The sequence below is a fragment of the Cydia pomonella genome, chromosome 1, assembly GCF_033807575.1.
Source record: "Cydia pomonella isolate Wapato2018A chromosome 1, ilCydPomo1, whole genome shotgun sequence".
Classification (NCBI taxonomy): Eukaryota; Metazoa; Arthropoda; class Insecta; order Lepidoptera; family Tortricidae; genus Cydia; species Cydia pomonella.
The window spans coordinates 46,863,155-46,924,102 of record NC_084703.1 but is presented as its reverse complement, the minus strand read 5'-3'; the positions used below and the strand labels follow the sequence as shown (position 1 = coordinate 46,924,102).

The 60,948-nt window shown below is 39.1% G+C and overlaps 3 protein-coding genes and 1 pseudogene across 3 annotated transcripts in view; 3 read left to right on the top strand and 1 right to left on the bottom strand.

Moving 5' to 3' along the window:
* Positions 1-299: 299 nt before the first annotated feature.
* LOC133525531 (cytochrome b5-like) lies at positions 300-32,217 on the bottom strand. Its single transcript, XM_061861813.1, has 4 exons — positions 31,905-32,217; positions 17,300-17,388; positions 16,591-16,701; positions 300-6,893 (listed from the first exon to the last, which is right to left on the bottom strand). The coding sequence occupies exons 1-4, from the start codon at positions 32,022-32,024 to the stop codon at positions 6,818-6,820; spliced, it is 396 nt and encodes a 131-aa protein (XP_061717797.1). The 5' UTR covers positions 32,025-32,217; the 3' UTR covers positions 300-6,817.
* A 1,541-nt stretch (positions 32,218-33,758) lies between these two features.
* Positions 33,759-34,984, top strand: LOC133525513 (uncharacterized; annotated as a pseudogene).
* Positions 34,985-40,623: 5,639 nt separating this feature from the next.
* On the top strand, positions 40,624-42,910 carry LOC133525504 (microtubule-associated protein RP/EB family member 3-like). Its single transcript, XM_061861770.1, has one exon. It carries the CDS (start codon positions 41,815-41,817, stop codon positions 42,568-42,570), a length of 756 nt encoding a protein of 251 aa, XP_061717754.1. The 5' UTR covers positions 40,624-41,814; the 3' UTR covers positions 42,571-42,910.
* Positions 42,911-46,610: 3,700 nt separating this feature from the next.
* The window catches only part of LOC133525536 (116 kDa U5 small nuclear ribonucleoprotein component-like), a 21,548-nt gene continuing 7,210 nt past the window's right edge, over positions 46,611-60,948 (top strand). The window contains exons 1-11 of the mRNA XM_061861827.1: positions 46,611-47,305; positions 51,634-51,863; positions 52,769-53,020; positions 53,656-53,913; positions 54,512-54,753; positions 55,271-55,404; positions 55,719-55,905; positions 57,999-58,139; positions 58,409-58,621; positions 59,217-59,352; positions 60,910-60,948. The exon at positions 60,910-60,948 is cut by the window's right edge and continues 160 nt beyond it. Coding sequence (XP_061717811.1) covers positions 47,121-47,305; positions 51,634-51,863; positions 52,769-53,020; positions 53,656-53,913; positions 54,512-54,753; positions 55,271-55,404; positions 55,719-55,905; positions 57,999-58,139; positions 58,409-58,621; positions 59,217-59,352; positions 60,910-60,948 — 2,017 coding nt within the window. The 5' untranslated portion in view covers positions 46,611-47,120. The remainder of the gene's footprint in view (positions 47,306-51,633; positions 51,864-52,768; positions 53,021-53,655; positions 53,914-54,511; positions 54,754-55,270; positions 55,405-55,718; positions 55,906-57,998; positions 58,140-58,408; positions 58,622-59,216; positions 59,353-60,909) is intronic.

Genomic DNA, 60,948 nt, shown 5'->3' with positions numbered 1-60,948 from the left:
GATGTCTTGTTCTCTTGCTCCACGCGAAATCACCCTGTATTTATTGGAGAAAGTGGGGTGTTTGGATATCTGTGGCTGAGATACGCCACGCACCTACCTGCATTCCCCATAGCATGAATGACAAAGTGTGGCGATGTCAAAATAAATGTCAAATTTCTATGAAAGTATTTATGTATATAATGATACCCCCTCACTTTGTTATAAATAGGTCGATGCAAAGTTAGCTGAGACGGGCTCTAGGAACATGATGACTGTATTTAATCTTTTGGTAGATTATAGATAGCAACAGAAACAACAAATGAAAATGAAAAATGATTTATTTACGTATCAAAATTGCAGCTTATTACAAATTCTTGTAACTTATTTATTGTTTACCTCTATATAAAATTTATAAGAAATTGACAAACAAGTGTTGACAACTGTCGAACATTTGCATAGATGGCGCCATCGTAGCTTGCCACTTTTTCTTTTTTTGTTCTATGATTTGGCTTAAAGAGCTGACCATATTGTTCCAAAAAAAACAAGATTTGACTATTCTAGAGATGTGTCAGGGCAAGGTATGCTGGCGCGATCTGTAAAATATTTGACAGGCCAACCCAAATCAATATACCAAACAGACAAATAAAATTAAAGTTAATGCGTGTGACGTTTAAATACATAACTTTCTATTATTACATTTTGTTTAATTTTTGGTACTTCCTTTTCTGATATGAATAATTCAAAATATCCAAACAAAAGTTATCACTCAGGTTGAAAAAGAGTTAACAGCTTGTGTACTATATGTATGATTTTATGAGCTTCGCCATGTTGCGGATTTTCAGTGGTACAGTCAGCGTCAAATACTTTGTAGTAACCAAAGTAGCCAAATAATTCGGTACACCATATATTTAGTATGGTGTACCGAACTATTTGGCCACTTTGACTGCTACGAAGTATTTGACGCTGACTATACTATAGTGTCTCATGGGAGCAAAATGACATATTTACGGCGTCCTATATCTATATAATCCTGAACGAAGCGAAGGACTCCAAAATTGAAGGAATTCTAAAATAGAATCCTGAGCGTAGTGACGTATTTAAGTGTTGATGCCTAAGGTGGAAATAATTTTGCTACCTTGCTTTTCACATCACTTATGAGGACATTATTGTTTCTGAATTGATGAAGCATATACAATAGGGTATATTACGCAAAATTCTGCGTAGAGGGCGCAACTATACTAGGGCCTAACACGAAAATCGAAATTTCGTTATTTGCCTCTATCCATCAATCTTGCATATCCGAGCGATAGAGAGGCGGAGTAAAATACTTACCGAAATTTGGTTTCTCGCGTTTCGCGGTAGACTTTCTAACCGTCTTGATGCACCAAGTCAATAGGGAAAACTGACTGGATGTCTGTCGATACCCCCCGTCAGGGGGGTATGAGGGGCCGCTACCGCCTTTCGGCTGCGGCGGCTGTCGCGGGTCGCTTCCCCACCGACCGGTGGGGTGGTCAAATGGCCGTCATTTGGGGGACAGTGTGTGTGGCTGGTGTGGGCCAGCTCTTCGCTACCGATCGTTATCCAACCCCACGACCCCTAACCTGGTGATACCGTTTGAGTGGGGCCAGGTTTCGGGGCCGCGGTGAAGGCGACCGGTAGCTTAGCTGGCGTGTGCGGCGTGCTGGTGAGGCTGTGTCCGAAGTGTGTAGTGTGCAGTGCTTGCTCTGCTACTGGTGTAGGAGGGCTCGGGACTTGCCCCGAGCCCTCCTACACCTCTCCGGAGGATATGGAAAACTTGTTAAAAAACCTGTTTAAGAAGGGTAGAGGAGGGTAAATTTTCAGATACTGTCAAATTACCGCATTACACGCACAGACACACTTCACGCACACTACCTCAATTTACTGGGACAGGTTAGTGACCTCTAATTATGGAAGGTAGAGGTAAGGAATACGATCTCACTAGGCGAGTCCACACAGAGCGAACATACGCGCGAGGCCGGTTTGTGCGTGAGGAAATTGCGTTGTTTGCCGCTCTGTGTGGACCCGCCTAATTGGCAGAACTGTTGCAAAAATGTCCAGCTGTCTGTCAGCTATAAATAATAGTTCCAAATCTCCCCAGAGTAGCTAAGAACGTAGGCGTTGAGAGTGACGTGTGATATTTCTATTCAAGTATTCTAGGTATTGTAGCGCCACCTATTTAAGGTTTTTTGGCGGACAATTTTTGGTAAATGGAGATTCTATTCTATTCCTTACCTCTACCTTCCATACCTCTAATGTTATATTAAGTCACATAATGTTATTTACTGCAACATGAAATGAATGGACATTTAAATTTCTTTCGTCATCACATCCCAATTGAAACTTTGTCAAATGTTATTATGCCCTTGGAAATATCTTCAGCCGGCTGTATCACGGTGGAAAGACCGTCAGCTGAAGACCGTAACGTAGAAGCCGATCTGGAGCATCTGTCACTTATTTAAATGCACCAGCAAACATTTTTTATATTCAAAATTTACGACCTACGGGCTCTAAGAATGGTGCTAGTGCAGTGGTGTCACTCACGAATTCGAGCCGATGCATTTATCGATGCGCTCATGAGTCAAGAAAAGAGAGATGTACTTAGTAATAAGTAAGTATTCATTTTAAGTAACTCATAGAATAACATGGAAATCTGAAATTCTCAATACCTATAGAATATTTATTGCAATTATATTCTGTTTTTTTATTCCGTAGACTAAAATGACTTTTCATGTGGTACTTAGAAATGCCATGTCTTACATAAGAAACGTCATTTTAGTCTACGGAATAAACTTTTTTTTTCATGGAGTCTCATAATAAAAGGAATACTGTTTAAGTACTTATAATACTTTTATTATGTTCAGTTATGTTATTGTATTGTAACGCCATTTGTTTTTACTGTTTCATTAAACAACAATACCAGTTATATATCTATACATACATTTTATCTTATAGTCACCAATAAACCAAAATATAAAACGATATAGATAAAGTATAAAAGTCACCAATAATTATCCCTTTCAATTGAATGTCTTTTATTAAACAATATAACATTATGCCTTACACGATATAATTATATTTAAATTATAAATTATGCAGCTTAAAATTAGCATAAGCTTTTTCATTCGTATAATCTGCCCTGTATAGCATTTTTTATTATAATTATTATATAGACCAAGCTAAGTCTGCATGACATTTTCAGTGACAAAGTGTGGTGGCGTCATAATTAACCCTTTGAACGCCAGACGGCGAAGGAATATGCCGTGCCCCGGACGCCAGGCGATCGCGATTATTTAAGCGAAATTGAACTTTACGTTGTCCCGCGTAAGTCTTTATTGCATTAGCGAAGCTGTCGGCTGTAGCCGGCGTTGGCGTCAGAGTAAAGTAGGTATACAAAGTGACCTTAGCCATTGGGCAAATCCTGAAATCCCACGTAGGGTTACTTCTCAGGAATGCTCTGGCGTTAATATTTTTTTAAATTAGAACAAAAGATAAAAATATATTTTTCGAACAAAAGTTATTTGCAATAATCGACAACAAAAAGAAACACACTGACAATTTGTTCGAAATATTTGATAATGATGACATTTTTCAAAAGTCCGAAGTTTATATTAGTGTCATAAATAAAAATAATAGGTAATCAAAAAGGTCGAAGAAGGTTCCAGAATATTCTTTTAGGATATTACCTTACGAGCTACTAACACATACAGACTGCTCCAAAGTAAAATATGGTAATTTGTTAATTTCTTCGAAACCGCTACACCGGTTGTTATGATACTTTGTACACTGGTTCTAAATACCCTAATGCATATGTACATTTCGGCTTTGTCCAATGGCTAGGGACACACTGTATAGGTAGTTGGCGGCCTTGGCAACACATTCCAATGACGGCCACAGCCGACTCTGGCGGTCAAAAGGTGTCAAATGTCTATGAAAATATGACGTTTATAATGACACACCTCACTTTGTTCAATCTCTCTCTGCAGTTAGCCTATTTCGTTAAAAAATAAGTTTATTCTATAAAAATATTAAAGGCATGATTCTCACAGATCCTGGCGTTTTTTGGTTCTTTCAACTCAGAATCACTAGCATATTCAATCTTGATGGAAAAAAAGACCCAAAAATTTTATTTATTTATTTAAACTTTATTGCACAAAAATAACCTTATAGTACAAAAGGAGGACTTAATGCAAAACGCATTATCTACCAGTCAACCTTAATAAAATTTGTATGGAAATTGTAGTTTCCACTGTCACGCAAATAAGTGATCTTTTCCACACTAAATGTTTAATGGTAGGTTCTGAGCAAGAAAGTCCAGATTTGCAATAGTCAGGTTTTCAATATTTATTTTAGAAAACGCCCAAATGCACTTAGCCGTGTGGATAAAAGACCGGAGTCGTTCATAATCCAATTCGAACACAAAAAAAACCGTTTAAGTGCGAGTCGGCCTCGCGCACGAAGGGTTCCGTACCGTTACGCGAATAACGGCAAAAAAAAACACGTTTGTTGTATGACTAGTATGGGACGAGCCCCAGTTAAATATTAATTATATTCTGTTTTTAGTATTTGTTGTTATAACGGCAACACAAATACATCATCTAACTGTCTAACTATCACGGTTCATGAGATACAATCTAGTGACAGATGGACAGACAGACGGACGGACCCTTTGGGTACGGAACCCTAAAAAGATACGAAACCCTTTGGACGCAGGACCTAAAGCAGAACGGGCAGGGTATCCTTTGACCGCCCTAGACGGCAGTGGATATCATCGGAGTACTCAATGCAATTAGAACATACACGGACTTAAAACAAAAATCGATAAAATAATTATTGGCCCATTTTTCTCGCTTCCAGATGTATTCTACTTTAATAACAAGATATGAATATCCTTTATTTAATCAAAATCAAGCATTAATAAAATAATGACAAATTCATATCCGCAACACAGGCTTCGCCAGGAGGGTACAACCAGAAATCGGCAACAGGCTTCGTCATTTTTTTATACACAGTAATTTCATTCAAATATGAATTAGATCTAGATACAATATGGATCTCATATGTTAGTGTCAAAAGTGACGTTTTTGGTTGAAGAAATGTCACTAATGGCACAGAAATCAGGGGACCGATTTTTGAATTTCGAGCGCTCGATTTCGTCACTCGAAAATCTGTCTTTTGAAATACGAGCGATAGAAATTGGGAATCGAGTGGTATTGACCACTCGTTTTCAATTCCAATAGGAGAATTTAAATGCCTAGTAGTGGAGATATTATTGAACAAAATACAGGAAATCGAGTGGTCGAAATTCAAAAATCGGCCCCCAGATCCATATCTAATATATACAGTTTCCTGTTATTAAAATTAGAATACGCCTGTGTCGTAAAGGCTCAACACGAGATAAGCTCGTAATTATACCTAGCAACGCCAAATGACTGAATATTGACCAACAATTATATAATTTATGGACGTATATATGCGTCCAAGATAGGACATGGAAAGCTCACATATCGACCACAACACATTCACTGCCCGAAGATTTACGGTACGAAAATTAATTTAATGAACGCACTTCTGCGTTCTCGGTTTTTATTACACTTCCACCGCAAAGCCATCGGCATTGCATTTAGTATTATAGTTTATTATGCTGTAAATAGTGTAAATAAATACGTTTTGTTTTATAATTAATGACAAAATTATCTGAGCTGATGTAACCGTGTCGTACATTGACGATTTACATGAAACATGGCAAACAAGGGCGTAGCTAGGGACAGAACTAGGGGGGGGGGCTACCGCAGAGGGGCATACATTGTATGTAAAGCTCCAGGGGGGAGACAGCTGCACCCCTCCCCCCTTGCCTGATCTTAGGTTTATCGCTTCAACTTCAGCCGTCGAACGCCTATAGACGTTTTCGGCGCCTGGCTTATGCGAACATAATAGAGGACGGCGTACGTTGTAATGTAACCAGTGGGCGTCACACTGGGCTAGTCAAGTGACTAACGGCCTGATTCAAACTTTAAGATAAGGTTGCCCAGGACAATTGCAATCATGGGGCCAATGCAACTATTTACTCTAAAAATACAAGAAGTAATGAGCTAGCCTCTTGTATTCATGACATACTTTCATCAGGTAATTATAACTCTGATTATTACTTACTTATTAAGAGTGCATTTGTCCCATAGTTGCAACTGTCCCATAGTTCCAATTACCCCATAGTTGCAATTGTCCCGGCTGACCTTACGTCAAAAATTAGGTCTAAATACGAAAAGGATCGGATATGTCAGTGTCAAAAGTGACGTAACTTCAAAAAAAAACAAATATCCGATCCGTATCGTATCTAGACCTAATATTTGACGTATCTTTAAATTCGAATTGGGCCGTATGGTTTATATAAAACGTCAATTGAAACTGATTTAAGAATATGCACCACTTTTATTGTGTTGATTTATTTTTTATTATATTTTAATCAAATTTGAAGTTTGAAGAGCTGAGGCTAAATAAATACGAAATCTCAATTCAGGACAAAAAAGAGTATGTGGTTTTTACTTTGAGTTACGAACATTCCACACGTTTTCGTAACTCAGTAGAAGATGTATTAGGACATACCATCGGTGATATTGCGCTGTGCGGAATAGAGAAGTCTAACTCCATTCACCAATTTCATCGCAATCTGACGAAAAAAAATAGACAAAAATCAAAAATCAGCCCCTATCTATCATCCCAACACATCATTTCATTACTTTTCGATTGTCAAATTCGCCATGGCCCAGCTCAGATAACTTTAGTCGTCGGACGCCTATGGGCGTTTTCGGCGGATGGAAGGCTACGCGAACAGGTAGCGGTAGAGGATGGTGGCCGCGACGCCGAGCAGAAGCGGCGCCAGCCATGAGGTCCACGCACTGAAAAAAAAAACAACGAAAAGAGTAGAGAAAACTTGTCGAAATAGATGTTAAAGATAAAGATAACTATATATCTTCGCAAGGAAACTAGCTTCGACTATAAAAACTGCATCGAAATCAGCCCATCCGTGCGTGACTTCAACTCTGCTGCCAACTTATGGCCTATTTATCCCGTATAAGTGTTATTTCTTAGTTGATTTCCGCTGCCGCTTGTTGTTTACCTCTAATTTCAGTATTGTTATCTTTTATTCAATATGTATTTTTGTGTTTTAAGTATGTTTATTCGTATAATTTTCCGCTATATTATATTAGCATGACTGTTTGTTTGCATGCGGGGGATGCCGCCGCCTACCACCGCGTGAACTCTGTCAAAAGGGATAACTGACGAGTGTGTACGAGTTCTCTCCCGTCATCCGCCGAGTTGAGCCAAGCCTTCCCGCCCTGCAGCCCACTACCCCGGCGCACTCGGGACCTCGGCGCATATCGGGAAATGCCATGGCATGCCGGCGCCGACCGCCGTCCTCTAAAGTGCTCCTCGATGCTGCGGACTAACAATCCTCCGTGATGCTCCGCGGTCGGTCACAGAGCATTCAAATTTATACCAATTGAAATAGGGAATAGTATACATTGATAAATTTATAGTCCGTGTCATCCACGATGATGCGCAGATTTGGCAAATCTAACCTTTAATAACAGGGCATTACGAGTCAAGGCACACTTGATCGTGAATGACACGCGATCTACAAAGTGATCTGCGCTGCGCTCCGTCGGTTTGCGCAGCCCTTAAATTCGCATCAACTTGTGGGCGTGACAACTTGACAAGATACATAATATCAAAACTATACATTGTATTTTTGACTTTGGTAACAAAATGTGTGTATGACCTATGGAATGTAAATCATACATAAAAATCAGCCATTTTTTTTAAATGTATGATTTACAAAAACAAACTTTAAACCCCTTTTTAACTCTTATAAGGGCTGAATTTTTAGAGACGGTGAAATGGTTTTAATTGTATTCTAAACGTCTTTAAACAAAGTTCCTCACTCAAGAAAAGTTCGACTCCGATACAAACCTTCAAACCCTTATTTAACCCCCTTAGGGGTCGACTTTTCAAAATCGCTTCTTATGTCTCGTATACATTCTAAACGTAACCTGAGGACCCTGAGGTACAAAATTCTAGCTTTTGTATAATCATGGTTGTACTCATACTCATAGCGAAACTTTATGTGGGTCTTGGCCCCTTCAATTGTTCTGGCTGCTTGCAAAATGTTTTATAATAGTTCCCTGAGTATCATATATAAAAATCAAGAGTGAGAATATAAGTAAAATTTTAACAGCTAAAATATATTTTTAAATAGAGAGTTATACTAACAAGAATGCGATATATTATACGTTTGATTGCAGGGGGAATTCCCTGTGCGTCAAGAACCGATTCTAACCGGAGGCGGGAAATCAAGCCTTCTTGAAGAAGGAACAGCGCGTGGTGGTTGATCCTAATAGGTGCTTTTACATTAATTTTACTAAACACGAGAACTAGACTCGGCCTCAAAAAAAATCTCGGTTGCTTCAATAAATATTTTATATATGCATCTACATAATTCTAATATGCATACCGAACAAGTCATAACAGCAGAATACTTTTTGACAGCTTTAAAGCGTCTGGTATAACTTACCGCCGGCGGAAATTGTCTGGCAATGTTAATTATCAATTTTAACAATATTTATCTAAAACATACATAAAAATTAGCCATGAGAATTTAAGGAAAATTAGTATTATTTTTACCTACTTTAAGCACCTTGTACCGGACAAATAGCCGTCGGGTAAATAGATATTAAAAGTACATACTAACACACTACTACATTATCCCATACATTGTATTCATGAGGAAATAAGTAAGGTCTGGCGGCTCTGGGATCTTGTACTATAATCAGAGGGGTTCGCCCTCTGTAATCCGGGCGCCCTCCCCCGCCCACTTTTTCACTCGCCGTCTCGCCAGACCGTCCTATTTCGGTTTAAGAGGAATTTCCTCCCGCGAACGCTTCGGCTGTGAAATGAGCTTCCTGCCGAGGTTTTCCCGAGGGGCTACAGTATGGGGTTCTTCAAAAAAGGAGTGTACAGGTTATTAATAGGTCGGCAACGCGCATGTAATACCTCTGGTGTTGCAGACTCCCATAGGCTACCAGACGGGCCGTATGCTTGATCGCCACCGTCCTGGTATAAAAAAAATATCCCTGACCAAGTGGACGTTCCCTTCCATACGACTGCAAAACAAAGCTTTTTATTTGACGTTAAATACCACCCTACAAACTATAATATTGGACTTTTAAAGAAAGTTTAATAAATATTACGTTTATAGATGAATATTTAAAATTTCACAATATAGTTTGATCTATGTCATAAAAAATACCCTATAAAATCTCTATACTATGATCTGAACAGGAGGTATATTTTCGGTTCGTATTAAAGACCTCCTTCTGTAAGTATACTGTATTGCCGCAGTTGGTCTGGCTTTTATTTCCTCTCGTTTGGCATCCAGCTCTAAGCGCCGTCGCCATTACGGGCCCTACGAATGGTGCTAATTCAGTGGTGTCACTCACGAATTCGAGCCAATCGTGCGCGTAATACTAACTCATCAACCAATCGCGTTGTGGAATTAGACTGCATGATTGGCTCGAATTCGTGTACACCGCTGTACTGCCCCATTCTTATTGCCCGTAAGGCCCGTCCTTAGACAATGGCCGTCGCGATGTAAATCCTGTTACCTTGGCATTTACAGCCCGCCATTCCGTACGTACTTCCACCGCCATTCTATACGACACTTTTTCATATGCCGCTTAACCCATTCAGATGTCGTCTTGCCTCTCATTTTCGGTACATACCGAGAAACCCATGTCATCGGCTACGACGTAGCGCTACGAACGTAGATTAGCGGTGCATGTGTTAAGCAGAGTGTATGCGCTGAAAACCACTCAGTCGGTGCCCTTTCTTATTGAGAACCTTACTTTATATCGTCCGGTGACAAGCAAAACCCACTAATTACCACCACAAGTTTATAGCCATAATGAACCATATTAATACTAATTTAAGGTTGATTTTTGTTTAATTCTTTTTTAGTAATTAGTGAGTTGTGATTGTCATCTAACGATATTCTATTAGTAAATTACTAAAAATGTAGCAAAACGTAAATAAAATTGCTAATTTCAAACATACAGCATAACTACAATACTTTAAAAAAATCAAGCCATTTAGAAAAAAATAAAATTAAGAAATCAATCTCGATCATCGACCAAAATTTTGACCAACTTTCTATGAAAAAGGTAAAGAAATATTACTGGCAAAAAAGATCAAAAACTGACGTATGATTGATATTAAAACAAGGAGGGGCTGTTTCTGCCAAAGCCTATTATTATTTAAAAAAAACAATGCAAATGTAAATTTTATATAAAAAAAGGTACCTAGCTTGGGTGCGGATTCAAACTCAGTGAATGATTACACAGTTTATTTTAACGTATACAATTTTTCTATTTTTTATATATTATATGTAAACAAAAAACTCTTTTTAAACTATAAGTAATTAAAAACAAAGCACCAAAATTTTACTCACTATGATTACATTTTGTGACATAGACATTATTATGACATTATTAAGTACATATATAGTTTACTGAAATATATTACTCTGGTTGTACTCTGAATAAAAAAAAAGCGGCCAAGTGCGAGTCGGACTCGCGCATGAAGGGTTCCGTACCATTTAAGACGTATTAAAAAAAAATCTACTTGCTAGATCTTGTTCAACATTTTACCACTTTGGACACACATTTTACCACTTTGGGACTGTCTCTCGCGCAAACTATTCAGTTTAGAAAAAAATGATGTTAGAAACCTAAATATCATTTTTGAAGACCTATCCATAGATACCCCACACGTATGGGTTTGATGAAAAATTTTTTTTTTTAATTTATTGACGTATTAAAAAAAAAACTATTCACTAGATCTCGTTCAAACCAATTTTCGGTGGAAGTTTGCATGGTAATGTATATCATATATTTTTTTTAGATTTTTCATTCTGTTACTTTAGAAGTTACAGGGGGGGGGGGACACACATTTTTTCACTTTGGAAGTGTCTCTCGCGCAAACTATTCAGTTTAGAAAAAAATGATATTAGAAACCTAAATATCATTTTTGAAGACCTATCCATAGATACCCCACACGTATGGGTTTGATGAAATTTTTTTTTTTTTTTAATTTTTATGACGTATTAAAAAAAAACTACTTACTAGATCTCGTTCGAACCAATTTTCGGTGGAAGTTTGCATAGCAATGTATATCATATATTTTTTTTAGATTTTTCATTCTGTTATTTTAGAAGTTACAGGGGGGGGGACACACATTTTTTCACTTTGGAAGTGTCTCTCGCGCAAACTATTCAGTTTAGAAAAAAATGATATTAGAAACCTAAATATCATTTTTGAAGACCTATCCATAGATACCCCACACGTATGGGTTTGATGAAAAAATTTTTTTTTTTAAATTTTTATGACGTATTAAAAAAAAACTACTTACTAGATCTCGTTCGAACCAATTTTCGGTGGAAGTTTGCATGGCAATGTATATCATATATTTTTTTTAGATTTTTCATTCTGTTATTTTAGAAGTTACGGGGGGGGGGGGACACACTTTTTACCACTTTGGAAGTGTCTCTCGCGCAAACTTTTCAGTTTAGAAAAAAATGATATTAGAAACCTCAATATCATTTTTAAAGACCTATCCATAGATACCCCACACGTATGAGTTTGATGAAAAAAGATTTTTTGAGTTTCAGTTCTAAGTATGGGGAACCCCCAAAATTTATTGTTTTTTTTCTATTTTTGTGTGAACATCATAATGCGGTTCATAGAATACATCTACTTACCAAGTTTGAACAGTATAGCTTTTATAGTTTCGGAAAAAAGTGGCTGTGACAGAATCGGACAGACAGACGGACATGACGAATCTATAAGGGTTCCGTTTTTTGCCATTTGGCTACGGAACCCTAAAAACGGTCATATTTGCCTACAACTGTCAAAACTGTATATTCAATATATGATATGACCACTTTACCACCAACTTGACAACTATTGTGTCTTCAAATTGAACGAATTGTTAATTTAACAACACATACTCATTATAATTTAAAATGATCAAATGTATGTATGTATTTACCCTTGTTTAAGCGGCCCACTAATTACTAGTTCGCCGGACGATATCGGCCTGTCAGTTATTCGCAGAAGCCGATAATCGCGAATAACTGACAGGCCGATATCGTCCGGCGAACTGGTAATCAGTGGGCCGCTTTATTCATATATGTGTATATATTTAGTGTACTCATAGTCATAAGGTATAATTAAAGACACTATAGTATTTATGTAGAAATTTTACTTCGCTCAAAAGTTACGGTTTTTTGTTTCTCACTGCACCAACTTTGACGCTTTTCTGTTTTGCCTTTTGGTTGACTGGTAGAGAATGCCTATAGTGGCATTAAGTCCGCCTGTTGTACTCGTTTTATGTGCAATAAAGTTTAAAATTAATTTTAAAGGCTAAACTTGTATATGTTAGCTTAGTAGGAAGAGTATCGAAGCTCAGTGTAAATGTTCTCATTTGACAATCATATCTTGTATAGTAGTAATAGTACTATTTCTAGTACTAGTCGTTTTTGAACGCCTTTGGTCCCAAGTCCCATATAGATAGAATACTTTTTATTGGCACTACATCTCGGAAAAAAACAGTTCAATTTAAACAATTGATTAAAAATAGAAGCAGACAACAGGCGGTCTTTCCGCGTCTTCCAGACGACTTTTAGTATAAAACTAATAGATTTAACATAACATTTTTATAAATTTAATATAAAACTGAAAACACTAACAAAATTTCCGTACAAACGGTCAAGTTGGTAAAATAAAGTTCTGAATACATGTGGTGGCGCGTGAATAGGTGATTATAACACTAAAAATGATGATTGTTGGCAGAATACATTAATAAGAGCACTCTAGTGACTGTAAAAGCGGACAAAATACATTATTTGTGCTAATGTTCTACAAAGACACACAATTTGACGCCCAATGGTGTCGAAAGCAGAAAAAACTTTCAACTTGTCATGGCCGCCATCTACTGTATCATATACCCCTAAATCTACTAAGCATCTATCACCAAATATATAACAGCTAGTAAATATATGGAAATATTTATTCGTACATTATAGAAAGCTGCGCAAAACAGATCTATATTGATCACAGTTTTTTGGAATAAGTACAGTAAAATGAGCAATCGTTTACTAAAAATAAGTATGCTTATTGCAGATTACTGTGTAAAGTGCATTAAGTATTGCAATTAAGCTAGAATGTGTATGTTTGAAACCAGCAGTGCAATACAACTATGAACACGCCAAAAGGCGTCAATACACGTCAAATTAATAATTCAAATCGTATAAGGATAATCGGGCCGATTCGAACTTTAAGTTATATATATATGTCGGTGTTAGAAGTGACGTCTCTTCAAACAAAAGCGTCACTTTTGGCACTCACATTTGTTTATTTGTTTATTTATTTAATCAGTTTACAATTGCACCTTTACCAAACCAAAAAATTACATATCCGATCCATATCGTATCTAGGCCTAATATTTGACGTACTTTAAAGTTCGAATCAGGCCGTATATCTACTTAGACAAAATATAGATTCTGTTTATGTTCCCAAATCTTTAACACCAGCGAATATATGTTTTAGTTTAATATTTCACCGTTGGAGCGCCAAGCGCCGAATGTCAGAAGTGTGATTCAAAAAACACTTTATATTTTAAGTTATTAAATACATAATTCAGTTTCAACTACAGAAACATACTTGCAAATTGATTTAAATTATCTGTCTACGTCCAGTAATTCTTTGGCGTCTATAGACGTCGTCGGCGTCTGGAGCGACACGTTTCCTCAGACGTGACAGGACGTCTTTGGCGGTCAAACGGTTAAACGCGTGATAAGAGCTACTAAAACTTAAAATCAAGCCTGTAAAAGTGTTGGAGAAAGTAAATAAAAGTACTTATGTATTGAATAAGTACTTACAACTATTAGTTTCTATGTTAACCGCGATGGCAGTGTGCAAATCGCCTCAAAACTGTATTACTAATAGTTAATTCGACCTAGAACAAATTCTAGCAAAAAAGAGCGATTGACAAAATTAAATATAGACATGACAAAACTACGTAGGTACCTCAACCTCTCTATCGAGATTAAGTAACCTTGTTTAACCTTTTGAACGCCAAGAACACCTAAAGACATCGCTACTAGTCGTGACCACAGCGCCAAGGACAACTATAGGTGTCATGGCGGACGCTGTCAAAGTAACCTTCACTTCGGGTAAGGTTTACATTAGCTCGCTTGCGCCCGGGAGCTTGGCGTTTGAGTGATGATTGTGGTTATGACATAAAGCATTAAAGTATTCTTATAATATTTACTTTTATATATTTATCTTTGGCTTGCTCTGTTTGTCAATAACAATTATGTCGATATTTCTTTTGCAATCTCTCGTTTTGCTAGAAAAAGTTCAATGTCTACTGTTAATATAAACAAAAAACCCACGAAAAACCAACTAGGCCTCTACTACCTGTATTCACTTATATGGATGGGTATTGGGGTTCGAAGGGGTTCAGTGACCTTAATCTAAATACAGGGAGGCGGTGACGCAACGCCCTATTTAGGGCGGTCGTCAGAAATCTGATAGCTTTTTTATCTATACCTATGTTTAGCGGTTTATAAAACATGATTGCATAATGTATTTTCATCACACTTGCTCGTATGTTTAGAATTGTTTAATACAATCAAATGTTAATATAATGAAAGTATATCATTTGTCGGTATAAAATTATAAATAAAAAAATGACACTATTTGAATAGTTCTTGAACGTGTATAGTGACAATTTGATTCTATTTTTTTTGTATGGTTAACTCGTTCACGTCTTTCCTGTAGACATCGCAAGGTAAAGAGAACAAAACCAAGATTTTTTTTATTTTTAAGCTCCACCTTGCGGGCGGGATACCAATTTTCAGTAGTTGAGATTCAAATAATGAAAACATGATAATTATATATGTACTCAAGTGGTTAACTTCTATTGTAAAGTCCACATTAGTGACCTTTTTCTGAAGTGTCTAACTCATGTGTTGGCACATCTTAAAAAAACTATAAATTGTATTATTCCCCGGCTTACAGAGAACAACAAAGTAATTCCCACGTATATTATAGTTCGTTTTTTTTTTACCATTAGAAAGAAGGTAAGCGATCTTGACGTACCTTTTTATTAAAAATCACTTTAGAAAAATAAGTCACAACAAATATGTAACAATTGTAAATCATATACGATCATTTACATTATTTTTCTTTCATAAGTAATATAAACTAATATTTTGATCGTTTTTTAATAATTATCAATATAACGCCACGTTAAGATTGTTTACATTTTTTCTAATTCTAACGAACTATAATCTTCATTCATAAATATGCATATAATTTCCATCACCCCAAGTCAATTGATTAAAGTTAGACATATGTATGCCCTAGTCCAGTACATAGTTTAATATTTGAATTAAATATAATTAATATGTGTTTATTATGCGTTAAAAATGTTTTCCCTTGCAAGTGTGATAAAAACAATGTGTTATGGAAGAGTGTTCCGTTATTGAATAACCTTTCGTCTGTGTTTTATTAGAATGATCTTATATTTAATTTTTTTTTTTTTTGCATTATCCCTTTGTACGCCACGCCTGTCGTGTGCAAGGCGCCATCATGAACCTCGCCCAAATGCACGGTTGATATTGGCCTGAATAGTAATCACCCCTATAGACATGGCGTCAATGAGACGTGACCACAAATCTTATAAAATATTTAACATTAGTTTTTAAACACTGGCAACATTTTACCATAAACAAGAGTCATAGAGTTGCTAAAGTTAGACGTTTCATTAATAACTGTCTGTTTTTAAAGAAATGATGCCAAACTGTCCATAACTGGAGAAAAAATATCTAGTTTTAATTTGTTAATTACGTTGACATCAAATGCAGTAAATATTAAAAATATTCCAAATTTTCTCTTAAGTGTCTTATTGTAAGTCCTGAGTGGACGCTCGAAGCGGAGCGTTCAGCGGGGCGTGCAGCGCGGCGGCGGGCTCACAAGCGACGCAAGCAGCGTGCAGTGCGGCCGCTCCTATACGTTTGCATTTGTTCAACATGCACGCCGCACGCCCCGCCGCGCTGCACGTCCAACTCGAGCGTCCACTGAGGCCTTACTCTAACCCTCATGATTGGTGCCGTTATCATAGCAGCGTGCGTCAGTTGAAGTTTTTGGCGTTGAAAGGGCGAGTCAGTTTTTTGAGCGCGTTTTATCTTTGTTTTTATTATATGACTTCATTTTTATATGGAGTAGCTGTTGCGTAAAACGTTCCTAGGCATTTTTTTGAAAGTTAAGCACGTTAATTTATTTAGAAACATAACATTTCAGTATAAAAATACGTCAAATACGTATCTCTTCAATTATTTTTTCAATTAAGCCCGACCGAAGAACGGTTAATAGGAATCAATATTCAACGTAAGTATATCCCTAACACACATGAAAGGTTAATACGGGAGGTACAGTGTTTGCATGATAGGGTACAAACTACGCGATGACGCACTTGCCCTGCTCCTGCGGTTGGTCGTTGCTCCACTGCGGCGCATACGCGCCCTTCGTCTGCGTGCGGTCCGCCTCAACCAGCTCGCCGATCTTGTATTTCTTCATTAGGGCTCTGGGGACAAAAAAGACAATCTTACACAACTTTGGGAACAAATTTTATTAAATATTTTGATTTTTCACATTATCCGATGCGATACCGAATATATCTACAAAAAATCAAAAAGTAAAAAAAGTGCATTTAAGTAGCCTAGGCAGTGTCAAACTGAGATATTCGCAGACGTCTGTGTCTCTAATTTGCGTGTACGAGCAAGATGCATAGAAAGTAAGTTACGCACACACTAGCGAATATGTCTGTGTCAAACTTGTGGTAGCAGTACTTATACGGAGTTTAACACAAATGAAGGAAAATCATACACTGAATTCGATGATTGATGAATCAGTCACTCATTCGACGCCTCATGTATGGCGGCGGTCACGTGGAGCGGGGCCAAATGGGAAAACATAAATAAATATCTGGGGATATTATGGGTACCAGGTGACGATATACATACGTATATAGATAAATACATACTTATATACATAGAAAACACCCATGACCCAGGAACAAATATATCTGTGTTCATCACACAAATAAATGCCCTTACTGGGATTCGAACCCAGGACCATCGGCTTCGTAGGCAGGATCACTGTCACTAACATAAATAGTTCACCTGGCATCCGAGCTGTGGCTGACATCCTCGAAGGGCTCCGTGGCGTCCTTGCCTGCCTGCTCCAGCAGCACCTCCTCTCCCCCCGGGTGCTGACAAAACAAAACATCATTTTAAACTACACTATTTTTCATCGGGTTCCTCGTGAAACACCAGGTATATACTGTTAAACTAAATTCACCAATCATCATCAAATAAAGGATTTAATACAATAAAAACACACATAACTTGAGAAACTCCTATGGAAGGTGGAGATAAGGAATGGAATCAAAAAGTGTCGTCAAAAAACCTTAAATAGGTGGCGCTACAATACTTGAAAAAAAAAAACTTAGAATACTTGAAAAAAAAATCAAATCATAGACAGCGCACTTCATTCCGTCAATAACGCCTAGGTTCGTAGCTACTCTAGCGCTACTCTGGATATATTTGGAACTATTATTTATAGCTGACAGCTGGACACTTTTGCAACAGTTCTACCATAAGAGATTTCACTGGTTTTAATTCCACACTCCATAGAAACTCCACTATGGCCGCCATTGCCGCGATGCTCATCCGTCAGTCCTCCCGCGCTATAGTAATGATGGTAAGGTGCACTCGAGAAAGTCTCATTAATCGGTTATCAATACAGTTTTAAAATGAGAGCGTAACTAAAGAGGCCCTGATTATCAGTTCGCCGGACGATATCGGCCTGACAGTTATCCGCAAAAGTTGATAATCACGAATAACGGCCAGGTCGATATCGTCCGACGAACTGGTGATCAGTGAGCCCCTTTAGATTGCATGGACGCGGTTTGGCGGTGGACTCGTTTGACTATAATTAATAGTAGTTTATGTGACTGCTACATAATAAAAAGGCATTAAAATACACGAGTGTGGGTTTAAGAAACGAACGAAGTGAGTTTCTTAAAAAGATCACACGAGTGTTTAATGCCTAATTATGTACAGTTACATACACTATTTTATCTACACACATATTATAAACTTTCTATGATATATTCACTAACCCAAATTACAGCCAACGTTGAGCATCTTTGCTCTCTTGGTGGAACTCGCGGATATGTGGTGGCGTCACCGAAACATTTTTATCGCTCATTTTACACGCACCTTTGGCAATAGTTACTTTAAAAACAACAAAACATATTCATTTTATACTTAAACGAATTAAAAGATAACTGTAAGTCAAAAGAAAACTTTTTTCACGCATGTCACGTATTCGTAGTTTTTTTTTTAATTCACAGACAAACTAGAGTCGGGGGCCTATTTCCGTATCATTCGATACAAACTTACATGCGAGATATGTTAAAATTGTAGCAATTGACATTTCATTTCGAACAAAAAGGCATCTCGATTGATATTAGAATAGAGGTCAAATCGAATTGCTTTTTTTTCCGGGATGTTCCAAATTTGAATGTATAACCACATCGATTTTGAGCAATTACAACATCATCATAGATAAGAAATTTGTTGTAACAAAACATTTTACAGTAATGTTGGCCATTATTTACGGTTTTTGGAGGCATCATAGAGGGGTTATAATATGTGTGTAGATAAATGATATTTAGTTACATAGTATCATTACTACGTGAATAAAGCTAAGATTGCACGGGTGAATGACCTCTGATAACGTGTTACTTTAGACCTAGCTGGGCATAATGATATTATAACTATGTATAATGAGAGCTGGTGGCCTAGCGGTAAGAGCGTGCGACTTGCAATCCGGAGGTCGTTTGATTCAAACCCCGGCTCGTACCAATGAGTTTTTCGGAACTTTTGTACGAAATATTATTTGATATTTACCAGTTGCTTTTCGGTAAAGGAAAACATCGCGGAATCCGGACTTATCCCAATAAGGCCTTGTTAACCCTCTGAGTTGGGAGGTCAGATGGCTGACGCTTTCGTAAAAACTAGTGCCTATGCCAATTCATAGGATTAGTTGCCAAGCGGACCTCGGGCTCCCAAAATAAACGTACCATTTACCTTTTTTCGAAAAACGTTATATTGTGACCTCGCTAAGGATCTCTAAAATGGGTCAAGACCCTCAAGACTGACTATACGGATAAATGAATAGCACAACTCACACACTGCCAACTAAAGACACCGTTTGAGACCGCGTCCTGAATTTAAATCATATTTAGAGGATAATATAGTGGATGATCGCATCTCCATGTAAACGTTGTCCCCGTTTTCCTCTCTGGAACATTATGGAAACTATACGCGTGTATTAATTGATACGAACGCATAATCAAAGGAAGTTAGTATAATAGGCTTGAATTAACGCACTTTAATAGGTTTCGTAAAAAAAAATCGACATTTACTTTTACTCGTACTTATGATATAATTCAGCAAGCAATGTACCACTACCTCGTTTTAACTTAAAATGTCGTATCAAAAAGAACTTGAAATAGAGGTGGATTGTCAAAGAAAACATTGTAGCCACAGTAAATTTACTGCCATCTTCGACACATGATTAAAACTTTTAGAACGCCAATTGACTTTGATCCTTTTTCTTTCATTAATATTTGTTAAATTTGTTAAATATGAAAGTGGCGCCAGCTTACCGGGCATAGACCAAAGGTTGTGGCGCCGTCGCTCGAAACGATGCCGCTATACCTTTGGCCTTTGAATTATTAGATGGCGCCACTATTTAATATTTAACAAATTTAAAACTTTGAAAGAATAAGGATCTAAATCTAATGACATTCTAAAAGTTTTCATCATGTGTCGAAAAATGGCAGTAAATGTACGGTGACTACATAGTTTTCTTTGACAATCCACCTCCATTTAAAATTCTCTTTGGTCAAGTCGTGACAACTGTCACAAATGACCATGATATACCAAATACATTGCCGCTCGAGAAAAAATAAATTATTATGCTCTGGTAGGTAGTCAGAGGACTAAATAAAAAATCTTTCAGAATTGTTTCTTAGCACTGAAGCCTACTTCTAGTGAAGTTTACAGTTATATCAAAAATACACACTGTATATTAACCATGCTATGTGTCCCCTACATTTATTTTTTATTCGATTTTTAATTATTGTAGGAATATTTTTTTTATATGAAATCTGTTTTGTGAGCTTGCTGGGTCGTCTGGTCACCCAAGGGTCAAACAAGGGTCGTCTGGTTTTAGATATGTTAATAGACACCAAATGTTATCAGTACATTCAAGTTTCTGACCTTTCAAGTCCACCGGTTTGTAATATAACATATAAAACTAGTGGCTCTGTGCGTTGTAGACCACTCGAACCCCCACGAGAGTCGGTTGATAAATGCAATCTATAGACGAGAATTACGCAATAATTTATGCCCAAGCTGATACTGAGATCTTCGCTTTCGCTCGGTCAAAAACTGATTAAAAATTTTATACAAGAAAAAATTGTATGAAGTGAAAAAAAAGGTTTTTCTTATCAGGGTTTCTTAGTGACCTAGAAACTCTTATAGTTTCTCCATGTCCGTCTGTCTTCTCTTCTTTGTAAAATGACGTAGTACAAAGTGCTGCAAAGATACTCCCTTTGTGATGTACATGATACTTACTAATAGCCCCCGTTTAGCCTATTTTGGTAGAATGGTAACTACTAAACCCTACACTGAGCATGGCCAGACATGCTGATGATCGATTTAAAAAAAATCGGATAGGAGTTTAACCGATATAAAAAGGGCTATTACTGGGGAAAGCAACACTTCTCTGCCAATATACTAAGAACTCAAGTCTTTTAAATCTAAATTTGAAAATGCCGTGTCTACGAATACAGACTACGTCAAAAAAATTATAGGGACCGTGCGCGTTGGAGGGTCTGCCATCTTATAGCTTGAATCGGAACCATAAACATGTACATTTACACGTCACGTGTTTTCTTGTGCATAGTAGGTTCTGCCATCTTGTGGGATACATCGAAGCAATGAACATCACATTTACGCCTCGCGCCAAAAATCTGACGGCTCCTGTGCTGCCTCCTACAGTTCATGCACGCTCCCTATAGGTTTTATCTACGAGTAACTCAAAGGAAAAGTGTAATTTTTTAATGACTTGTGCATAACCCCCGAACTTAATGTAGAGACAATGCCTTTTAGTAAACTTTTGTACATCATTTGAGAGTTATCTTTAAAGGGCTCAAGTCTTTACAAAGGACTTAGGTCTCGATAAGGACACAAGATTCGACTTAATGACTAGAGATTGAATAATTGAGTAGAGTTTACGGCAGAGGACTCAAAGGACGTGAGTCTTAACAGTAACTATAACTCCATCGGTTTAATGTAGTATTTAATTCATAAACGCGCTACAATCGGAATTAGCTATTAATCGTTTGTCCTTATCCGTCATTTTGACTTATGTATTTGTGTCTCCGGGCGTCGTTTGATCTACCTACATGAGTAAAGATTATTAAAACAAAATTCTTATCCCTAGATGAATTCCACTGCATCGGGGCTAGTGACTCCTTAGGCAAGTGATCTGTAACCCAACTATACTCAGACATATATATCCTCATCTCACAAAGCGAGCACGGAGTCTCGGAATTTAATTTCGCCGGCTGCGAAGTAATGTCGGCACATTAATAGCTACGTCTAGCTATAACTCAATCGGGTCAGTGTAGTCTTTAATTACAAATACGTGCTGCAAGCCTGCAGCGGTATCACGGTCGCATTTCTATCACCTGTCATGCCCATGCGTCACTTTCGCACTCATATACTTGTTAGAACGTGACAGACATGGTGAGAAATGATAAAGAGCCGATCATATTAACCCTACTGAATTAGCTAGGGTTGGTAGAAATCTAGGAACTAGTCTTTTGAGTCTAAATATGAAGAATTCCACTCATTTTTACGCGCCAATTACATCCACACTTCCCGATTTCGAGCCCGAAATAAGTCCCGATTTCGGGCCTGATAATCGTTTTCGTTTCACTGAATATCAGCACATCGTTAACAATATTTGAAATGTAAAAAATACTTTGTCACTAATTGCCAAAAATGATCAATGTTTGATATTTTTGGATATGAATCATTTTTTCACATTTCAAATATTGTAAACGATGTGCTGACATTTGGTGAAACGGAAAAATACTCTTTCTCGGGCCCGAAATCGGGTCTGATATCAGGACTGAGAAAATGTAGATGTAATTGACACTTAAGCCCCGAGTCTAGTTCTTTAAGGCCACCCCACACTAGCGTCTTTTGAGCGTCAGCGTCTAGTCAGCGCTGTGGAAAATGGCGTCGTTGCGCAGTTGCGCCAACGTTGCGTCGAGCAGCAGCCATAGGGTTGGTAAGACGCCGACGCTCGGTAGACGCTAGTGTAGGGGGGCCGCTAGTGAGTCTTTGAGGTGCAACTTAAAAGGATTTGTGCCTTCGGATAGACTTCGCCAAAAAATTGGTTTTATCTAAATGAATACTAAAGAAATAGGCGTTATTGAATGATGTGTGAACCTTACTCTTGAATTTCATGTGAAGACAATGCCTTTCCGCAATTTAAAGAGTTATCTTTAAAGGGCTCAAGTCTTTCCAGAAGACTCATATCCATAAGAACTCAAGTTTCGACTAAATGGCCAGAGTCAGAAATCTGAAAAACCGAGTCGATTCTTAAAGCAGAGGATTCAAAAGACTTGAGTTGGTTGGAATATTATAGTATAAAACACCTTCCTTATACTGTGGTAGGTATAAGGTACTGTCCTCTCACTATTTTCCTGTTTTGCTGTACTTTATATAGATATACTCGTATTATATTATTCGCTTTTTGTATGATTATTTATGTTCAACGTTCATCCCTAAGGTCACGAGCGAGGCGTGCCATCTTCTTTTTCATCAAAGAATAATTTATTTCAGAATATAATAGAGGCCATGACACCCTAGTCCAACAATTCAAACTAATTTAAACTTTATAACAAAATGATAAGGTCTAAAATGAACATCTACTCACAGACTACACAGACACTGCATTATGAAGCGTTTCCAAAGAGCACGAGGACACCACACATAGGTGCAATTTTACTTGGAAAATGCTATGATTTAATAAACGCAAATACAAATAGCACAATCGAGTTATGTTTTATACCATTTTATACTAGAGATATAATAGTCCAATTACACCCTGAAGCTAAATTATGGTTATTAATTAAAATTTACACGAGTACTGAGGGCCCACCGCGAACCTTGTTTGACGTGTTGCCTCCCTGTCACACTTACGTACCAATTTACAAGTGCGATAGAGAAGCAACACGTCGAACGTGGTTCGCGGTAGGCCCTCTGGTTGTTATTGTAGGCGCAACTGAAAAAAGCCGTCGCGCCTCATACTAAATAAGTACGGGAGCGCTTATGTGCTTCTAATAGTTGAGGCGGTCTGTGCTCTTACGGCCCGATTCGAAAAATGAGATACGATAACGATAAGTTCTGGTTTAGATAAGTTCTCATTTAGATATCGTTTGTATGTCGTATAATTGACAGAAGCAGCTCGATTCGGGCAACCTATATCACTTTGACGTTAGAAATATCGTAGATAGATCTTATTGGGATCACAGCAGAATCGAAATAAACGTCAATTGACAAACATGTCGTTTAGTTATCGATCTTTTAAAGATCTTTCCAAGACTTAAACGTCTTAATCATTATTCGAATCGGGCCGTTAACCTACCATCGGGTCTTTTCAAGGTTTAGAATCGACAATATGTATAACACAAAGAATTACAGTCTAAAATAGAAACGTTCATGCGATGTATGAAGTGTATGACGTTCCTAATATTCAGTGTGCGTTGTAACTTTGTACTCGTAATAAACACGAATTTAGATGCACGTGCCGTGTTATTTTGTTCGAGATAGAATGTTGGTGTAATTTTACAATGCATACATTCTGGCAGTATGCAATATTCTTTTCACCACACCAACTGGCTAAGGCCCTCTTGACTGATTATCCAAATGTGGGGCCAAGTAATCATGCCCAACGGTACCTTGCTGGACCCCACCCTATGCTCTGCCTGCTAGTACGTGGTCGACACTCACTTCTCTACCTCCCTCGCTCGTCGTCTTTCAAGAAAACGAAGAAATACGTCGAATACGTTTAAACGTCCAGACAGCATTCATTAAAAGAAATATGTATATCAAATGAAAGAAACCGACAGCGAACCAGAAGAAGCAAAAGCAGCACCTCGAAACGACGAGCAAACGGCATCTCAAGATGACATTGCTTGACACAAGATATTAGAAAGACCGAAACAGAAACGACAAGTAGCATATCACCAACGCTCTCCTTCGACGACATAAACTATCTTATCTTCCCCCACCTATCTTCCAATATTGGCTTTAGACTGCATAGCCGGCTGATTATAATTATCCCTTTCCCATCCCAGAGCAAGTCACTCCCCATAAAATTACGTCACGGCGTCTCTTGTAGACCGCGGGCCAGGAACATATTTCGTCAGTCATCGCCTCCCGGCTGATACTTTGTCAGATGCTGTTTTAAATTTTAAAAAACCGTCAGCCGGTTGTATCGCGGTGGAAAGACCGTCAGCTGTAAAATGAACATACATGAAAAGTTTCATGATTTGTTATTGCTATCATAAAAAGCTGACATTCTTACCACCGCGATATAATCGGCTGACTATTTTTTAAACTAGCAATCGCATCTGAACTATCACCTGACAAAGTATCAAATAGGAGGCGATGACAATTTTTTTTATGTGTTTCGGTGGCAGCTGACATCTACGAGGGTTCATTGCCGTTAACCACTATATGAGTTTTCGCCCGCGGGAGGCGATTGGTCAAGGAAATCGGTTCCTGGCTCGCAGTCTATTGTTTTTACTCTTGAAGTATGGAGCCCAACAACTAACTAGGTCCTACACACATCTTTAGTTTTTTCTCCTTACAAGCATAGCGAAACTATAACAGGTTATTATCGAGTTTAAGGAAATCTACAAAAACAAAGCCTCTATTACACATAATAACTATATATAGTTGTATGTGTAACTTCTTTAGGGAAAACCATAACACAGGAAAACAAACATGCATGCAAGGTGTAAGAAAAATATTCGGGATCCGTTAAAGGCATATTCAGTATAAGGGAAAAAGTAGAAGAAAATATTTTTGACGTGTTAATTTTTTTTGGCCATGATCCGGGTCCACATTGAGCGAGCATACGCGCGAGGCAATTTCCTAACGCACAGAACGGCCAGTGTAGACGTGCCTCGGCCGAGGTGACGCGCGCGTATTCCTCGCCCGAGCTGGCCGCCTCGGTCGGGGCACGTCTACACTGGCCGTTTTGTACTTGAGAAAATTCGCGCGTATGCTTGCTCAGTGTGGACCTGGCTATTGAATGAAGGGTACGACCTGCCCCAGTTTTTAGAGTTCCGTACCCAGAGGGTAAAACGGGACCCTATTACTAAGACTCCGCTGTCCGTCCGTCCGTCCGCCTGTCAGACAGTTGACATTTTCACAGATGATGTATTTTTGTTGCCGGTATTACAACAAATATTAAAAAGTACGGAACCCTCGGTGGGCGAGCCCGACTGCACTTGTCCGATTTGTGTCAACAACTCTCTCGTCAAATGACGGTCCCTATGACAGTTCATTTTTAGGGTTCCGTAGCCAAATGACAAAAAACGGAACCCTTATAGATTCGTCATGTCCTTCTGTCTGTCCGTTTATGTCACAGCCACTTTTTTTCCGAAACTATAAGAACTATACTGTTCAAACTTGGTAAGTAGATCCATTCTATGAACCGCATTAAGTTTTCACACAAAAATAGAAAAAAAAACAATTATTATTTAAATTAAGCCCTGCCTAAAGACACTTGCAGGAACTGTCATACGGAATACGGACATTGTGACATTGTGAGCTGATATCACATATTTTTTACACATATTCGAGATAATCTTGAATCAATGATGTTTACATGGGTATTAACAGAGTGGTATAAGTATCACTAGGAGAGTAGGGGAGGTGATGTGAATGACACACACTTTTTTTTTGGAGTTTATGGTCTGGTTACGAAACTTTTAAGCCAAGATTTGACGAGCCGGTTTGGCCTAGTGGGTAGTGACCCTGCCTACGAAGCTGATGGTCCCGGGTTCAAATCCTGGTAAAGGCATTTATTCGTGTGATGAGCATGGATATTTGTTCCTGAGTCATGGGTGTTTTCTATGTATTTAAGTATTTATAAATATTTATATATTATATATATCGTTGTCTAAGTACCCTCAACACAAGCCTTATTGAGCTTACTGTGGGACTTAGTCAATTTGTGTAATAACGTCGTATAATATATAAAAAAAAAGATTACACACAGATACACAGAGTAATCGCAAAAAAAGTCTTGAATGAATGAAGAGTAAAGAGAATGCGCACGATGTTAAGCTAAAAAAAATCGGCAAAGAGCATGTCGGGCTATGCTCAGTGTAGGGTTTCGTAGTTACCATTCTGTCAAAATAGGCCGAACGGGGGCTATTAGTAAATATCATGCAACTCGTGTCGATTTAAAACACTCCCTTCGGTCGTGTTTTAATTTATCGCCACTCGTTTCGAATTTCCTATTTTTTGCACTTGTATCGTAATGTACTATTATTTTTGCACATATTCAGCGGAGATACAATGACGCCAGTATTTTTGGCGCATTTTGTCCGGGTGATTATCAGAGTGGGGGATCATATTGTATTTGTCATTAAGTTTACCAGGATACCAGGCCAGTAAGTAGTTAACGAAACCTGGGGGCCTACCGCAAAAACCGAAATTCGCAAATTGCGGGGATCTTTCTCTTTTACTCTCACTAAGACGTAATTAGAGTGACAGTGAAAAATACCCGCTATTGACGAACTTCGATTTTCGCGGTTATAGCCCTTGTCGATGTATGTTTTGTAGTTAACTAAATGCATGTTGTGGATGTTTTTTTTCTGGATATTCAAGATAATCTTGTATCTATGACGTTTAGTTAGGTGTAACAGTATACGTGGTATAACGTCAACGAGAGAGGTGAAGGCCGCATGGTGCCCTCCGACCTTTTGACAAACAGTTAACGATGGCATATTTTCTGTAGTGATATTTCTCGAGACATGAGTCTGAATAAAAAATAAAAAAACACAGTCACGCCACCGCCGCCATACAATCGTAGTTACGATTTATTATCTAAAAACATAGAGAAATAAAAAGTAAGCATAGAGTGCTCACTCCATACGTCAGTTTTGGACTTAGGTATTGGTACCAAACTGTACCCCTAGTGTAAATATTTTCGACAGCGAAACGTGACGTACGCGTTTGCGTTAAGTGTCATTTTGTATGAGATTTTTGACTTTCCAAAACGTCCCGCTTGGCGCGCTGTTTAAAAACCCATACAAAATGAGACTTAACGCAAACGCGTACGTCACGTTTCGCTGTCGACTAAATTTACACTAGGGGTACTGTACCCCTAGTGTAACTAAATTCGATTTTGAAACGTGACGTACGCGTTTGCTTTTAGTCTCATTTTGTATTGGATTTAGAAAGAGCGCGCCAAGCGGGACGTTTTGGAAACTCAAAATCCTATACAAAATGAGACTTAACGCAAACGCGTTCGTCACGTTATGATGTCGATAAAATTTATACTAGGGGTACTGATGTACGGAGTGAGCACTCGATGCTTACTTCTTATTTTGCTATGTCTAAAATAAAAAAAAATATATAATATATATCTATCTAAGTACATAAAAAATAATACTTCGCAACTAGCGAATTAAAAATAAAAAGTATCCGTCGCAGCTTTGCATTCGTGCCTTTCAGAGGTCATCAAACCAAGAAGAAAAAAGTGATGACCAGAAATGTTCATGGGAAGTTTAATAACTATTCTACTATTTTAAGTAATATTTTTAGTACGTATGTATACTTAGAAGTATAATAAATCGAAAAATTTACAGTTTTATGAAGTTTTTTAAGGAAATCTTAGAGAAATTTAGTGGACGAGAACTAACGTAGCAATTTTATGAACATTTTATTTTTCATCCACGACCGGACGGAAACCCAAATAGCTAGGCGAAGTAAGTTTATTTTATTTAAATATATATACTAAATACATTTGTACATTTGTTTTTCCTCTCAATATGATCTGTATGTATTAAATGTGGCATTTAGTTTACACTGATTCCTTTTTACCATTTATTCTGGACCGATTTAAGGGTTCTATTAAAAGTATTAGAAATAAATTATTTTCAGAAAATATTTTTATTTGTTTTTATTTCAATTAGAAACACTACTATATACATTATAAACTGAAATATATGTCTGTGTTGACATGTATTTCAGTTTACAATTAACGGGTTGTTGAATTTAGTATCAAAATTGCTCGAGTACCAAGGAAGGACATGGTTAGGTTTATCACGAAAATAATCATTATACGCGGTCGAAGTAGCGGGCAGAATCTACAAAACCCACTAAAAATGATTTATATACGTATAACATAAGAACAAAAACGCAGTATATAGTAGATTTTAAACTTAATAATGCAGTGGTCAAAAACTAGCTCATACATACGTGGACGAAAACTAGGTACTAAAATATAACTACTTTAGCAAATTATATTTTTTATAAAAAAAACTGTAAATGTTATTTATAGTCAAGTAATATTAACCTAAAATAGACATTATGAGCAATACAGACAAATATAATACAATGAAGTAAATGTACTTTAAGATTTGTTTTTTAATTTCAAAGTTGGCAACTCCTATAATTGGACGAAATCTAACCCACCTACACTACGTAAATGATCATTCATCAGCTGCAAGTTTCTATGTTTCTTAATATTACGACATAAATTATACTAGGTAATGATAATGACAAAAACACTTTCAAAAGTTCAAGTCATTTATCTTAATTTAGCTGCGTCTCTTTCACTCTTCCATATTTGAGTGATAAAGGCAGGTAAAGGATTTTCGTTTTAAGCAGTAGGGCCTCTGTTAGGGAGTGTATTATTTAATGTTTTAATTAAACTTGTTAAAATTAAAATTAAAGGAAACATAGACCTAATGTGGGATATATATGGCAGAGGAGACGACTTTGCACATCCTCGCAGAATGCCCTTGCCTAATGCGCACTCGTGACTCAATCCTGGGCGGACACACATTGCGCCCGGAGGAGTTAGCGTCTCTCGAGATCAAGAAGACCCTGCAGCTGTTTGAAGTTCAGGTTTGGATCGAGAGTTGTAGTAGGTGGCGATCACAATAGATCAGGAATGGTCGCAGTGATATTTAGGCTGTAGTGCCTTACATAGCCCCGGACGAAGAAGAAGAAGAATGTGGGATGGTAGAATAATGTCAGAGACAAGAGACACATTACAGGCTGACATACACCAGGCCCAAGATATATTGGCTAAGCGAGCACTCGTGAAGTGTCCACAGTCGTCATGACCCTCACTCATGAGGATTCGTATTCGTATTCGCGGGCTTGGTTTCCGCAACTCGACGTCGTAATTCGCGCCTATTTTGCGTGATGGTGGGTTGACGGCACTACAACTGCCAACCTAACTCTACCAGGAAGCCTAGCAGACCCTTGATGTTGCCGCCGATTTCTGGGAGAGACCCCGGAGAACCGAGGTATTGTGCCCGGTAATCTGCCACCCCTGGGCATTCAAGAATGACTCATGAGGATATGACAAAGGAAAAGCACAAGGCACAGTATAGTTTAAGTTCTAACCACAGATAGAGTAAGAAATGTTGAAACTGCTATATTTCTGTATATACTTTTTATTAAATTCCATTAACTTCGGTGTATGGGTATGTTTAAGGAAACTAAATAATATAATATTAAAATTAATTTTTTTTAAATTTGTTTTATAATTAATTCATCTTGGGCATTGTAACTTGGGCATTATTTTAAACTCAACTAAACAATTGAAAACTGTGACATCAAACATCGAGCATCCAAGATAGTACTTATGTTTAGTAGCAAAGGTATTAGCTATTAACACAAATCAATATGCAAAGAGGCCTTAAGGCAAATGTACAAGCTCGTAGGGGACTTATCAAATAAATCTTAGTTTAGTATTATGTCACTACCTGTGAGTTCCTATAATTGGCTTCCTGTATCTACTATATTTTTCTATGTTAATGTCACAGCTGTTGGATCTCCAAATAAATAAAAATAAAATAAAAATAAATTATTGATAATCTCCAAAATAATAACTTATGGTTGCCAAACTTGGGGACTTACAAAAAAGCAGCACCAAAAACTTAATGTGTGTCAAAACCATATAAAGAAGCATACTTAATATAAAACTTAGAGACAGAGTCAAATTGTCTATTATTAAGGATAATAAAACAACAAAAGTGGCGCTGGACAGGCCACATGATGAGAGAAAACATAGATAAGTGGACAAAGGACCTTGTAGAGTGGTGCCCTAGATATAATTAAAGAAAGAGTGGTTCACAAAAGTTTAGATGGTCGGATGATTCGAGTAGAATAGGAGGAGGTAAATGGATGCAAACAGCAAAGGAAAAAAACAAATGGAAAGAAATGGAGGAGGCCTACGTCAAAGGACGAGTTGAGGTCAAGGTTGTGAAACCAAATTAATGTAATTGTGATAACTGAAGACTTCAATAATAAAGGCTATTTACATCTCCAAAATGGAATTAATTAGAATACTGGTGTCTTTGAGAAAGTAACTTAATTTAAGCTCAGTATTGCAGCCTTGAAATTAATGGGAAAAAAAACATGGGGTATAGTCAGTATAGCTGAACTGAAGTTTTTATATGGACATATTTATAAAGACCAAATACTTTTTTCCATTATATAAATAATATTTATGACATGGGCCAATAGGTGCTTTTTTCTATCGTAAAATTATAGGTATGGTAATTCATCAGTTGTTCCCTCAAAGCTGAGGTTTGTGAAATCATGTCCTTCTGTAGGTATCGTAATGGTAATGTTTATATACAATATTCCAGATAAGGACATTATTAGAATAAACACATTAGAGACACACCAAGTTAAGTTGGCAACGATTTTGACAGCTCAGCCTGTGCGAGTGTTAACCTTTTGACCGCCACCATCGGCTATGGCCGACATCTGAAAGACTTGCCAAGGACGCCAACGACGGCTAATTTTACAGATGTCGGTGAAATCTCAAAAATACTCCAAATATTCTCTTATATATCCCATGATTGGTGCCGTTAACATACTAAAGTTGAAAAAAAAGTACTCTGAGCATGGCTAGAACAGTTGCATATCGTGGGGGATAGTGTAATGCTATGATGGTGATGTCCTGTTATCCCTCATTAGGGACATAGGGCTCGCAGAAGAATTTTCCATTTGGCGCGATATCATGTTACTTATAAATGCAGTAAGGTCCAATTACCTTGCACATTGTTTGAATTTCGAACTCTTTGGAATTTGAGTTACGCGGTATTGCACGATCCCTGACGATATTCGAAATTAGGTTTGTTTAAGTATCCACTAATAACAAAGTAAAACAATCCTGATAAGATAAGAAAAACTCCAATTTACTGAGCACTTGAAAGTAATGAAACTTATTGAAATGGACTTTGCCCTAAAATTACACCCGTAATGACAGTTTTTTTCTAAGCATGACCAAACAAGTTCTAGAATATGCATATTGATGATTTCGCACGCCTATGACAAAAAAAAAAGAAATCAAAATTCATTCACTCACCTCATCAAGGAAATGCGTGACATCATAGACACCGTTATGAATGATCATGACTGCATCTTCACGAGTGTTTCGGGATTTCAACTCCTCCCTCGTGAATAATTTCACATCTTCGCTGCTCATCGTGGTTTAGGCCCTATTGATTCAGCCAAAGACTTTAAAGTGACTAGATTTGCAGTGATCGTTTGATAGCGACTGGTTGATAAAAATATGATGCGGACCGGACGAGAATTTTAAGTAAATAAATTAATATTGCAAGAATTCCCACACCGCGCTTGCACGGTAGCCTGCGTTCGTTTGACACATAGTTTCAGTGTTGCCACTCAGATTTTGAAAAAATGCTAGTCTAGTGTCTATAATATGCCGAAAATATGCTTAATTAAATAAAATATGCTATAAAAAAATGATAATCATTATATAATTTGAAAAAAGACACTTATAGATTATATGGTGTCTTAAAATATGCAGTAAAATACACCGTTGTTTGTTATTTAGTTACGACTGTTACGAGCCTGCTATTGTGTGGCGAAATATATGATGGCATTTCATTTAATGGTTTATTACTGACCAAGTGAGCACAAAACGCGAGCAAAACGTCTCCGTTTTTAGGCGTTTAAAATCGAACATAGTAACTACAGCAGCTACACCAAGAATTACTACAACAACTCTGTCACTCTAATTTCGCCTTAATAGACCGCGAGCCTGGAACAGATTCCCATGACCAATCGCCATGTCCGTTTATACATGTATGTATTAAAAAATACAAAAGTATGAAATGTTAATATGCACACTACGCAAACCCAAATTACCTATGAAATGTATTGCTAGACAAGGCAGGATAAAAATGGTAGATAATCCAGCACAAACCACACAGCGGGTTGTATGGCTAGGTTGTGTGATGTCAGAAAATATGACGCATATTGTTACTCCCAAGTTGATGCAAACTTGGCTTAGACCAAATATGCCAGATGCTAAATGGAAAACTTTGATGCCAAAGCAAGTGAAAATATGTCAGATCTGGCATATTTTATGCCAAGTTGGCAACACTGCTTGGTTTGACAAATTACACCACTTTCCCGAGTGACGTGAAAACCAAAGAGAGTAAAGTAAGTATAAAGGAAAAGAGAGCCCTCTTGAAGCATTTTAAGTAAACTAATTTTAAAGCGCTATCTCTATTTTGTATCCGAAACCAGCTATGTATGTGTGCGTGCATATCTACATATGCATCTTTATATGTAGGTACTTTCGTACTACATAATATTAGGTCAACTGGGGCGGTTTACAAGGTAACTTTTCGTTTAATTTCTTGTTACAATTTCAATAAAACTAAAATGAGGCACAAGTAACCATGCCTCCATACTATAGGGCCAATTAGATCCACAATTATGCTCTTTGATCCAGACTTCCCGATGTCGGGCCTGATCATCGTTTTCCGTTTCACGGAATCTCAGCACATCATTAACAATAGAGTCTGTTCGGAAAGAGAAGAGTCCTGGAATGTATTGGGCCCCATACGTTCCGACTATATTTGAAAATCGGGGCTTATTAAGCGACAATTACATCCACTCTTCCCGATCTCGGGCCCAAAATCGGGACTGATTATGGTTTTCGTTTCGATACAAAACGATGTGTTGATATTTAGTGAAACGAAAAAATATTTTTTCTCGGGCCCGAAATCGGGTCTGATATCAGGCCTGATAAAGTGTGGATATAATTGGAACTTTACCGAGTGTGGATAGGTTTAATGCCTGCCCCAGAGAGAGAGGGCCATTTAGGGTTTGCCGTTTGCCTTATATGCGCTTAGTTGTTTTTTCCAAATAAATCCACTTTTGTCTTATCTGTAACTCTGACAACAAGAATGACGGTCGTGTCTCATTTTTATGTGAATTAGTTATAAGTAAAGAACTTATGTTACTTTTGTATTTCATGTTTGAGCTGATGGCCTAGTTGCCAATGCTCGTAATAAAAAAAAAAAAAAAAAAAAAAAAGAATGACGGGGAAAAAAGGGCGGGAAACCGAAAATACTAGGCGGCATTTTTGAAAATATTTAAAATTATAGTGTTTTAAGTCCTTTTTACTGACAATACCGAGATATATTTGCTCATTTATTATTAAAAATTAATGTTAGATTAAATTATACTCCTTGAATGAGCCCAGGAGGCGGGGGTGCGGGCGGCGGCCCCTTTCCCATGGAAACAGAAACCGCCAAATCTTCAACAAAAAGAAGAATTAAAGATGTTTCTGATACAGAAGTCACATCATGTAAGCAAATTAAATGACATACATACGAAGTCGTCGCGGTCTCTTCAAAGACCACAACCCCATATATGAAGATTTGAAAAAAAAAATATCCTGTACTTCTACAATCTGCTTCTAATGAACTGATTCATAAAGTCCCCATGGACATTCTCAAAGTTAATGGAATATTAAAAGAGATTTTTGGGGGTGCAATATGTAAAGGCGGCCGGTAACTTTTTTGTTAAAGTTTATTTCGAATCTGCAAAGGATGCAAATGCATTTTTGCTCAACAAACCTGTACTACAAGCATATATAATTGGAAGGCAACAATTCCATATGACAGCATAGAGTGCCAAGGAATTATTCGTGCTCCTGTGGATCTTAGTGAGGAGACATTGCTCGAGGACTTGAAAGCGAGTTGTATGATTCTTGGTGTGAAGCGCTTTACCAAAATACAGGACGATGGGCAATTCAAACCACTCCCAACCGTCCTGGTTACATTTATGGCCATATCTATATTGCCTGTACAGGAATACATCAGATAACTGCTTCAGATGTTATAAATTTGGACATGGCAGTGGAGCTTATAAAAGCACTCAAGTATGTTCCAATCGCTCGGCGAGACATTTTTACAAGGAATGTACCACACCATCAGTCTTCAAGTGCTCAGCAAACTGTAGTGAACCTGAGGTAGATGTGAGCGTAAAGGAAACACAGCAGTTCTGTCGACGGTCCGTTTATTACTGATTGATACAAAAAGGGGCGCGGGGGGCGACACCGCGCCCGCGTCGGTTTGCATGCATATACTACAGGACCCCATTCGGTAGTGTCTTTTACTTACCCGAACCGTGAATGCAAAAAAAATTGCACAAATTGCAAGCTGCAATTACACCTAATAAAAGTATTAATCTAAGATTTCAAAAACATCCCACGGACGTACTATGATTGCTGACATTCATTCTGATATTGTCCTTAATGCAATTTATGCAATCACCAAAACAATTATAGAATTAATGAAAAAGAAAAAGTCAAAAATACTTCTTCCAGTCCTTTGCCAATATCCTCCCAAATTATTAAAGAGCTGCTTCTACCTAGTTGGTTACTAAATTCTGTTACTCGATTTGCAACCTCTTTATTTCCGTTAAAGCAAATGCTACCGAAAAAATAAAAAATGACATAATACATATATACCACACATAACGCTTATCTCGTCGTATCTATACTGAATTGGGGCCTAAAAGAGAATCGTATCGTAGTAATTGCGTTGCACAAATGTGGGCACCCGCCAAACATGAATTTGAAGTTGCTTGAAAACCTAAAAATCAACAAACAATTTGTTTATCGCACAATCAATAGATACAATAGTACTCAGAGCTTCGATGACCGCAAGAGGTCTAGAAAACCACGCACCGTTCGGACCCCAGCTCTATTAAAGGCAGTGAAGGCGAGAATTGCAAGAAACCCCGTCCGGAAGCAAAAACTGTTGGCAATACAGATGTCTGTGAAGAGAAGCTCCCTAAAAAAAGTTATCAAGGAAGACCTCTTGGACTACACGCTTACCGCAGACAAAAAGGTCATTTGCTTAATGGACGATCAAAGACTATGAGGCTTGAGAGAAGTCGCGTGCTATTGAAGCGGTACGCACAAAATGGCCACCGAAAAATACAATTTACAGATGAAAAAAAATTTACCATTGAAGAATGTTGTAACCACCAGAATGACAGAGTATATGCAAAAAACAGTCAAGAGGCGATTGAGGCTGTTCCGAGAGTGCAACGAGGCCATCATCCCTCTTATGTGATGATTTATTGGCTGGGTGTGTCATACTCAGGGCTAACACAGGTTCATTTCTGTGAAAAAGGTGTGAAAACTGGGAAAGTTTACCAGGAAACCGTTCTCGAACCAATAGTGAAGCCCTTAAGCCACACCCTATTTAAAAACCAGCCATGGGTCTTTCAACAGGACTCAGCTCCTGGGGGCCTACCGCGAAAACCGAATTTCGCAAATTGCGGGGATCTTTCTCTTTTACTCTCACTAAGACGTAATTAGAGTGACAGAGAGAAATGCCCGCAATTGACGAACTTCGATTTTCGCGGTTGTAACCCTGCACATAAGGCAAAAACAACTCAAGCCTGGTTTCGAAGCCACAAAATTGACTTTATTGCCCACGAAGACTGGCCGTCCTCCAGCCCGGACCTAAACCCCTTTAATTATGCCATATGGCAGGTTATTGAGGAGAAAGCCTGTGCTAAACCCCACACAAATCTTGACTTCCTCTAGCGGGCCATTGTTAAGACAGTGACGGAATTAGACATTGACAATCGTGCGTGCCGCTATTGATGACAGGCCTCTTCGTTTAAGGGCCGGTGTCAAGGCCAGAGGAGGCCATTTTGAATGATATTGTCATATATGTAATTCCTGATTTTGTGTACTTCATTTTAATATATAGTTTATATTGAAAAAAGAACAAGTTACCTAGTGTGAAGATATGTAACCTCCTTTACATACCTACTTGTTTGCTTAGCTAATTTGTGGTAGTTGCCTAGCAAAGTTGTTTGACATGTCTTCTTGACTCTGTTGACTTGATAATATAAAATATTGAATGAAGTATGTTATGAATATTAAGAGTTTAATTTACATTAGTAATTATATTTCCGTGCACATGAAGAAGTTTTTACAAATAGAATAAAACAAACTTCATATGGTAGCAGAGCGAAAAAGAGAAATGTAAAATCTCCACGAAAACGGAAATACGAGAAAAAAAAGGGTATGTCAACTATACGTATTAAAGTGGGCTTAGAAGCCCTAGACAAGGAAAATTATGATACATGGCGCATACACGCCAAGGCGTATTTAATTAAAAACAAATTATGGAAACATGTATCGGAAACTCCTAAAGCAGATGCAACACAATCCGAACTCGACGAAGACGAACTGGCGAAGTCAGAATTAATGCTATTAATAGCACCGTCTGAGCTTAGACAAGTAAAAAACTGCAAATTTGCGAAAGATGTCTGGACCACCCTCGAATCTATATATGCGAGTAAGGGTCCTGCCAGGAAGGCAACTCTCTTAAAACAATTGCTACTAGCGAAACTCGAAGAAGGTGAAAACGTACGAGAGCACCTAAAGAAAATAATGGACACAGTTGATAAATTAAAAGAGATGGAAATCGACATCAACAGTGACTTACTTTCAATTATGATGCTTTACAGCCTTTCTTCCGATTACGAGAATTTTAGAACAGCTATAGAGTCTCAAGACTCGCTTCCTGATCCTGAAAAGCTTAAAATCAAAATAATCGAAGAGAGTGATGCTCGTCGACGAGATATCCCCAGTACTAGCAACTCCAACAGCACTGAAGAAGCATTCTACGCGTTTTGCAAGATCTGTAAAAAGAAAGGCCACGATACTACAAAATGCTGGTCGAAAAATAAAAATAATACTAGCAAGAAAAAAAGAAAACCTAAGAACAGTTTCAGCAAACCTAAAAGCGAAACGAACCTCTACAGTTGCTACTTAATGAATGAAAAAACAAAATCTAGTTGGATTCTAGACAGTGGTTGCACATCACACATGACATATTCGGACAAGCCCTTTACCAATATTAAAAATACTTCAAAAACATTAAGATTGGCGTCAAAAGACCAAACTGCAACAATAAAAGGATCTGGGCCTGCTTTGATTGAAATTAAAGAAGGAAAAATTGCTTTAACTGATGCACTTTATGTACCAAGCCTGTGCGTTAACCTCCTATCTGTTGGAAAAATTACTGATAAGGGATTAACTGTTTTATTTACAAAGACAAAAGCAATAATTAAAGATCACAAGCGAAGAGTACAAATGCAAGCAATCAGAGACGATGATGGCCTATATTATTTGAAAACTAAAAACAATAATGTTGCCAGAGCCAACAATGCTGCAGAATCTGATGATAATGCTGATAATGATCGAAAACAAGATGAGTCTACAGATATCATGAAATGGCACTGCAAAATGGGACACATGAATGAAAAGGACCTGAAGTTAGCCTTAAAGAATGAAAGCCTGGTTGGATTAAATTTTGACAGTAATAATTCTTTGGCAGAATGCGAAATATGCATACAAGGAAAACTGACCAGAACTCCCAGCAAGCCAAGTGATAAGAAAGTATCACGTACGACTCAACGTCTTGAAATCGTCCATAGTGACGTCTGCGGTCCGTTTAAACAGCCTTCGCTGAACGGCAATAAGTATATAGTAACTTTCATCGATGACTATAGTAGATATTGCCGAGTATATTTCATCAAAAACAAAAGCGAAGTGCTGCAGAAATTTGAAGAATATAAAGCAGAAGTCGAGAACTTCACAGGAAATAAAATAAAATGCCTACAGAGCGATAATGGTACAGAATACAGGAACCAAAAATTCGACTCATTTTTAAAGAGACATGGTATAGCAAGAAGGTTATCCGCTCCATATACTGCTCACCAGAACGGCATTGCCGAAAGAAAAAAATAGAACTCTAATCGAAAAAGCGAGATGCATGATGTTGGAATCTAAAGCCCCCATGTGTCTATGGGCAGACGCAGTATACACAGCAAATTATTTGTCTAACCGGAGCATAAATCAAAGTATCGATAACCAAACACCATTTGAAAGATGGGTAGGAAGGAAACCCTGTGTACACCATCTATATATCTTTGGTGCTAAAGCCTTTGTCCTCAAGAAAGGAAAACGTGAGAGCAAATTTTCTTCTAAGGCATTACCTGGAATGTTCGCAGGCTATTCTGAAGTTTCCAAAGCGTTCAGAATCTATGTTCCGTCAAAGAAGCGAACAATAATATCCAAAGATGTTCGTATTCTCAACAAAATGTTCTACGAAAATGGGCAAGATTTTCCTTACCTCTCACCTAATCATGGACAAAATAAGTACGAGTTATTCTATGACTTCGAAAATTATGACCATACCACAGAAAATCCTGATGACCTGAATGAAAACGAACCATTTTACGAGACCGTTGAGATCGACGAGAACGGAGAAAATTAGACAACGAGGCAGATGATAATGTGGTATATCATGAAGCAGAACCAGAACCTGTTTCGGATGTCGATGCATCAGTCCATGCACCAGAGGAAGTAGAAGTACGGAGGACATACGATCTTCGTGATAGATCGCGCATAGAAACGCCAAAAATATTAGAGGATTATGTTTTGGCAGCTATAAATATGGATAACGAAACAGAACCTCAAACATTTAAAGATGCTATGATAAGCAAAGATAAAGCCAAATGGTTAGAGGCCATGCAAAGTGAGATGCAGTCGCTGGATGAAATGCGAACTTGGGAACTAGTTGGTCCGCCCAAAAACCGCAAACCTCTTTCGTGCAAATGGGTCTACAAAATTAAAAACAATCCAGATGGCACTATTGAACGTTACAAGGCCAGGCCAGGCTGGTGATAAAAGGTTTCACGCAAAAACCAGGCATCGATTACCAAAAGACCTTTAGCCCAGTCGCCCGCCTCAGTACCATAAGAGCTGTTTTAGGGATGGCAGCTCAAGAAAACCTGGTTCTTCAACAATTTGATGTATCTTAGCATTCTTGAATGGTGATGTCAAAGAAGACATATTCATGAAGCAACCAGAAGGATTCACTGATGGTACAAATAAAGTTTGCAAACTTAAAAGAAGTTTGTGCGGACTTAAACAGGCTCCACTATGCTGGAACGCTTGCATATCTGAATACCTTATAAACTCAGGTTTTACCTAAAGCAAGAAAGATCCCTGCCTGTACATGCGTGATAAAGTTTTAATTGCACTTTACGTAGATGACGGTTTAGTGGCTTCAGTCAATGAAACATCTGGAAGGAAATTTATAGAAGAGTTAAAAAATAGATTTAAAATAACCACAAAACCGGCGTCTTATTTTTTGGGACTGGAGATTAACAAAACCAGAGAAGGTAATATCACGCTAAATCAAACTAAATAAACGGAGAAGATACTCAATAAATTCGGAATGGATAACTGCAAAGCAATGCCAACCCCGGCAGTTAAAGTTAATAAAGACGACGAAGAGGATGATGATGTAGTTTTTCCTTATCGTCAAGCCGTAGGAGCTCTAGCGTACCTAATGGTCGCTACAAGGCCAGATATAAGCTATGCAGTTAGTGTTGCCTCAAGAAACCTGGAAAAACCTAGTAATATTGATGTAATGAGAGTCAAACGAATTTTTAGGTATCTCAAAGGTACAGTGAACAAAGGATTGGTATTTTCAAAAGGCCGGGACAAGAAGTTGATATGCTTCAGTGACGCTGATTTCGGTGGTGACTCGTCTACGGGCCACTCAACATCAGGGATGGTTTTCCTGTTCAACGGTCCCATAATGTGGAAAAGCCAGAAGCAGCCAACCGTTGCAATCTCGTCAACCGAATCAGAACTTGTGGCTTTAACTGAAACTGCGAGAGAAGCGTTATGGCTAAAAGAACTCCTAGAGGAATTGGCTGGATTCATTGAAAAACCAACCATTTATGTGGATAATGAATCAACGATCAAGCTTTCCGAGAATCCGCCTTACGAGTTCCACAAGAGGACAAAACATATTAGAATTAAACACTTCTTTATTCGAGAGTGCTTACAGAATGGTGACTTCGTTTTGAAGCAAGTTTCCTCTGATCTTCAATTAGCGGACATGTTTACCAAACCATTGTTTGGACCGAGACTGACCATGCTAAGTCAAAGAATTGGACTTCAAGATTTGTCCAAATTCTAAAAAGTATTGTGGATGTGAAGATATGTAACCTCCTTTACATACCTACTTGTTTGCTTAGCTAATTTTTGGTAGTTGCCTAGCAAAGTTGTTTGACATGTCTTCTTGACTCTGTTGACTTGATAATATAAAATATTGAATGAAGTATGTTATGAATATTAAGAGTTTAATTTACATTAGTAATTATATTTCCGTGCACATGAAGAAGTTTTTACAAATAGAATAAAACAAACTTCATACCTAGCAACTAAAGACTATTCTGTTTGTTGACTGTCTAATGTGTCATTGTGCAAAAGTTTAGAAGTGAACACTGTTAGTTTTGTGTGTGTGATGTGTTTAGTGTAATTGAGAACACTTGTGACTCCTATCCGACGCTGCGTGGAACTACGCTAAGCTAAGCTAAGTGTTTATTCAACTTTCGTTCGTATATATTATGTAGATAAAGATTATTGCAGTAACAGAATTTAGTAACCAACTAGGTAACAAGTTTTACTACTTAAATTATGGACAGGAAAAGTTTTCGAATGTAGTAGTTATGTTTCAGTATTTTCGGCTGAAGTATATTTAATTTAAGCTTTAGAGCATATTCATGATGATTATATTACTAAAAATAAGTTTTTGATTCTATCTGATTCCATGAGCGCTTATATGGGCTATGCCTGAATCAAATGATTATTTAATTTAATTTAATTTACAAGCGCTTAAAATTAAATGTCTGATGGCCTAGTTGCCAATGCTCGTAATAAAAAAAAAAATCTAGAACGTAGTGATTATGCTCTTTGGACAATGACAATCGTTTTCGTTTTGAATTAAATTATAACGCTCTTTAAACGCTTTATCTATTTTGATGAAATTAACTCCATGTATTTGTGATTAACTGATTACACCAAATCCTCAAGATCGAATTTAAACAAGGGTTGCACCTTAAAGATGGCAGTAAACGTATATTCAACTAACGTGAGTTCGGAGAATCTGTCTCGACATGACATGTTGGCGTGGGTGAACGGCTGCCTGCAGTCCAGCTTCGCCAAGATCGAGGAGCTGTGCACAGGCGCCGCGTACTGCCAGTTCATGGACATGATGTTCCCCGGCAGCGTGCCCATTAGGCGCATTAAATTCAAAACAAATCTAGAACATGAGTACATACATAACTTCAAAATTTTACAAGGTGGCTTTAAAAAAATGAATGTGGATAAGATAGTACCCATTGATAGACTGGTGAAGGGTTGTTTCCATGAGAACTTAGAGTTTTTACAATGGTTCAAGAAATTCTTTGATGCCAACAACGGACGCAGGAATTATGACGCGCTGGCCGCCCGAGGGGGACTCCCGATGGGGCTCGGGGACTCCAAGAAGCCCGTGGTGTCCGTCGCCAGGGCGAGACCCCAAACCATCGGCAGGGTCAACAACGCTACAGTGCTGTTGTCCTCTGTGAACCTCTTAAATCAACGTGCGACAGGCGAGCCCACAGCTCTGGATAAACTGACCCTTCAGGTAAACCAGTTAAAAACCACATTAGAAGGAATTGAGAAGGAAAGAGATTTCTACTTCAGTAAAGTCATGGATATCGAGGTGATCTGTCAAGAAATGAAGGACCAACAGAATGGCCCAATCATTCAAAAAATCCTCGACATATTATATGCGACTGAGGATGGATTCGCGCCTCTCGACGGGGACGACCAGTAATTAACTATTATATTGCTTATCCAACACATATGTAGTGCTCAGTATTTCACAGCCGATGAGTCGTGACGGGTGTACATTACAACAGTGCAAGATTAACCTTTTCACTGGGTGTGATGCGCTACGAACTTAGTTATACTATACTGGCAAGGTATTTGTGATGAAAGAAAACATTCTCTGTTAGTGTACTTTAATAATAATAAGAATTTGTAAAAGAGACATAATAATATAATCTCGTAGCCAGAATTATTCACCAGCAGCTTGCTCTCCTATACGGCCTTGTGGACCACAAAGTGCCATACTACAAGTACTTACCTGTGCCAGTTCTCGAAAATGGCCATGCCACGCTCTATTGGGATCGATCTATCATCACTGACAGGACTATTGTTGCCAATTTATTATGTATTCTGTAGAACTAGTTTTAAGATTGTTACCTTAACAGTCTCTTGACGTGAAACATGTATTTCAAAATTTTTTATTATTTTTTTTTATTCTTTGACATTTGGAAAACCTTTACACCTCCAAATCTTATTAATGTAATTATTATTGTGTAGTATTATTTTTCTCAGACCGTGGGGACCTTATACATCTCCAAACTTAATGTATTAACCGTGGAGACTATACGTCTCTGTCATATTGTATAATATACTTGACTTGGTACAGTCAGCGTCAAATACTTTGTAGCAACCAAAGTAGCCAAATAGTTCGGTACACCATATATTTAGTATGGTGTACCGAACTATTTGGCCACTTTGACTGCCACAAAGTATTTGACGCTGACTGTACATACTAGTTATGTATTCTGTAGCATTAGTTTATGAGACTGCTAGTTTAACAGTCCAGACGCGGTTTATTTATTTAGTGTAAATTTTATTTTGACACTTGGAGAGACTTTACCCATCCAAATTTTATTAGTATTAGTACTCTGACATTGGGGACCTTTTACATCTCCAGATTTAATGTGTTTTTAACCATAGAGACTATACATCTCTATTGTATTGTAGTAGTTATTTATTTTCAGATTATTATAATTTTTTTTAAATTTATTTAGAACACAAACAGTCACATATACAAATGGATTTGAAGTACAATGTAGAGTACTTAACATACTTAAGAATCATAGACCTGGAGGTTCATTATTAAGTTCTATTTTTTTATATTCTAATTCTATTTTTTTTATAATGTTATGTTTACCCAGGTATTGGCTGTTGTATTTATAAATGTTGTTATGTATTTTTCATGTCACTATATGATGTTACTATAAATGTTGTATTGACTTGTAAAAGAGCCCTTGAGGCCTACTTGCAGAATAAATTTTTGAATTTTGAATAAGCCTGACATCGTGCTGATAGACCGATCGCAGCACCGGGCCGTGCTCGTCGACGTCACCATCCACAACAACAAGTCCAGTAAGTACCTAGACTTGGCTCACGAGATTACTGCCATGTGGTATGTTGACTCGACGATCATTGTTCCGATAGTCGTGTCAGCAAACGGTCTCATAGCGAAGAGTCTCGACCAACACCTAGAGAGACTCGCTAGGTGGCTGGATCAAGGGTCAGATGCAGAAGGCATTACTGGACATTTTGGACTCGGCGCGTATAGTACGTCGGTTCCTCTCTCTGCGGCCCTGACCACCGGCAGCTTGGGCCCTGCCCCGCTGCTGGCGGCACCCTAGGTTAGGTTTTTTATAATGTGTTTATATCTTTTGTATTGTTTTGTAAGTGTTTTTATATTTTACTTTTATATCCATATTATAAAAAATCCTAACCTAAGATATTGAATGAATAAAGAGTATAATAATATAATATAAGCCTTTTATTTTCAAGTTTAAATTGTACATTTCTTATCGTATATGTAGTTTGATATAAAATTTACTATTTCAGACAACATCGGTTTGGTCTGTATGCCATTTGGCAAAGGCCTCTTCCATCCCTTTCCATTTTTTTCTATCTCGCCAGTCTGGTCCAGTGCCTCCCTGCGAATTTTACGATTTCATCTTCCCATCTCATTTTTGGTGGTCCATGTTTTCTTTTTCTATCTTTTAGAAACCACCATATAATTCTCTTACTCCATTTCTCTTTGCCCCAGATTATATGTCCTGTCCACCTCCATTTGAGTGTTTTAACTTTAATTGTTACATCTTCCACACGTGTTTTGGATCGAATAAACCTGTTTCTTATTCTATCTTTCAGTTTAACTCCAATCATGCTCCTTTCCATGAACCTTTGACATACTTGCAGTTTGTTTAAGTTGCTCTTAGTTAGAGTCCAAGTTTGGCTACCGTAAAATAAACTAAATAAATGTACAGTTGTTTTGTATGTGGCTGCCTCATACTTAAGTGCATTACTTTAAACACCGAGCATTGTTTCTTTACTGATTCTGTATATATCTGTGTAAGTTGTTTGAATGGTATAAATCTTTTTGTATTGTTTACTCTGTGTCGGCGAGCTGTCAGCTGTGCAGTGTGGCACAGAATGTGTGCTTCTTAATATCCTTGTATCTTTGGGCTGGTGCCTATTTACGCGCATTTAGTAGGTTGTTAATTATGAAATATTTACTGTTATTGTACTTGTTTAATTCTGTTGAAATTTCGCAGTTTTCTGAAGTATATTGATAATAAAATGGTTAGAGTGATGAACACATTTGATCTGATGGCCGGCATTATTGGTCCGGGGCCAGTATTAACTGATGTAGTTAAGACTAAAGGACATTAATTTAATAGAGATATCTGTAATGGTCGGAGAAAAAATATATACTACAGTTGTTAACATAGTAAACCAAGACCAAGTAAGATTTAATGAAAATAGTATTTTAAGAAAGTGTTATGTAAAAATTATAAAATTCTTTTTAGTTTTATTAAAGCCTTTATTTTTACCTAATAAAATGTTTCTAATAGTATAGTTTGTCATTTTTCTATGTTAAAGACCCCTGTTGTGTATAGGCCTTCTCCATATCTTTCCACCTTTCTCTGTCTTTAGCCTTGATTAGCCAGTTTTCTCCAGCTGTGGCTATAATATCTTTGGACCATCTTGTGGGTTTTCTCCACCTCCTTTTGCCAGGGGGTTCTGGCCACTTAGTGACTTTGTTGGTCCATTTGTCAATCTTTCTATGTGGCCGGCCCATCTCCATTTCTGTTTCAGCACAAACTCAAGTGCATCTATGATGTTGGTTTTGGATCGGATGTATGTACTTGCTGTTAACCTTGTCCTTTAGTTTTATACTGAGAATGTTCCTCTCCATTGCTCTTTGACTTTTGATCGGTCTTGAGCTTCGTGCTCGAGTTCGCTCCAAGTCTTCCCAATAACCTTCGCCTCTGCAATTATAGTCCGGCGCCAGGTCTGCTTTGGACGGCAACGTTTCCTTTTTCCTTGGGGATTCCAGTCTAGGGCTTGCTTCGGTATGTGTTCAAGATCCCTTCGGAGTGTATGCCCAATCCAACTCCAATGCGCTTGATCTGCTGGTCGATCGGGGTCTCATTGCAGCATCTCCAGAGGCTGGCATTAGAGATTTTCTCGGGCCAGTATACACCGAGAATGCGGCGGAGGCAGCGGTTAACACAGACTTGTAGCTGGCGCGAGATGTCTTTTGTAATCTTCCACGTCTCGCATCCATACAGCAATACGGTTTTTACGTTTGATCGGAATATTCTGAGCTTGACCTTCCGAGTCAGGGCGGCTACCGGGAAAATCGAAATTCGTCAATTGCGGGCATTTTTCTCTGTCACTCTAATTACGAGTTAATGAGAGTAAAAGAGAAAGATCCCCACAAATTGCGAATTTCGGTTTTCGCGGTAGGCCCTCAGAGGGCCTACCGCGAACCACGTTCGACGTGTTGCCTCTCTGTCGCACTTGTGAATTCGTACGTAAGTGTGACAGGGAGGCAACACGTCGAACGTGGTTCGCGGTAGGCCCTCTGACGTCGGATGTGAACCCACGACTTCCGTCTAAGTATACTTTCAGTCTTACCAACTGAGCTATTCGGCTACTATAGTCTGTTTCCGTTTTTGTATTCTTTTATTTCATTGTATTTATAAATTGTAATTTTGTAGCAGATAATTCTGCAAAAATTCAAAAATGTACTCCTATTATGTTTAATATTTATTACATTTAACCCTTAGTCCGTAGCGGCAACATACAAGTTGCCATCATACTTAAAGCAAAAACGCATCTCTACTATAATAATTACGGTTCGAAATCGAATGACTAGAAAGGAATGTCAAATGGGTAAAGGGTTAAGATTACGGTCAGGGAAACACTTGAAATAACGCCCGGAAAACCGGGAAAAGGCAGGGAATTTTGGTTGTAGTAAATAGTGGTCACCCTGTTTCAGATTGTGAATTGCTTATCAAATAAATAAATCTTTATTATATAAAAATAAAACAAGAATGACGCTAAACTAAACGCAACTCTGATTTTGAGGTTATCTTGGAAAAGCCACAGTCCTCAGCGGCATGTCAGTGGCTTTTGTTTTGTTTTGATTGTTGTTTTTTACATAATTTGCAAGTTTAGTTTTATATTTAACCCACTTGTAACTAGCTTATCGTCGTAGACATGGACGGCGATTTGTACGATGAATTCGGGAATTACATAGGGCCGGATCTGGATTCGGATTCTGACGATGACCAGAGCGTCTACGATAACCGAGAGGGCGATGAGGATGCCATGGACGATGACGAAGACGCTGATGTGGAGCCGGAAGCCGCGCCCATGTCGGTCGTGCTGCATGAGGACAAACGGTGAGCGGTCAAAGTTAAAATCTCTATGTAATTGGTTACAGTGGTCAGTGATGTACAAGTAATTGGTGGTAAGAGTGTGGTATAAGTTATGCGGACGACATAGTAATTCTGAGCGCCATGGTCTGTGGCATTATGTACGTACATTGCTCAAAGTGTGTGTGGCCTGAACAGCAGCAGCAGCTTTGTATTTCAGGGTTAAAACGGCCAGTATGCTCTTTCAGCCTTTGAGTTCCCTGCAGCCCAAAATTAAAATGGCAGTCCTGTGGACAGAGATGTGGATCTAATTTAATATTTAGGCCAGGGGTCGCCAAATGGCGGACCGCGGTCCGCATCCGGACCGCCGACCCATTTTGTGCGGACCGCGAGAACACAGCAACTTTTGCACTACAGAGTACGTAATTTAAAATAAAAATGTATCCCCCGCATTATCTTTGTTGACGTCAATTTGAAAACGGCCGGGCGAAGTCACTAGCTAAGATAGTCCAGATAGTCCGCAACAAAAAATGACATTTTTCTCATTGATATGTAAAAAAATACCTTTGTTATTTCTGTAATTACATTTGTTTAATAAATATTTTTTCTATAAAATGTTGTGCGGACCGCGATGGTCATTTCATTTCTTAATACAGACCCCGAGCGAAACTAATTGGTGACCCCTGATTTAGGCTGTGTGGTTGCGGCCAAACTTAAAGACAATATGAACATTTAGTGGAACTGGAGGGCCTCAGGGCTCAGAGGGGCATTAGCAGGGCATTTCAGGGGGGTTTCAATCACTATTTTTAGAGGTTTCTGTTCTTCCCTGTATACCTGCAGCGTTTGGGATGCCTCACTTCTGTAGATCATTAAAAATCTTTGAGGAGGCTATGATGGGTTTAGTGTAGTTATAGGAATAACCTTTTTCAAAGTGTTATTTTAGTAACATGTGGTCCAGATACAAGAAAAAAAAAATTAAGTATGTATGAACCACATTATTTGCTCTTTGCAAGTTTGTTTCCAGCTGATTATATTTGTGTGTATAAAAGTTAAATACATGTATATTATATATCCATTTTATGTTTTTAAGGAACTACACTGTGTTTTTTTTATTTCCATTAATTTCAAGGGTGCAGAAGCTCAATAAGGCATGACTCAGGAACAAATCCATGCTCATCACACGAATACATGCCCTTACCAGAATTTGAACCCGGGATAGATAGATAGATAGAATACTCTTTATTGGCACACCTCAGTAAAAATATACAAGTAAAATAAACAATTGATTAAATTTAGAGGCAAACAACAGGCGGGATCATCAGCTCCATCCATCCATTCCTTTCTATTAATGGCGTTCCTGGTTCAAGTGGCACCCCCTATAGACTTGACTAGTCCCCATTTAACTGGTCTACTTCTTTTATGTTACTGTCTCGTTGCCAGTCTGTAATTATTTTGGTCCATTTTTCCTTACTATCCCATGTCATATGTCCTGACCATTGTCATTTTAACTTTCTTACTTTCTTAATTACGTCTTCTACTTTTGTTTTTGCTCTTATTTCTTCTGCTCTTTTATGATCTTTTAATGTGATGCTCATCATACTTCTTTTTATTTCGTTGGGTTAGTATTTTGTATGTCTCTATCAGGTCTCCACATTCTCTGCGTTCTTTCAATGTTGTGAGCTTCAGGAAGGGCAGTCTTTGTTCATAGGACATGTTTTTGAGTTTCTTCAGTATCTTGGTGGAACTATGTTGAAACTTCTCTGACATGACAAAATATCCTTGATAAAATAAGGGCTCCACACTTGAAATGCATACTCCAATATTTTTTTTTTTTTTTTTTTTTTAATTTATTTAGGCAACAAACAGTCTTGTACAAAAAATAATGTAAACATAAGTAATGTGTTAATAGACCTTGAGTGCCCTACTTTAATAATAATAAGTAGCTAGTCTAGGAGCAGTAAGCGGAAAACAAAGTTATCAGTTGGTAACAATAAAGTTAGCAGTAACTTGAGTGAATCTGTATTCATTAATCCGTGTATATGTATGCACGGGCAGGTTCGTTGATACTCGTACATACATCCACACGGGGTACACAAGAATATTATATACATAAGTTAATACCTACAATGTTACAATGTTATAAGTACTAATATGCAGAGGTTATTACAAAGGTGTAAGTATAACTACTTTTATTAATGTTACCTACTTAAAGAAACAGTTTGTTAATGTTTATAATTTCGATCTTAAGTGAGTAATAATTTGTTTTTTAAAACTTTCACAGGTTTTATACGAAAAAAGATCAATGTGGGATACATTTATATTGTAATAATTGAGACAATGGTTGAAGTAAGAATTTGAGCAATATTTTGTACGAGCGAAAGGGATAGCAAATAATTTCTTGTGGCGTGCAGTGCGTTGAGGTATTTTAAATAATAACCTACCAAGAAGTGAGGGGGAGTCAATAAAGTTGTTAATGATTTTGTATAGAAACATTATATCAAACTGTGCTCGGCGATCTTCAAGTGTCAGCAATCCATAGTGAGAAAGACTATTTTTATATGAATTTCGACTCCGTCCCATACGGAAGTCGATAGATTTGAGAAATTTCCTTTGTACACGTTCTATTCTATTGATATGACACCTAAAGAAAGGGTTCCAAATGATACACGAGAAATCTAAGATTGATCTGACTAAACTGTAGTATAATATCATGTATGTAATTTCATGTTGGAAAGGCTTACAAACCCTTAATATAAAACCAAGTTGTTTGTAAGCCCTTTGAACAATGATATCTATGTGATTATTAAAAGTAAGTTTATTATCTATTATAACCCCGAGGTCACGGACCTTGTCAACCCTGTTTATATGGTGATTATATAATTTATAATTATGTGTTATTGGATTTTTGTTACGTGTAAATGTGATAATATTGCACTTATCAGGATTAAGAAATAGTTGATTAATCTCACAATATTCAGATAGAGAATTAATATCGGCTTGAAGCTCACAACAATCATTGACTGTGTCAATAATCTTAAAAATTTTAGCATCAATATAGGCCTAACAATAACATAGGTCAATTTTGAGCATCATATCAGGCGTCAGATTCCCAAAAGCTCACGAGGTAGATAAGGCTCTTTGCTTTTTTAACAATTGCAGTTATATGTTCTTCCCATTTCAGGTCCTCAGTGATTTTGACGCCCAGATCGATTTGTGCCTTGACAGCTTTTAAGCGATATTTTAACAAATAAATATAAATTATAGCTCAAGAAGGCTTTTGTTATGGGTACTCAGACCACCGATGAAACGATTTTTAATGAAATTTGCTATGGATATATCTTAAGGCCCAATGAAGGACAGGGTAATTTATATTAATCATCATCATTCCACATGGACAGACAGAAGCTATTAATATATAAATTTAAATACATAGAAAACACCCATTACCTAGAGAAATAAATATCTGTGCTCATCACACAACTAATGCCCTTATTGAGATTCAAACCAATTTCTGTTTTAAAGGCAGAGTCACTACCACTAGGCCAGGCGGTCATCAGTTCTTATACCCTTTGTGTCCATAATCAGATCAATGATAAATTATAATCCTTTTTTACTCCATACATAATTTTCAAGATCTGTTGTCCAACAATTTGTAACTTGCTGTAATAACGAAACTCTCTTTCTAATTCCCTGTACTAGAGAGAGAGAGAGTATTAGAATATCATTAGAGTAGAGAGTTTTGCATCAAAAGTTACAAATTGTTATGCTCTGTTCTGTGCATCATTGGGGTTCCGTATTTTCAGATTGATTATTAATATGGCTTTATTTACTCTGGAACCTATTTACAATTCAAATGTAGTGTTAGTTTAGTGTTGTGTAGCATTCAACAAAAAGATCTACTTTGTCGGGGATGTGACACATATGGTTACTACCTTTAATAATCTGAAGAAATCTGTATTATATACCATACTGTAAATTCAATAATTTAAACCTAAGTTATCAAATGTGTTCATACTAAAATATCGCCTTCTTAGCTTTATCAGACCTCCTAGCAGTTGCGTTCTCACGCGCGACTCCATACATCTTGCGCGACTTCAAGTATGGACTCGTGCGCCAGAACGCAACTCATGATAGATGATCAGAAGTGTTCTTAAAATAGCGTCACGTACCCGACACTTATCTACTTTATGAGCTAAATCAATCAATCAATCAATGTTTTTGGTCAATCAAAAAACATTTATTATTATTATTATGCGCCCATATTATCCCACTGCTGGGCCAAGGCCTCCCTCTTATTCTTTCACTTATCGCGATATATATATATATATATATATATAGATGTGTTTGTAATCTAGATACTACCCGCAAGCAGTGGAAGTATACGGACCCGACGTAGAGACAGTGGTCCAAGAGGAAGACACCCAAGCGCTGGACAAGCCGCTGGTGGAGCCGGTCAAGCACAAGAAGTTCCAGATGCAGCAGCAGGAGTTGCTGGAGACCACATATGATATGGAGTATTTGGCGGACATGCTGGACAATACCAATCTAATGAGGAACGTGACTCTTATGGGGCATCTGCACAATGGTGAGGATCAACAAGTCTTTATTCTGTACTTAATTGCTTAACCTAAATTTCTGTCTAACAAAAATGCGATGACTGTACAATTTATGATGATGTCCTCCCAGACGTATCCATCGACGGCAACATCCTGACAAATAAAAAGGGTCTTAATTATTACGTGGATGGGCGCGGACGTGGCTTGTGAATCCAAATTTTGTTTTAAAAGTCCGGCAACACGAAACACAGTAGAGCTGCCCAGATGCGTTGTATGTGTAATGGTAGGAGGGCTTACGCTGAGTTTCTCGGACCTGGCGTTTGGCGGCAAGATCTTCAAGTCGGGTGTGCTCGAAGTTACTAAGACCTGTGTTCACAGCAGTTCGCCAGTCCGATCTCCGAGATGCAAGCTCCTCCCACGACTCGCATGATATGCCGGTGGCCGAAAAGTGGCGTTTTAAGACATCCTTGTAGCGTAGGTACTGCCCACCAGCCTTGCGTTTACCTGCGGCTAGCTCAGAGTAAAACACTATTTTAGGCAGTCTAGATGGTGCCATACGTACGAGTACAAGGTGCCCACACTGTATTCCTCATCAAGTAAGTACTTAGATAAGTAAGATGCATTGGATACCTACCATTCTCTCTGTGCCAATGCATGTTAATTTAATTTAATATCTACAACTATATATTCGACTATGTGTTGTCATAACAATAAAAAGGGTAGTTTTAGGATGTCCGCTAGCTGACGCGGTTGCACTGAACGGGCGCATGCACACGGGTGCCATTGTAGGTAATATACGTCGTGCGCGTCCGCGCCTGTTAGCTACGCTCATACTATTTCACGTTAACTTGCTCCGTGCAACCGCGCCAGCTAGCGGACGCCCTTATCCTTTATTTTCTTTAGGTACACCTGCTAATTAAGTAAATAATTTCAGGTAAGACTTCGTTCGTGGACTGCCTCATCCGCCAGACCCACCCCAGCACCGTGAACAACGAGACCACCATCCCCATGCGATACACAGACACCCTGTTCGTCGAGCAGGAGCGCGGGGTGTCCATAAAAGCCATGCCGGTCACACTTATGCTGAAGAATATCAAGGGAAAGTCTCACTTGCTGAATATCATGGACACCCCGGGCCATGTGAATTTTAGTGATGAAGTAACTTCTGCTTTGAGGCTTTCTGACGGTGAGTCTCTTTTGTATGTAGGTATTTTTAAATGTGTTTACATTTTTAAGTTAAGGAAAAATTCACTGCCTTATGTCAAAATGTCATTTGTCTCACCATCAAAGAAATAAACTATTTTTAATTTTTTTTCATGTGACATTTTGGAATATGAAGACATTATAGTTAACGAAAAATAACTTAAATAACTGTCATAAAACAGTCTTTGAACATGCAATTGTTTTATGGTCTTCATCAGTAGTTCCAAATGGTACGACGATGAGATGATGTTTCATGTTTGCCTAAAATATTTGAAGAATTCTCTCCATTTCTCGAGGTTCCCATCATCATATCCTAACATATTTAAAGGACATTCCAAAAATGGCGTACTTTGTCGGGGCCGCGACGCGTGAGGTATGGCAACGTATGGTCTAAGTTATCAAACGTTACCATGCTAAATATCGGCTTTTCACGTTTACCAGAAGTATTAAAAAAAAGCGTCACATACCCGACACGATTGTAGAATGCCCCTTAAACAAAATGTTTTCTAAATCATTCCAGCAATCATCCGGAAACCAGAGATAAACTAAGACCCCCGATTAATTGGAATCTCATTAGTAAAATTAATAAAAAAACTTATTTTTGTACTCTGCCAACAGGCGCGGTGCTGTTCGTTGACGCGGCAGAGGGCATAATGCTAAACACGGAGCGCCTCCTCCGGCACGCCGTGCAGGAGCGAGTGCCGCTCACGATCTGCATCAACAAGATCGACCGCCTCATGCTGGAGCTGAAGCTGCCGCCGGCAGACGCGTATTACAAGCTGAGGCATATCATAGACGAGTTGAACTCGTTGGTAGAAACCAACCAGCCTCAAGACAACCCCGACGAGCCGGCTACAGTGTTCTCGCCTTTACTGGGTAAGTCACAACATTCAGATTCCTTTGCAGCAAGTGTCTCTGGCATTAACAAAATCGACCGTCTCATGCTAGACCTGAAACTACCACCGGCAGACGCGTATTACAAGCTGGGGCATATAATAGACGAGTTGAATTCGTTGATAGAAACAAACCAGCCTCAAGACAACCCGACGAGCTGGCTACAGTGTTTTCGCCTCTTTGGTGTTTGTTTTAAAGGTTATAGCTCCGTGGAACTATGCATCTAATTACAGATGACGTGATTTGTACAAACCACGTCATTGTGCAGAATTTATTGAAATTTAGTCTTGCTCAGAAATACTTGGATACCTTGGCTGCTTCGAAATATCTGATGGCGACTGTACCAACAAAATTGACTTTTTGAGCCCGCTGAGGGCACGCCAGACTACACAGACACCGCTTACTGACGCATTTAATTAATTAATTTTGACATAAACATAAAACATTAGATAATCAATGACATGCACACATGCATTATGGCTCAGTTTAATTGGTCGGTAACTCGGTCGATATAACGTCCACATACATTAATCGAAAAAAAACCCAGTGGGTAAATAAAGTTTAATCTATCACTTGACAGGCAACGTCTGCTTCGCTTCCTCCCTCTACGACGTATGCTTCACGCTGGAGTCGTTCGCCGCCATGTACGCCGCCGCGCACCCCGCCGCGGGGCTCCGCGCCGCCGACATGGCCGCGTGGTTGTGGGGCGACGTCTACTTCAACACGAAGACCAGGCGCTTCACGAAGAAGCAGCCGCACGCGTCCGCGCAGCGAAGCTTCGTCGAGTTCATTCTTGAGCCGCTCTACAAGATCTTCGCTCAGGTATGTCGTGATATCAACGCACCCCACCTCAGGGCTCCGCGCCGCCGACATGGCCGCGTGGTTGTGGGGCGACGTCTACTTCAACACGAAGACCAGGCGCTTCACGAAGAAGCAGCCGCACGCGTCCGCGCAGCGAAGCTTCGTCGAGTTCATTCTTGAGCCGCTCTACAAGATCTTCGCTCAGGTATGTCGTGATATCAACGCACCCCACCTCAGGGCTCCGCGCCGCCGACATGGCCGCGTGGTTGTGGGGCGACGTCTACTTCAACACGAAGACCAGGCGCTTCACGAAGAAGCAGCCGCACGCGTCCGCGCAGCGAAGCTTCGTCGAGTTCATTCTTGAGCCGCTCTACAAGATCTTCGCTCAGGTATGTATAGAAGGCATTGAGGTTCACGAAAAACTTATTACCGATCATAATACCTTATGTTAATTGTGCGAATAGGTACCGTAGATTGACATACCTTCATATTAAATATTATGTGTTATGAAATAAATAAGTCTCAATTCATTGTGCAGGTGGTCGGGGACGTGGACGACACGCTGCCGGCGGTGCTGGCCGAGCTGGACATCAAGCTGTCCAAGCAGGAGTCCAAGCTCAACGTGCGCCCGCTGCTGCGGCTCGTGTGCAGCCGCCTGTTCGGGGACTTCCGGTACTTACCGTGACAGCGTAGTGCGGTACAGACCGCAGGTCTACAATGTGCAAGATTGCCGGTCAAATATCAAAAGTGCGACCAAAATAAGAAAGATGTCAAAAATTATATGCGTAAATTATTTAGTGTAACCGTATATTCCAAAATATATAGATCGACTCATTCACAAAAACGCGTGCCTTGACTCGTAATGTCATTATTAAAGGTTAGAGACAAATCTGCGCGTCATCGTGGTGACACGAACTATATAAGCCACCATATCTCTTGAATACAGCTTTTCTTATTTTCCATCCACAAATATGTTTGTTTTCCAGAGGTTTCGTGGAGATGGTGGTCCGTCACGTTCCGTCCCCGCTGGACGCGGCCCCGCGCAAAGTGGCCCACACGTACCGCGGCACCGAGGGCGCGCTGTGCGACGACATGCGCGCCTGCGACCAGTCGGGCCGACTAGTCGCGCACACCACCAAGATGTACCCCACTGACGACTGCAGCTTCTTCTTGGTGAGTTTAGTTGTGGGGAAACAGTCGTACACACGTACTGTGGCGCCTGCGACCAGTTGGGCCGACTAGTCGCGCACACCACCAAGATGTGTACCCCACTGACGACTGCAGCTTCTTCTTGGTGAGTTTACTTGTGGGGAAACAGTCGCACACACGTACTGTGGCGCCTGCGACCAGTTGGGCCGACTAGTCGCGCACACCACCAAGATGTACCCCACTGACGACTGCAGCTTCTTCTTGGTGAGTTTAGTTGTGGGGAAACAGTCGCACACACGTACTGTGGCGCCTGCGACCAGTCGGGCCGACTAGTCGCGCACACCACCAAGATGTACCCCACTGACGACTGCAGCTTCTTCTTGGTGAGTTTAGTTGTGGGGAAACAGTCGTACACACGTACTGTGGCGCCTGCGACCAGTTGGGCCGACTAGTCGCGCACACCACCAAGATGTGTACCCCACTGACGACTGCAGCTTCTTCTTGGTGAGTTTACTTGTGGGGAAACAGTCGCACACACGTACTGTGGCGCCTGCGACCAGTTGGGCCGACTAGTCGCGCACACCACCAAGATGTACCCCACTGACGACTGCAGCTTCTTCTTGGTGAGTTTAGTTGTTGGGAAACAGTTGCACACACGTACTGTGCATTATATAATGTCGGGCCGACTAGTCGCGCACACCACCAAGATGTACCCCACTGACGACTGCAGCTTCTTCTTGGTGAGTTTAGTTGTGGGGAAACAGTCGTACACACGTACTGTGGCGCCTGCGACCAGTTGGGCCGACTAGTCGCGCACACCACCAAGATGTGTACCCCACTGACGACTGCAGCTTCTTCTTGGTGAGTTTACTTGTGGGGAAACAGTCGCACACACGTACTGTGGCGCCTGCGACCAGTTGGGCCGACTAGTCGCGCACACCACCAAGATGTACCCCACTGACGACTGCAGCTTCTTCTTGGTGAGTTTAGTTGTGGGGAAACAGTCGCACACACGTACTGTGGCGCCTGCGACCAGTTGGGCCGACTAGTCGCGCACACCACCAAGATGTACCCCACGGACGACTGCAGCTTCTTCTTGGTGAGTTTAGTTGTGGGGAAACAGTCGCACACACGTACTGTGGCGCCTGCGACCAGTTGGGCCGACTAGTCGCGCACACCACCAAGATGTACCCCACTGACGACTGCAGCTTCTTCTTGGTGAGTTTAGTTGTGGGGAAACAGTCGCACACACGTACTGTGGCGCCTGCGACCAGTCGGGCCGACTAGTCGCGCACACCACCAATATGTACCTCACTGACGACTGCAGCTTCTTCTTGGTGAGTTTAGTTGTTGGGAAAATGTCGCACACACGTACTGTGGCGCCTGCGACCAGTCGGGCCGACTAGTCGCACACACCACCAAGATGTACCCCACTGACGACTGCAGCTTCTTCTTGGTGAGTTTAGTTGTTGGGAAACAGTTGCACACACGTACTGTGCATTATATAATGTCGGGCCGACTAGTCGCACACACCACCAAGATGTACCCCACTGACGACTGCAGCTTCTTCTTGGTGACTTTAGTTGTGGGGAAAATGTCGCACACACGTACTGTGGCGCCTGCGACCAGTCGGGCCGACTAGTCGCACACACCACCAAGATGTACCCCACTGACGACTGCAGCTTCTTCTTGGTGAGTTAAGTTGTTGGGAAACAGTCGCACACACGTATTGCCGTTCAGACGAAATAAATGTTAGGGTTGTTTATGCATCGTCTTGTATCCAGAGAATACAACATCAACCCGGTAATATCCGACTTCTGAGATTTTGGGATATTACTACTTGTACGAGTATTTTAACTTTATTAATGTGTTACAAACATAATAACAACCAATTTACAGTAAATATTCCAAGATGTCTTCACTATAGCTTGTCCGTACTCGAACTGGCCGCTTGTCACTGTTACCCGCCTTTTTGTAACAATTCAAAATGGCGGGAACCAGTGACAAGTAGGAGTCAATTGATGCTCTTTTATAAGCTTGCTATAAATAAAAGTATGGATAGCCAAAATAGAAGCTGTTTATAAGGAACGATCGTCAGAGCTAGAGCCCCTGCGCAGGTGCTGGCGCGCGTGATGGCGGGCACGCTGTACGCGGGGCAGGCCGTGCGCGTGCTCGGCGAGAACTACAGCTCGCAGGACGAGGAGGACTCGCGCGTCATGCACGTCGGCCGGCTGTGGATACACGAGGCCAGGTACAAGGTACCGTTGCTACTTTAAATATGTACTCATATTGAAGCTTGTGTTTTTTATTAGGTAACTCTCTGATCGCCAAATACTTCATAAACAATTTTACAACCAAAGTGCCAAAAAATTGTCAAAGATACAGGAAAAAATGTTTTGAATTATTTACACCAATAAAAGAAAGAAGGATCGCGTAGAATTCTAATAAACAATGTTTACCTAGGTTTGTCTATAATGAAGTAAAAGGTAAAAGCATTTGCGCAAACTAAATTTATGATATTTATTAGGTGGAGTTAAATCGTGTTCCCGCCGGTTGCTGGGCCCTGGTGGAAGGCATCGACCAGCCCATAGTGAAGACCTGCACGGTCGTCGGAGCCGACGAGACGGAGGAGCTGCACACGTTCCGGCCGCTCCGGTTCGACACGCAGGCTGTCGTCAAGATAGCCGTGGAGCCCGTCAACCCTTCGGAGCTGCCCAAGATGCTGGACGGCCTGAGGAAGGTGAGATACATATACTGAGGTCTGGTATGCTCTACAATCGAGGTCAAATATGGAGCTCTATAGAAGTTTGAGAAAAGGCTAATGTAGTGCTAAAATTGGAAGCATGCCGTCAAACATCAAAAGTACTATCAAAATCAGAATGTGGTCATTACAAGTATTCAGAAATAATAGATATGATATAGCGTAAATTATTTGCTCTTCGTATTTTTCAATCCCCTAATAAGAACTTTACGTTTAAGTATATAGACTGTGGATGAAATCATGGTTGTCCACAAAAAGTGCGAGGTTACGACGAAATGGAAGTAAACTGGTTTGTTTACGTTGTTTTAACTCTACTTGACTTTGTATTTGTTGTAACAACTTTCATTTTTACCATGGTGCAATAAACGTTATTTCGTTTAAGAGTTGGGCGTAATTTAGAGACAAGAATCCAATCCACAAAAATCTGTTAAAATTGAACTTTCTGTCACAAAGAATATCTGTTTAAATGGCAAATATTATAGGCTGGATCAGTTTCGCCAAATTACGTCCAACATTCAAGTTGGTGAAACAGGAGCTTTGGTAAATTAGGTATGGTATTATGTACACTGTTCAGGTGAACAAGTCGTACCCGCTGCTGTCGACGCGCGTGGAGGAGAGCGGCGAGCACGTGGTGCTCGGCACGGGCGAGCTGTACCTCGACTGCGTCATGCACGACCTGCGGGACATGTACTCCGAGATAGACATCAAAGGTACGCCCTTATTTATTTATTTAAACTTTATTGCACATCCAAAAAAGGCACAAATTGCGAACTTCATGCCTCATGGCACCATAGGGCCAAACAGACAAATATCAAGGTGGGTGCAGTGAGAACCGTTTAGAAGCAATCAAGTAAACAAAATTATCTAGACATTTCGTAATATATAAATTATAATTTTAGCCTCCAGTCGCCCACTGCTGAGCATAGCCCTCTCTTCTAGTAGATACGCCACTTGTCCCAGTCCTGAGCTAAGCTCATCCAGAAGTGATTTGCAATCTTCCGAATGTCATCCACCCCACGGGCTAACGGACGCCAGGCGCTTCTTCGAAAGCGGCCACCAATCCGTCAACATTTTGGTCCACCTGCCTTCACTCTGCCTGGCAACATGCCCGCCCAACGCGGACTTACGGTCGCCTGGGTCACTCTTAAAACTCTGGTTTTGTGGTATTTAAAATATCCAAACACACATCATTATGGCAGTTATAAGCCATTTCCATAATGCCTCATCTTGTTAGCGTGTTAGTAGATCGTAATATAACATTTCTTCTATCAAACTGTGCTAATATTGTCGCCACCACCAGGCCTGGGTCTGGCCGACGTACTAAATTATAATAATAAAAGTTGTTTCTTTTACATTTCGTTTAAACTGACAATAGCTAGTTGACAATTTTTATTAATGGTATCAATCGATCAGGTTTGGTTTGAGGATCAAATGTCTATATGGACCCATTGCGTTAAAGCAATACAAAAGTCACAAATGATAGTCAAAGACTGACAGTACAACTTTACTGACGAAACGCTCCTAACAAAATGGCCATACACCGTGACGTCACGATGGAACGTCACTATTGCTTTGAAGCCGTTTCGAGGAATGGAAAACAAAGAAATTGCAATTTTGTACGTGAAATATTGCTTTGATGTGTATAGTTGCTACGATTGAATGTAAGGAATCGAATGTTACAGTCACGTCTGAAAATATCGATACAAACTAGAGTCCCAAAAATATGTGACGTGTATACAACACGACCTTATTGCTTATATAATAAGATGTATACATATTTTTGGCACTTTATCGTTCGTATATATATTTTCAGACGTGACCGTACGATTTTTTATTTCCTTTTTGGATGTTTTTAAAAAACTTAAATTTTGAAAGTTTAATGTCTCGTTCTTTTTTAGTTTTTCCCATATATTTTTTATGTATATTCATTTATTGTAGTAAATTGCTGGTCTTCTATCTATTACTTAGATTTAGTTAAAAAATGGACGGGACACATCTGCCGTATGCCGGATGACCTGTGGGCCAAAACAGCCACCCGTTGGGTCCCACAGGTTGTAAGGCGCCACGGTAGACCTCGTCGGAGATGGCGGGACGAACTTGACGCCTTTGACAGACTGGTGGGAGACTTCCGAGGATAGAGACACGTGGAAGAATAAAAGGAAGGCCTTTGCCCAGCAATGGGAAAATATGGGCTCATAATAATAATAGTTATATAATTGAACATGTATCAATAACCCTATTGTAAGTATATTTCAATCCCATTTCAGTCGCCGACCCAGTAGTATCGTTCTGCGAGACGGTGGTGG

Coding starts and splice junctions, on each gene's coding strand:
- LOC133525531 (XM_061861813.1), bottom strand. CDS start 32,024: ATGAGCAGCGAAGATGTGAAATTATTCACGAGGGAGGAGTTGAAATCC. Junction 16,702..17,299: donor AGCCACAGCTCGGATGCCAG/GTGAACTATTTA, acceptor TTTTGTCCCCAG/AGCCCTAATGAAGAAATACA. Junction 6,894..16,590: donor CAACCGCAGGAGCAGGGCAA/GTGCGTCATCGC, acceptor TTTTTTTTTCAG/TGCGTGGACCTCATGGCTGG.
- LOC133525504 (XM_061861770.1), top strand. CDS start 41,815: ATGGCAGTAAACGTATATTCAACTAACGTGAGTTCGGAGAATCTGTCT.